This window comes from Salminus brasiliensis, chromosome 10 (assembly GCF_030463535.1).
Source record: "Salminus brasiliensis chromosome 10, fSalBra1.hap2, whole genome shotgun sequence".
In the NCBI taxonomy this organism is placed as follows: Eukaryota; Metazoa; Chordata; class Actinopteri; order Characiformes; family Bryconidae; genus Salminus; species Salminus brasiliensis.
Window position 1 is genome coordinate 29,015,854 of NC_132887.1, and position 72,089 is coordinate 29,087,942.

Here is a 72,089-nt window from a genome sequence, read left to right on the forward strand (position 1 = left end):
GACACAGTTACAGATGGAAATATATTTGTTAGAAGGATACACCTTCAGGGAGAAGAAGAGGTTGATGGACTTCTAGAGTACCTGTAACACAAAAAAGAAAGTCAATACATGTTTAGAAACTGAATGATTACCTACCTGTTACACACTTGCAGACAGATAGTAGCAAGCCACACACACAGTTGCAATGGACAGACCCTTGTTGGCTATATGCACCATCAGGAAGGAGGGAGCCATTGGAACTGAAAGCCTGTAAGACAACAAAAAGGCAATACATGTTTGAAAACTGTATGATCACCTACCTGTTACACACTTGCAGACAGATAGATAGCGTGCCACACAAACAGTTACAATGGACAGACCCTGGTTGGTTGTATGCACCATCACGAAGGGGGGAGCCATTGGTCCTGAAAGCCTGTAAGATAACAAAAAGGCAATACATGTATAGAAACTGAATGATCACTTACAGAGTTGCAGAATCATGGACAGCGAACCGGACACAGTTGCAGATGAAAATATATTTGTTAGAAGGATACACCTTCAGGGAGAAGAAGAGGTTGGTGGACTTCTTGAGAACCTGTAACACAAAAAAGAAAGTCAATATATGTATAGAAATTGAATGATTATCTGTCTGCAAGTGTTTAACAGGTAGGTAGATAGCGAGTCACACACAGTTGCAGATGTACAGACCCTTGAAGGAAAGATCAATCATCAGGAAGGGAGGGAGGCGGTCAAGCTATCCGAAAAAACCAGTAAGACAAAAAAAGAAAGTCAATACATGTATAGCAACTGAATGATCACCTACCTGTTACACACTTGCAGACAGATTGATAGCGAGCCACACACAGAGTTGCAATGGACAGACCCTTGTTGTCTGTATGCATCATCAGGAAGGGGGAAGTCATTGGTCCTGAAAGCCTGTAAGACAACAAAAACGCAATACATGTATAGAAACTGAATGATCACTTACCTGTTACAGAGTTGCAGAATGATGGACAGAGAACCGGACACAGTTGTAGATGAAAATGTTTGTTCGAAGGATACACCTTCAGGGAGAAGAAGAGGTTGATGGACTTCTTGAGAACCTGTAACACAAAAAAGAAAGTCAATACATGTATAGAAACTGAATGATCACCAACCTCTTACACACTTGCAGACAGATAGTAGCGAGTCACACACAGCTGCAGATGCACAGACCTATAAAGGACAGATCCACCACAAGGGAGGGAGGGGGTCAAACTGTCTGAAAAGCCTGTAAGACAACAAAAAGGCAATATATGTATAGAAACTGAATAATCACTTACCTGTTACAGAGTTGCAGAATGATGGACAGCGAACCAGACACAGTTACAGATGGAAATATATTTGTTAGAAGGATACACCTTCAGGGAGAAGAAGAGGTTGATGGACTTCTAGAGTACCTGTAACACAAAAAAGAAAGTCAATACATGTATAGAAACTGAATGATTACCTACCTGTTACACACTTGCAGACAGATAGTAGCGAGCCACACACACAGTTGCAATGGACAGACCCTTGAAGGACAGATCCACCATCAGGCTGTGAGGGGGTCAAACGGTCTGAAAAGCCTGTAAGACAAAGAAAATGCAATATATGTATAGAAACTGAATAATCACTTACCTGTTACAGAGTTGCAGAATGATGGACAGCGAACCAGACACAGTTACAGATGGAAATATATTTGTTAGAAGGATACACCTTCAGGGAGAAGAAGAGGTTGATGGACTTCTAGAGTACCTGTAACACAAAAAAGAAAGTCAATACATGTTTAGAAACTGAATGATTATCTACCTGTTACACACTTGCAGACAGATAGTAGCAAGCCACACACACAGTTGCAATGGACAGACCCTTGTTGGCTATATGCACCATCAGGAAGGGGGGAGCCATTGGAACTGAAAGCCTGTAAGACAACAAAAAGGCAATACATGTTTGAAAACTGTATGATCACCTACCTGTTACACACTTGCAGACAGATAGATAGCGTGCCACACAAACAGTTACAATGGACAGACCCTGGTTGGTTGTATGCACCATCACGAAGGGGGGAGCCATTGGTCCTGAAAGCCTGTAAGATAACAAAAAGGCAATACATGTATAGAAACTGAATGATCACTTACAGAGTTGCAGAATCATGGACAGCGAACCGGACACAGTTGCAGATGAAAATATATTTGTTAGAAGGATACACCTTCAGGGAGAAGAAGAGGTTGGTGGACTTCTTGAGAACCTGTAACACAAAAAAGAAAGTCAATATATGTATAGAAATTGAATGATTATCTGTCTGCAAGTGTTTAACAGGTAGGTAGATAGCGAGTCACACACAGTTGCAGATGTACAGACCCTTGAAGGAAAGATCAATCATCAGGAAGGGAGGGAGGCGGTCAAGCTATCCGAAAAAACCAGTAAGACAAAAAAAGAAAGTCAATACATGTATAGCAACTGAATGATCACCTTCCTGTTACACACTTGCAGACAGATTGATAGCGAGCCACACACACAGTTGCAATGGACAGACCCTTGTTGTCTGTATGCATCATCAGGAAGGGGGGAGTCATTGGTCCTGAAAGCCTGTAAGACAACAAAAACGCAATACATGTATAGAAACTGAATGATCACTTACCTGTTACAGAGTTGCAGAATGATGGACAGCGAACCAGACACAGTTACAGATGGAAATATATTTGTTAGAAGGATACACCTTCAGGGAGAAGAAGAGGTTGATGGACTTCTAGAGTACCTGTAACACAAAAAAGAAAGTCAATACATGTTTAGAAACTGAATGATTACCTACCTGTTACACACTTGCAGACAGATAGTAGCAAGCCACACACACAGTTGCAATGGACAGACCCTTGTTGGCTATATGCACCATCAGGAAGGGGGGAGCCATTGGAACTGAAAGCCTGTAAGACAACAAAAAGGCAATACATGTTTGAAAACTGTATGATCACCTACCTGTTACACACTTGCAGACAGATAGATAGCGTGCCACACAAACAGTTACAATGGACAGACCCTGGTTGGTTGTATGCACCATCACGAAGGGGGGAGCCATTGGTCCTGAAAGCCTGTAAGATAACAAAAAGGCAATACATGTATAGAAACTGAATGATCACTTACAGAGTTGCAGAATGATGGACAGAGAACCGGACACAGTTGTAGATGAAAATGTTTGTTCGAAGGATACACCTTCAGGGAGAAGAAGAGGTTGATGGACTTCTTGAGAACCTGTAACACAAAAAAGAAAGTCAATACATGTATAGAAACTGAATGATCACCAACCTCTTACACACTTGCAGACAGATAGTAGCGAGTCACACACAGCTGCAGATGCACAGACCTATAAAGGACAGATCCACCACAAGGGAGGGAGGGGGTCAAACTGTCTGAAAAGCCTGTAAGACAACAAAAAGGCAATATATGTATAGAAACTGAATAATCACTTACCTGTTACAGAGTTGCAGAATGATGGACAGCGAACCAGACACAGTTACAGATGGAAATATTTTTGTTAGAAGGATACACCTTCAGGGAGAAGAAGAGGTTGATGGACTTCTAGAGTACCTGTAACACAAAAAAGAAAGTCAATACATGTATAGAAACTGAATGATTACCTACCTGTTACACACTTGCAGACAGATAGTAGCGAGCCACACACACAGTTGCAATGGACAGACCCTTGAAGGACAGATCCACCATCAGGCTGGGAGGGGGTCAAACGGTCTGAAAAGCCTGTAAGACAAAGAAAATGCAATATATGTATAGAAACTGAATAATCACTTACCTGTTACAGAGTTGCAGAATGATGGACAGCGAACCAGACACAGTTACAGATGGAAATATTTTTGTTAGAAGGATACACCTTCAGGGAGAAGAAGAGGTTGATGGACTTCTTGAGTACCTGTAACACAAAAAAGAAAGTCAATACATGTATAGAAACTGAATGATTACCTACCTGTTACACACTTGCAGACAGACAGTAGCGAGCCACACACACAGTTGCAATGGACAGACCCTTGAAGGACAGATCCACCATCAGGCTGGGAGGGGGTCAAACGGTCTGAAAAGCCTGTAAGACAAAGAAAATGCAATATATCTATAGAAACTGAATAATCACTTACCTGTTACAGAGTTGCAGAATGATGGACAGCGAACCAGACACAGTTACAGATGGAAATATATTTGTTAGAAGGATACACCTTCAGGGAGAAGAAGAGGTTGATGGACTTCTAGAGTACCTGTAACACAAAAAAGAAAGTCAATACATGTTTAGAAACTGAATGATTACCTACCTGTTACACACTTGCAGACAGATAGTAGCGAGCCACACACACAGTTGCAATGGACAGACCCTTGTTGGCTATATGCACCATCAGGAAGGGGGGAGCCATTGGAACTGAAAGCCTGTAAGACAACAAAAAGGCAATACATGTATGGAAACTGAATGATCACCTACCTGTTACAAACTTACAGACAGATAGATAGCGAGCCACACACACAGTTGCAATGGACAGACCCTTGTTGGCAGTATGCACCATCAGAAAGGGGGGAGCCATTGGAACTGAAAGCCTGTAAGACAACAAAAAGGCAATACATGTTTGAAAACTGTATGATCACCTACCTGTTACACACTTGCAGACAGATAGATAGCGAGCCACACAAACAGTTGCAATGGACAGACCCTGGTTGGCTGTATGCACCATCACGAAGGGGGGAGCCATTGGTCCTGAAAGCCTGTAAGATAACAAAAAGGCAATACATGTATAGAAACTGAATGATCACTTACAGAGTTGCAGAATCATGGACAGCGAACCGGACACAGTTGCAGATGAAAATATATTTGTTAGAAGGATACACCTTCAGGGAGAAGAAGAGGTTGGTGGACTTCTTGAGAACCTGTAACACAAAAAAGAAAGTCAATATATGTATAGAAATTGAATGATTATCTGTCTGCAAGTGTTTAACAGGTAGGTAGATAGCGAGTCACACACAGTTGCAGATGTACAGACCCTTGAAGGAAAGATCAATCATCAGGAAGGGAGGGAGGCGGTCAAGCTATCCGAAAAAACCAGTAAGACAAAAAAAGAAAGTCAATACATGTATAGCAACTGAATGATCACCTACCTGTTACACACTTGCAGACAGATTGATAGCGAGCCACACACACAGTTGCAATGGACAGACCCTTGTTGTCTGTATGCATCATCAGGAAGGGGGGAGTCATTGGTCCTGAAAGCCTGTAAGACAACAAAAACGCAATACATGTATAGAAACTGAATGATCACTTACCTGTTACAGAGTTGCAGAATGATGGACAGAGAACCGGACACAGTTGTAGATGAAAATGTTTGTTCGAAGGATACACCTTCAGGGAGAAGAAGAGGTTGATGGACTTCTTGAGAACCTGTAACACAAAAAAGAAAGTCAATACATGTATAGAAACTGAATGATCACCAACCTCTTACACACTTGCAGACAGATAGTAGCGAGTCACACACAGCTGCAGATGCACAGACCTATAAAGGACAGATCCACCACAAGGGAGGGAGGGGGTCAAACTGTCTGAAAAGCCTGTAAGACAACAAAAAGGCAATATATGTATAGAAACTGAATAATCACTTACCTGTTACAGAGTTGCAGAATGATGGACAGCGAACCAGACACAGTTACAGATGGAAATATATTTGTTAGAAGGATACACCTTCAGGGAGAAGAAGAGGTTGATGGACTTCTAGAGTACCTGTAACACAAAAAAGAAAGTCAATACATGTATAGAAACTGAATGATTACCTACCTGTTACACACTTGCAGACAGATAGTAGCGAGCCACACACACAGTTGCAATGGACAGACCCTTGAAGGACAGATCCACCATCAGGCTGTGAGGGGGTCAAACGGTCTGAAAAGCCTGTAAGACAAAGAAAATGCAATATATGTATAGAAACTGAATAATCACTTACCTGTTACAGAGTTGCAGAATGATGGACAGCGAACCAGACACAGTTACAGATGGAAATATATTTGTTAGAAGGATACACCTTCAGGGAGAAGAAGAGGTTGATGGACTTCTAGAGTACCTGTAACACAAAAAAGAAAGTCAATACATGTTTAGAAACTGAATGATTACCTACCTGTTACACACTTGCAGACAGATAGATAGCGTGCCACACAAACAGTTACAATGGACAGACCCTGGTTGGTTGTATGCACCATCACGAAGGGGGGAGCCATTGGTCCTGAAAGCCTGTAAGATAACAAAAAGGCAATACATGTATAGAAACTGAATGATCACTTACAGAGTTGCAGAATCATGGACAGCGAACCGGACACAGTTGCAGATGAAAATATATTTGTTAGAAGGATACACCTTCAGGGAGAAGAAGAGGTTGGTGGACTTCTTGAGAACCTGTAACACAAAAAAGAAAGTCAATATATGTATAGAAATTGAATGATTATCTGTCTGCAAGTGTTTAACAGGTAGGTAGATAGCGAGTCACACACAGTTGCAGATGTACAGACCCTTGAAGGAAAGATCAATCATCAGGAAGGGAGGGAGGCGGTCAAGCTATCCGAAAAAACCAGTAAGACAAAAAAAGAAAGTCAATACATGTATAGCAACTGAATGATCACCTACCTGTTACACACTTGCAGACAGATTGATAGCGAGCCACACACACAGTTGCAATGGACAGACCCTTGTTGTCTGTATGCATCATCAGGAAGGGGGGAGTCATTGGTCCTGAAAGCCTGTAAGACAACAAAAACGCAATACATGTATAGAAACTGAATGATCACTTACCTGTTACAGAGTTGCAGAATGATGGACAGAGAACCGGACACAGTTGTAGATGAAAATGTTTGTTCGAAGGATACACCTTCAGGGAGAAGAAGAGGTTGATGGACTTCTTGAGAACCTGTAACACAAAAAAGAAAGTCAATACATGTATAGAAACTGAATGATCACCAACCTCTTACACACTTGCAGACAGATAGTAGCGAGTCACACACAGCTGCAGATGCACAGACCTATAAAGGACAGATCCACCACAAGGGAGGGAGGGGGTCAAACTGTCTGAAAAGCCTGTAAGACAACAAAAAGGCAATATATGTATAGAAACTGAATAATCACTTACCTGTTACAGAGTTGCAGAATGATGGACAGCGAACCAGACACAGTTACAGATGGAAATATATTTGTTAGAAGGATACACCTTCAGGGAGAAGAAGAGGTTGATGGACTTCTAGAGTACCTGTAACACAAAAAAGAAAGTCAATACATGTATAGAAACTGAATGATTACCTACCTGTTACACACTTGCAGACAGATAGTAGCAAGCCACACACACAGTTGCAATGGACAGACCCTTGTTGGCTATATGCACCATCAGGAAGGGGGGAGCCATTGGAACTGAAAGCCTGTAAGACAACAAAAAGGCAATACATGTTTGAAAACTGTATGATCACCTACCTGTTACACACTTGCAGACAGATAGATAGCGTGCCACACAAACAGTTACAATGGACAGACCCTGGTTGGTTGTATGCACCATCACGAAGGGGGGAGCCATTGGTCCTGAAAGCCTGTAAGATAACAAAAAGGCAATACATGTATAGAAACTGAATGATCACTTACAGAGTTGCAGAATGATGGACAGAGAACCGGACACAGTTGTAGATGAAAATGTTTGTTCGAAGGATACACCTTCAGGGAGAAGAAGAGGTTGATGGACTTCTTGAGAACCTGTAACACAAAAAAGAAAGTCAATACATGTATAGAAACTGAATGATCACCAACCTCTTACACACTTGCAGACAGATAGTAGCGAGTCACACACAGCTGCAGATGCACAGACCTATAAAGGACAGATCCACCACAAGGGAGGGAGGGGGTCAAACTGTCTGAAAAGCCTGTAAGACAAAGAAAATGCAATATATGTATAGAAACTGAATAATCACTTACCTGTTACAGAGTTGCAGAATGATGGACAGCGAACCAGACACAGTTACAGATGGAAATATTTTTTTTAGAAGGATACACCTTCAGGGAGAAGAAGAGGTTGATGGACTTCTTGAGTACCTGTAACACAAAAAAGAAAGTCAATACATGTATAGAAACTGAATGATTACCTACCTGTTACACACTTGCAGACAGACAGTAGCGAGCCACACACACAGTTGCAATGGACAGACCCTTGAAGGACAGATCCACCATCAGGCTGGGAGGGGGTCAAACGGTCTGAAAAGCCTGTAAGACAAAGAAAATGCAATATATGTATAGAAACTGAATAATCACTTACCTGTTACAGAGTTGCAGAATGATGGACAGCGAACCAGACACAGTTACAGATGGAAATATATTTGTTAGAAGGATACACCTTCAGGGAGAAGAAGAGGTTGATGGACTTCTAGAGTACCTGTAACACAAAAAAGAAAGTCAATACATGTTTAGAAACTGAATGATTACCTACCTGTTACACACTTGCAGACAGATAGTAGCGAGCCACACACACAGTTGCAATGGACAGACCCTTGTTGGCTATATGCACCATCAGGAAGGGGGGAGCCATTGGAACTGAAAGCCTGTAAGACAACAAAAAGGCAATACATGTATGGAAACTGAATGATCACCTACCTGTTACAAACTTACAGACAGATAGATAGCGAGCCACACACACAGTTGCAATGGACAGACCCTTGTTGGCAGTATGCACCATCAGAAAGGGGGGAGCCATTGGAACTGAAAGCCTGTAAGACAACAAAAAGGCAATACATGTTTGAAAACTGTATGATCACCTACCTGTTACACACTTGCAGACAGATAGATAGCGAGCCACACAAACAGTTGCAATGGACAGACCCTGGTTGGCTGTATGCACCATCACGAAGGGGGGAGCCATTGGTCCTGAAAGCCTGTAAGATAACAAAAAGGCAATACATGTATAGAAACTGAATGATCACTTACAGAGTTGCAGAATCATGGACAGCGAACCGGACACAGTTGCAGATGAAAATATATTTGTTAGAAGGATACACCTTCAGGGAGAAGAAGAGGTTGGTGGACTTCTTGAGAACCTGTAACACAAAAAAGAAAGTCAATATATGTATAGAAATTGAATGATTATCTGTCTACAAGTGTTTAACAGGTAGGTAGATAGCGAGTCACACACAGTTGCAGATGTACAGACCCTTGAAGGACAGATCAATCATCAGGAAGGGAGGGAGGCGGTCATGCTATCCGAAAAACCAGTAAGACAAAAAAAAGAAAGTCAATACATGTATAGCAACTGAATGATCACCTACCTGTTACACACTTGCAGACAGATTGATAGCGAGCCACACACACAGTTGCAATGGACAGACCCTTGTTGTCTGTATGCATCATCAGGAAGGGGGGAGTCATTGGTCCTGAAAGCCTGTAAGACAACAAAAACGCAATACATGTATAGAAACTGAATGATCACTTACCTGTTACAGAGTTGCAGAATGATGGACAGAGAACCGGACACAGTTGTAGATGAAAATGTTTGTTCGAAGGATACACCTTCAGGGAGAAGAAGAGGTTGATGGACTTCTTGAGAACCTGTAACACAAAAAAGAAAGTCAATACATGTATAGAAACTGAATGATCACCAACCTCTTACACACTTGCAGACAGATAGTAGCGAGTCACACACAGCTGCAGATGCACAGACCTATAAAGGACAGATCCACCACAAGGGAGGGAGGGGGTCAAACTGTCTGAAAAGCCTGTAAGACAACAAAAAGGCAATATATGTATAGAAACTGAATAATCACTTACCTGTTACAGAGTTGCAGAATGATGGACAGCGAACCAGACACAGTTACAGATGGAAATATATTTGTTAGAAGGATACACCTTCAGGGAGAAGAAGAGGTTGATGGACTTCTAGAGTACCTGTAACACAAAAAAGAAAGTCAATACATGTTTAGAAACTGAATGATTACCTACCTGTTACACACTTGCAGACAGATAGTAGCAAGCCACACACACAGTTGCAATGGACAGACCCTTGTTGGCTATATGCACCATCAGGAAGGGGGGAGCCATTGGAACTGAAAGCCTGTAAGACAACAAAAAGGCAATACATGTTTGAAAACTGTATGATCACCTACCTGTTACACACTTGCAGACAGATAGATAGCGTGCCACACAAACAGTTACAATGGACAGACCCTGGTTGGTTGTATGCACCATCACGAAGGGGGGAGCCATTGGTCCTGAAAGCCTGTAAGATAACAAAAAGGCAATACATGTATAGAAACTGAATGATCACTTACAGAGTTGCAGAATCATGGACAGCGAACCGGACACAGTTGCAGATGAAAATATATTTGTTAGAAGGATACACCTTCAGGGAGAAGAAGAGGTTGGTGGACTTCTTGAGAACCTGTAACACAAAAAATAAAGTCAATACATGTATAGAAACTGAATGATCACCTACCTCTTACACACTTGCAGACAGATAGTAGCGAGTCACACACAGCTGCAGATGCACAGACCTATAAAGGACAGATCCACCACAAGGGAGGGAGGGGGTCAAACTGTCTGAAAAGCCTGTAAGACAACAAAAAGGCAATATATGTATAGAAACTGAATAATCACTTACCTGTTACAGAGTTGCAGAATGATGGACAGCGAACCAGACACAGTTACAGATGGAAATATATTTGTTAGAAGGATACACCTTCAGGGAGAAGAAGAGGTTGATGGACTTCTAGAGTACCTGTAACACAAAAAAGAAAGTCAATACATGTTTAGAAACTGAATGATTACCTACCTGTTACACACTTGCAGACAGATAGTAGCGAGCCACACACACAGTTGCAATGGACAGACCCTGGTTGGTTGTATGCACCATCACGAAGGGGGGAGCCATTGGTCCTGAAAGCCTGTAAGATAACAAAAAGGCAATACATGTATAGAAACTGAATGATCACTTACAGAGTTGCAGAATCATGGACAGCGAACCGGACACAGTTGCAGATGAAAATATATTTGTTAGAAGGATACACCTTCAGGGAGAAGAAGAGGTTGGTGGACTTCTTGAGAACCTGTAACACAAAAAATAAAGTCAATACATGTATAGAAACTGAATGATCACCTACCTCTTACACACTTGCAGACAGATAGTAGCGAGTCACACACAGCTGCAGATGCACAGACCTATAAAGGACAGATCCACCACAAGGGAGGGAGGGGGTCAAACTGTCTGAAAAGCCTGTAAGACAACAAAAAGGCAATATATGTATAGAAACTGAATAATCACTTACCTGTTACAGAGTTGCAGAATGATGGACAGCGAACCAGACACAGTTACAGATGGAAATATATTTGTTAGAAGGATACACCTTCAGGGAGAAGAAGAGGTTGATGGACTTCTAGAGTACCTGTAACACAAAAAAGAAAGTCAATACATGTTTAGAAACTGAATGATTACCTACCTGTTACACACTTGCAGACAGATAGTAGCGAGCCACACACACAGTTGCAATGGACAGACTCTTGTTGGCAGTATGCACCATCAGGAAGGGGGAGCCATTGGAACTGAAAGCCTGTAAGACAACAAAAAGGCAATACATGTATGGAAACTGAATGATCACCTACCTGTTACAAACTTGCAGACAGATAGATAGCGAGCCACACACACAGTTGCAATGGACAGACCCTTGTTGGCAGTATGCACCATCAGAAAGGGGGGAGCCATTGGAACTGAAAGCCTGTAAGACAACAAAAAGGCAATACATGTTTGAAAACTGTATGATCACCTACCTGTTACACACTTGCAGACAGATAGATAGCGAGCCACACAAACAGTTGCAATGGACAGACCCTGGTTGGTTGTATGCACCATCACGAAGGGGGGAGCCATTGGTCCTGAAAGCCTGTAAGATAACAAAAAGGCAATACATGTATAGAAACTGAATGATCACTTACAGAGTTGCAGAATCATGGACAGCGAACCGGACACAGTTGCAGATGAAAATATATTTGTTAAAAGGATACACCTTCAGGGAGAAGAAGAGGTTGGTGGACTTCTTGTGAACCTGTAACACAAAAAAGAAAGTCAATATATGTATAGAAATTGAATGATTATCTGTCTGCAAGTGTTTAACAGGTAGGTAGATAGCGAGTCACACACAGTTGCAGATGTACAGACCCTTGAAGGAAAGATCAATCATCAGGAAGGGAGGGAGGCGGTCAAGCTATCCGAAAAAACCAGTAAGACAAAAAAAGAAAGTCAATACATGTATAGCAACTGAATGATCACCTACCTGTTACACACTTGCAGACAGATTGATAGCGAGCCACACACAGAGTTGCAATGGACAGACCCTTGTTGTCTGTATGCATCATCAGGAAGGGGGGAGTCATTGGTCCTGAAAGCCTGTAAGACAACAAAAACGCAATACATGTATAGAAACTGAATGATCACTTACCTGTTACAGAGTTGCAGAATGATGGACAGAGAACCGGACACAGTTGTAGATGAAAATGTTTGTTCGAAGGATACACCTTCAGGGAGAAGAAGAGGTTGATGGACTTCTTGAGAACCTGTAACACAAAAAAGAAAGTCAATACATGTATAGAAACTGAATGATCACCAACCTCTTACACACTTGCAGACAGATAGTAGCGAGTCACACACAGCTGCAGATGCACAGACCTATAAAGGACAGATCCACCACAAGGGAGGGAGGGGGTCAAACTGTCTGAAAAGCCTGTAAGACAACAAAAAGGCAATATATGTATAGAAACTGAATAATCACTTACCTGTTACAGAGTTGCAGAATGATGGACAGCGAACCAGACACAGTTACAGATGGAAATATATTTGTTAGAAGGATACACCTTCAGGGAGAAGAAGAGGTTGATGGACTTCTAGAGTACCTGTAACACAAAAAAGAAAGTCAATACATGTATAGAAACTGAATGATTACCTACCTGTTACACACTTGCAGACAGATAGTAGCGAGCCACACACACAGTTGCAATGGACAGACCCTTGAAGGACAGATCCACCATCAGGCTGTGAGGGGGTCAAACGGTCTGAAAAGCCTGTAAGACAAAGAAAATGCAATATATGTATAGAAACTGAATAATCACTTACCTGTTACAGAGTTGCAGAATGATGGACAGCGAACCAGACACAGTTACAGATGGAAATATATTTGTTAGAAGGATACACCTTCAGGGAGAAGAAGAGGTTGATGGACTTCTAGAGTACCTGTAACACAAAAAAGAAAGTCAATACATGTTTAGAAACTGAATGATTACCTACCTGTTACACACTTGCAGACAGATAGTAGCAAGCCACACACACAGTTGCAATGGACAGACCCTTGTTGGCTATATGCACCATCAGGAAGGAGGGAGCCATTGGAACTGAAAGCCTGTAAGACAACAAAAAGGCAATACATGTTTGAAAACTGTATGATCACCTACCTGTTACACACTTGCAGACAGATAGATAGCGTGCCACACAAACAGTTACAATGGACAGACCCTGGTTGGTTGTATGCACCATCACGAAGGGGGGAGCCATTGGTCCTGAAAGCCTGTAAGATAACAAAAAGGCAATACATGTATAGAAACTGAATGATCACTTACAGAGTTGCAGAATCATGGACAGCGAACCGGACACAGTTGCAGATGAAAATATATTTGTTAGAAGGATACACCTTCAGGGAGAAGAAGAGGTTGGTGGACTTCTTGAGAACCTGTAACACAAAAAAGAAAGTCAATATATGTATAGAAATTGAATGATTATCTGTCTGCAAGTGTTTAACAGGTAGGTAGATAGCGAGTCACACACAGTTGCAGATGTACAGACCCTTGAAGGAAAGATCAATCATCAGGAAGGGAGGGAGGCGGTCAAGCTATCCGAAAAAACCAGTAAGACAAAAAAAGAAAGTCAATACATGTATAGCAACTGAATGATCACCTTCCTGTTACACACTTGCAGACAGATTGATAGCGAGCCACACACACAGTTGCAATGGACAGACCCTTGTTGTCTGTATGCATCATCAGGAAGGGGGGAGTCATTGGTCCTGAAAGCCTGTAAGACAACAAAAACGCAATACATGTATAGAAACTGAATGATCACTTACCTGTTACAGAGTTGCAGAATGATGGACAGCGAACCAGACACAGTTACAGATGGAAATATATTTGTTAGAAGGATACACCTTCAGGGAGAAGAAGAGGTTGATGGACTTCTAGAGTACCTGTAACACAAAAAAGAAAGTCAATACATGTTTAGAAACTGAATGATTACCTACCTGTTACACACTTGCAGACAGATAGTAGCAAGCCACACACACAGTTGCAATGGACAGACCCTTGTTGGCTATATGCACCATCAGGAAGGGGGGAGCCATTGGAACTGAAAGCCTGTAAGACAACAAAAAGGCAATACATGTTTGAAAACTGTATGATCACCTACCTGTTACACACTTGCAGACAGATAGATAGCGTGCCACACAAACAGTTACAATGGACAGACCCTGGTTGGTTGTATGCACCATCACGAAGGGGGGAGCCATTGGTCCTGAAAGCCTGTAAGATAACAAAAAGGCAATACATGTATAGAAACTGAATGATCACTTACAGAGTTGCAGAATGATGGACAGAGAACCGGACACAGTTGTAGATGAAAATGTTTGTTCGAAGGATACACCTTCAGGGAGAAGAAGAGGTTGATGGACTTCTTGAGAACCTGTAACACAAAAAAGAAAGTCAATACATGTATAGAAACTGAATGATCACCAACCTCTTACACACTTGCAGACAGATAGTAGCGAGTCACACACAGCTGCAGATGCACAGACCTATAAAGGACAGATCCACCACAAGGGAGGGAGGGGGTCAAACTGTCTGAAAAGCCTGTAAGACAACAAAAAGGCAATATATGTATAGAAACTGAATAATCACTTACCTGTTACAGAGTTGCAGAATGATGGACAGCGAACCAGACACAGTTACAGATGGAAATATTTTTGTTAGAAGGATACACCTTCAGGGAGAAGAAGAGGTTGATGGACTTCTAGAGTACCTGTAACACAAAAAAGAAAGTCAATACATGTATAGAAACTGAATGATTACCTACCTGTTACACACTTGCAGACAGATAGTAGCGAGCCACACACACAGTTGCAATGGACAGACCCTTGAAGGACAGATCCACCATCAGGCTGGGAGGGGGTCAAACGGTCTGAAAAGCCTGTAAGACAAAGAAAATGCAATATATGTATAGAAACTGAATAATCACTTACCTGTTACAGAGTTGCAGAATGATGGACAGCGAACCAGACACAGTTACAGATGGAAATATTTTTGTTAGAAGGATACACCTTCAGGGAGAAGAAGAGGTTGATGGACTTCTTGAGTACCTGTAACACAAAAAAGAAAGTCAATACATGTATAGAAACTGAATGATTACCTACCTGTTACACACTTGCAGACAGACAGTAGCGAGCCACACACACAGTTGCAATGGACAGACCCTTGAAGGACAGATCCACCATCAGGCTGGGAGGGGGTCAAACGGTCTGAAAAGCCTGTAAGACAAAGAAAATGCAATATATCTATAGAAACTGAATAATCACTTACCTGTTACAGAGTTGCAGAATGATGGACAGCGAACCAGACACAGTTACAGATGGAAATATATTTGTTAGAAGGATACACCTTCAGGGAGAAGAAGAGGTTGATGGACTTCTAGAGTACCTGTAACACAAAAAAGAAAGTCAATACATGTTTAGAAACTGAATGATTACCTACCTGTTACACACTTGCAGACAGATAGTAGCGAGCCACACACACAGTTGCAATGGACAGACCCTTGTTGGCTATATGCACCATCAGGAAGGGGGGAGCCATTGGAACTGAAAGCCTGTAAGACAACAAAAAGGCAATACATGTATGGAAACTGAATGATCACCTACCTGTTACAAACTTACAGACAGATAGATAGCGAGCCACACACACAGTTGCAATGGACAGACCCTTGTTGGCAGTATGCACCATCAGAAAGGGGGGAGCCATTGGAACTGAAAGCCTGTAAGACAACAAAAAGGCAATACATGTTTGAAAACTGTATGATCACCTACCTGTTACACACTTGCAGACAGATAGATAGCGAGCCACACAAACAGTTGCAATGGACAGACCCTGGTTGGCTGTATGCACCATCACGAAGGGGGGAGCCATTGGTCCTGAAAGCCTGTAAGATAACAAAAAGGCAATACATGTATAGAAACTGAATGATCACTTACAGAGTTGCAGAATCATGGACAGCGAACCGGACACAGTTGCAGATGAAAATATATTTGTTAGAAGGATACACCTTCAGGGAGAAGAAGAGGTTGGTGGACTTCTTGAGAACCTGTAACACAAAAAAGAAAGTCAATATATGTATAGAAATTGAATGATTATCTGTCTGCAAGTGTTTAACAGGTAGGTAGATAGCGAGTCACACACAGTTGCAGATGTACAGACCCTTGAAGGAAAGATCAATCATCAGGAAGGGAGGGAGGCGGTCAAGCTATCCGAAAAAACCAGTAAGACAAAAAAAGAAAGTCAATACATGTATAGCAACTGAATGATCACCTACCTGTTACACACTTGCAGACAGATTGATAGCGAGCCACACACACAGTTGCAATGGACAGACCCTTGTTGTCTGTATGCATCATCAGGAAGGGGGGAGTCATTGGTCCTGAAAGCCTGTAAGACAACAAAAACGCAATACATGTATAGAAACTGAATGATCACTTACCTGTTACAGAGTTGCAGAATGATGGACAGAGAACCGGACACAGTTGTAGATGAAAATGTTTGTTCGAAGGATACACCTTCAGGGAGAAGAAGAGGTTGATGGACTTCTTGAGAACCTGTAACACAAAAAAGAAAGTCAATACATGTATAGAAACTGAATGATCACCAACCTCTTACACACTTGCAGACAGATAGTAGCGAGTCACACACAGCTGCAGATGCACAGACCTATAAAGGACAGATCCACCACAAGGGAGGGAGGGGGTCAAACTGTCTGAAAAGCCTGTAAGACAACAAAAAGGCAATATATGTATAGAAACTGAATAATCACTTACCTGTTACAGAGTTGCAGAATGATGGACAGCGAACCAGACACAGTTACAGATGGAAATATATTTGTTAGAAGGATACACCTTCAGGGAGAAGAAGAGGTTGATGGACTTCTAGAGTACCTGTAACACAAAAAAGAAAGTCAATACATGTATAGAAACTGAATGATTACCTACCTGTTACACACTTGCAGACAGATAGTAGCGAGCCACACACACAGTTGCAATGGACAGACCCTTGAAGGACAGATCCACCATCAGGCTGTGAGGGGGTCAAACGGTCTGAAAAGCCTGTAAGACAAAGAAAATGCAATATATGTATAGAAACTGAATAATCACTTACCTGTTACAGAGTTGCAGAATGATGGACAGCGAACCAGACACAGTTACAGATGGAAATATATTTGTTAGAAGGATACACCTTCAGGGAGAAGAAGAGGTTGATGGACTTCTAGAGTACCTGTAACACAAAAAAGAAAGTCAATACATGTTTAGAAACTGAATGATTACCTACCTGTTACACACTTGCAGACAGATAGATAGCGTGCCACACAAACAGTTACAATGGACAGACCCTGGTTGGTTGTATGCACCATCACGAAGGGGGGAGCCATTGGTCCTGAAAGCCTGTAAGATAACAAAAAGGCAATACATGTATAGAAACTGAATGATCACTTACAGAGTTGCAGAATCATGGACAGCGAACCGGACACAGTTGCAGATGAAAATATATTTGTTAGAAGGATACACCTTCAGGGAGAAGAAGAGGTTGGTGGACTTCTTGAGAACCTGTAACACAAAAAAGAAAGTCAATATATGTATAGAAATTGAATGATTATCTGTCTGCAAGTGTTTAACAGGTAGGTAGATAGCGAGTCACACACAGTTGCAGATGTACAGACCCTTGAAGGAAAGATCAATCATCAGGAAGGGAGGGAGGCGGTCAAGCTATCCGAAAAAACCAGTAAGACAAAAAAAGAAAGTCAATACATGTATAGCAACTGAATGATCACCTACCTGTTACACACTTGCAGACAGATTGATAGCGAGCCACACACACAGTTGCAATGGACAGACCCTTGTTGTCTGTATGCATCATCAGGAAGGGGGGAGTCATTGGTCCTGAAAGCCTGTAAGACAACAAAAACGCAATACATGTATAGAAACTGAATGATCACTTACCTGTTACAGAGTTGCAGAATGATGGACAGAGAACCGGACACAGTTGTAGATGAAAATGTTTGTTCGAAGGATACACCTTCAGGGAGAAGAAGAGGTTGATGGACTTCTTGAGAACCTGTAACACAAAAAAGAAAGTCAATACATGTATAGAAACTGAATGATCACCAACCTCTTACACACTTGCAGACAGATAGTAGCGAGTCACACACAGCTGCAGATGCACAGACCTATAAAGGACAGATCCACCACAAGGGAGGGAGGGGGTCAAACTGTCTGAAAAGCCTGTAAGACAACAAAAAGGCAATATATGTATAGAAACTGAATAATCACTTACCTGTTACAGAGTTGCAGAATGATGGACAGCGAACCAGACACAGTTACAGATGGAAATATATTTGTTAGAAGGATACACCTTCAGGGAGAAGAAGAGGTTGATGGACTTCTAGAGTACCTGTAACACAAAAAAGAAAGTCAATACATGTATAGAAACTGAATGATTACCTACCTGTTACACACTTGCAGACAGATAGTAGCAAGCCACACACACAGTTGCAATGGACAGACCCTTGTTGGCTATATGCACCATCAGGAAGGGGGGAGCCATTGGAACTGAAAGCCTGTAAGACAACAAAAAGGCAATACATGTTTGAAAACTGTATGATCACCTACCTGTTACACACTTGCAGACAGATAGATAGCGTGCCACACAAACAGTTACAATGGACAGACCCTGGTTGGTTGTATGCACCATCACGAAGGGGGGAGCCATTGGTCCTGAAAGCCTGTAAGATAACAAAAAGGCAATACATGTATAGAAACTGAATGATCACTTACAGAGTTGCAGAATGATGGACAGAGAACCGGACACAGTTGTAGATGAAAATGTTTGTTCGAAGGATACACCTTCAGGGAGAAGAAGAGGTTGATGGACTTCTTGAGAACCTGTAACACAAAAAAGAAAGTCAATACATGTATAGAAACTGAATGATCACCAACCTCTTACACACTTGCAGACAGATAGTAGCGAGTCACACACAGCTGCAGATGCACAGACCTATAAAGGACAGATCCACCACAAGGGAGGGAGGGGGTCAAACTGTCTGAAAAGCCTGTAAGACAAAGAAAATGCAATATATGTATAGAAACTGAATAATCACTTACCTGTTACAGAGTTGCAGAATGATGGACAGCGAACCAGACACAGTTACAGATGGAAATATTTTTTTTAGAAGGATACACCTTCAGGGAGAAGAAGAGGTTGATGGACTTCTTGAGTACCTGTAACACAAAAAAGAAAGTCAATACATGTATAGAAACTGAATGATTACCTACCTGTTACACACTTGCAGACAGACAGTAGCGAGCCACACACACAGTTGCAATGGACAGACCCTTGAAGGACAGATCCACCATCAGGCTGGGAGGGGGTCAAACGGTCTGAAAAGCCTGTAAGACAAAGAAAATGCAATATATGTATAGAAACTGAATAATCACTTACCTGTTACAGAGTTGCAGAATGATGGACAGCGAACCAGACACAGTTACAGATGGAAATATATTTGTTAGAAGGATACACCTTCAGGGAGAAGAAGAGGTTGATGGACTTCTAGAGTACCTGTAACACAAAAAAGAAAGTCAATACATGTTTAGAAACTGAATGATTACCTACCTGTTACACACTTGCAGACAGATAGTAGCGAGCCACACACACAGTTGCAATGGACAGACCCTTGTTGGCTATATGCACCATCAGGAAGGGGGGAGCCATTGGAACTGAAAGCCTGTAAGACAACAAAAAGGCAATACATGTATGGAAACTGAATGATCACCTACCTGTTACAAACTTACAGACAGATAGATAGCGAGCCACACACACAGTTGCAATGGACAGACCCTTGTTGGCAGTATGCACCATCAGAAAGGGGGGAGCCATTGGAACTGAAAGCCTGTAAGACAACAAAAAGGCAATACATGTTTGAAAACTGTATGATCACCTACCTGTTACACACTTGCAGACAGATAGATAGCGAGCCACACAAACAGTTGCAATGGACAGACCCTGGTTGGCTGTATGCACCATCACGAAGGGGGGAGCCATTGGTCCTGAAAGCCTGTAAGATAACAAAAAGGCAATACATGTATAGAAACTGAATGATCACTTACAGAGTTGCAGAATCATGGACAGCGAACCGGACACAGTTGCAGATGAAAATATATTTGTTAGAAGGATACACCTTCAGGGAGAAGAAGAGGTTGGTGGACTTCTTGAGAACCTGTAACACAAAAAAGAAAGTCAATATATGTATAGAAATTGAATGATTATCTGTCTACAAGTGTTTAACAGGTAGGTAGATAGCGAGTCACACACAGTTGCAGATGTACAGACCCTTGAAGGACAGATCAATCATCAGGAAGGGAGGGAGGCGGTCATGCTATCCGAAAAACCAGTAAGACAAAAAAAAGAAAGTCAATACATGTATAGCAACTGAATGATCACCTACCTGTTACACACTTGCAGACAGATTGATAGCGAGCCACACACACAGTTGCAATGGACAGACCCTTGTTGTCTGTATGCATCATCAGGAAGGGGGGAGTCATTGGTCCTGAAAGCCTGTAAGACAACAAAAACGCAATACATGTATAGAAACTGAATGATCACTTACCTGTTACAGAGTTGCAGAATGATGGACAGAGAACCGGACACAGTTGTAGATGAAAATGTTTGTTCGAAGGATACACCTTCAGGGAGAAGAAGAGGTTGATGGACTTCTTGAGAACCTGTAACACAAAAAAGAAAGTCAATACATGTATAGAAACTGAATGATCACCAACCTCTTACACACTTGCAGACAGATAGTAGCGAGTCACACACAGCTGCAGATGCACAGACCTATAAAGGACAGATCCACCACAAGGGAGGGAGGGGGTCAAACTGTCTGAAAAGCCTGTAAGACAACAAAAAGGCAATATATGTATAGAAACTGAATAATCACTTACCTGTTACAGAGTTGCAGAATGATGGACAGCGAACCAGACACAGTTACAGATGGAAATATATTTGTTAGAAGGATACACCTTCAGGGAGAAGAAGAGGTTGATGGACTTCTAGAGTACCTGTAACACAAAAAAGAAAGTCAATACATGTTTAGAAACTGAATGATTACCTACCTGTTACACACTTGCAGACAGATAGTAGCAAGCCACACACACAGTTGCAATGGACAGACCCTTGTTGGCTATATGCACCATCAGGAAGGGGGGAGCCATTGGAACTGAAAGCCTGTAAGACAACAAAAAGGCAATACATGTTTGAAAACTGTATGATCACCTACCTGTTACACACTTGCAGACAGATAGATAGCGTGCCACACAAACAGTTACAATGGACAGACCCTGGTTGGTTGTATGCACCATCACGAAGGGGGGAGCCATTGGTCCTGAAAGCCTGTAAGATAACAAAAAGGCAATACATGTATAGAAACTGAATGATCACTTACAGAGTTGCAGAATCATGGACAGCGAACCGGACACAGTTGCAGATGAAAATATATTTGTTAGAAGGATACACCTTCAGGGAGAAGAAGAGGTTGGTGGACTTCTTGAGAACCTGTAACACAAAAAATAAAGTCAATACATGTATAGAAACTGAATGATCACCTACCTCTTACACACTTGCAGACAGATAGTAGCGAGTCACACACAGCTGCAGATGCACAGACCTATAAAGGACAGATCCACCACAAGGGAGGGAGGGGGTCAAACTGTCTGAAAAGCCTGTAAGACAACAAAAAGGCAATATATGTATAGAAACTGAATAATCACTTACCTGTTACAGAGTTGCAGAATGATGGACAGCGAACCAGACACAGTTACAGATGGAAATATATTTGTTAGAAGGATACACCTTCAGGGAGAAGAAGAGGTTGATGGACTTCTAGAGTACCTGTAACACAAAAAAGAAAGTCAATACATGTTTAGAAACTGAATGATTACCTACCTGTTACACACTTGCAGACAGATAGTAGCGAGCCACACACACAGTTGCAATGGACAGACCCTGGTTGGTTGTATGCACCATCACGAAGGGGGGAGCCATTGGTCCTGAAAGCCTGTAAGATAACAAAAAGGCAATACATGTATAGAAACTGAATGATCACTTACAGAGTTGCAGAATCATGGACAGCGAACCGGACACAGTTGCAGATGAAAATATATTTGTTAGAAGGATACACCTTCAGGGAGAAGAAGAGGTTGGTGGACTTCTTGAGAACCTGTAACACAAAAAATAAAGTCAATACATGTATAGAAACTGAATGATCACCTACCTCTTACACACTTGCAGACAGATAGTAGCGAGTCACACACAGCTGCAGATGCACAGACCTATAAAGGACAGATCCACCACAAGGGAGGGAGGGGGTCAAACTGTCTGAAAAGCCTGTAAGACAACAAAAAGGCAATATATGTATAGAAACTGAATAATCACTTACCTGTTACAGAGTTGCAGAATGATGGACAGCGAACCAGACACAGTTACAGATGGAAATATATTTGTTAGAAGGATACACCTTCAGGGAGAAGAAGAGGTTGATGGACTTCTAGAGTACCTGTAACACAAAAAAGAAAGTCAATACATGTTTAGAAACTGAATGATTACCTACCTGTTACACACTTGCAGACAGATAGTAGCGAGCCACACACACAGTTGCAATGGACAGACTCTTGTTGGCAGTATGCACCATCAGGAAGGGGGAGCCATTGGAACTGAAAGCCTGTAAGACAACAAAAAGGCAATACATGTATGGAAACTGAATGATCACCTACCTGTTACAAACTTGCAGACAGATAGATAGCGAGCCACACACACAGTTGCAATGGACAGACCCTTGTTGGCAGTATGCACCATCAGAAAGGGGGGAGCCATTGGAACTGAAAGCCTGTAAGACAACAAAAAGGCAATACATGTTTGAAAACTGTATGATCACCTACCTGTTACACACTTGCAGACAGATAGATAGCGAGCCACACAAACAGTTGCAATGGACAGACCCTGGTTGGTTGTATGCACCATCACGAAGGGGGGAGCCATTGGTCCTGAAAGCCTGTAAGATAACAAAAAGGCAATACATGTATAGAAACTGAATGATCACTTACAGAGTTGCAGAATCATGGACAGCGAACCGGACACAGTTGCAGATGAAAATATATTTGTTAAAAGGATACACCTTCAGGGAGAAGAAGAGGTTGGTGGACTTCTTGTGAACCTGTAACACAAAAAAGAAAGTCAATATATGTATAGAAATTGAATGATTATCTGTCTGCAAGTGTTTAACAGGTAGGTAGATAGCGAGTCACACACAGTTGCAGATGTACAGACCCTTGAAGGAAAGATCAATCATCAGGAAGGGAGGGAGGCGGTCAAGCTATCCGAAAAAACCAGTAAGACAAAAAAAGAAAGTCAATACATGTATAGCAACTGAATGATCACCTACCTGTTACACACTTGCAGACAGATTGATAGCGAGCCACACACAGAGTTGCAATGGACAGACCCTTGTTGTCTGTATGCATCATCAGGAAGGGGGGAGTCATTGGTCCTGAAAGCCTGTAAGACAACAAAAACGCAATACATGTATAGAAACTGAATGATCACTTACCTGTTACAGAGTTGCAGAATGATGGACAGAGAACCGGACACAGTTGTAGATGAAAATGTTTGTTCGAAGGATACACCTTCAGGGAGAAGAAGAGGTTGATGGACTTCTTGAGAACCTGTAACACAAAAAAGAAAGTCAATACATGTATAGAAACTGAATGATCACCAACCTCTTACACACTTGCAGACAGATAGTAGCGAGTCACACACAGCTGCAGATGCACAGACCTATAAAGGACAGATCCACCACAAGGGAGGGAGGGGGTCAAACTGTCTGAAAAGCCTGTAAGACAACAAAAAGGCAATATATGTATAGAAACTGAATAATCACTTACCTGTTACAGAGTTGCAGAATGATGGACAGCGAACCAGACACAGTTACAGATGGAAATATATTTGTTAGAAGGATACACCTTCAGGGAGAAGAAGAGGTTGATGGACTTCTAGAGTACCTGTAACACAAAAAAGAAAGTCAATACATGTATAGAAACTGAATGATTACCTACCTGTTACACACTTGCAGACAGATAGTAGCGAGCCACACACACAGTTGCAATGGACAGACCCTTGAAGGACAGATCCACCATCAGGCTGTGAGGGGGTCAAACGGTCTGAAAAGCCTGTAAGACAAAGAAAATGCAATATATGTATAGAAACTGAATAATCACTTACCTGTTACAGAGTTGCAGAATGATGGACAGCGAACCAGACACAGTTACAGATGGAAATATATTTGTTAGAAGGATACACCTTCAGGGAGAAGAAGAGGTTGATGGACTTCTAGAGTACCTGTAACACAAAAAAGAAAGTCAATACATGTTTAGAAACTGAATGATTACCTACCTGTTACACACTTGCAGACAGATAGTAGCAAGCCACACACACAGTTGCAATGGACAGACCCTTGTTGGCTATATGCACCATCAGGAAGGAGGGAGCCATTGGAACTGAAAGCCTGTAAGACAACAAAAAGGCAATACATGTTTGAAAACTGTATGATCACCTACCTGTTACACACTTGCAGACAGATAGATAGCGTGCCACACAAACAGTTACAATGGACAGACCCTGGTTGGTTGTATGCACCATCACGAAGGGGGGAGCCATTGGTCCTGAAAGCCTGTAAGATAACAAAAAGGCAATACATGTATAGAAACTGAATGATCACTTACAGAGTTGCAGAATCATGGACAGCGAACCGGACACAGTTGCAGATGAAAATATATTTGTTAGAAGGATACACCTTCAGGGAGAAGAAGAGGTTGGTGGACTTCTTGAGAACCTGTAACACAAAAAAGAAAGTCAATATATGTATAGAAATTGAATGATTATCTGTCTGCAAGTGTTTAACAGGTAGGTAGATAGCGAGTCACACACAGTTGCAGATGTACAGACCCTTGAAGGAAAGATCAATCATCAGGAAGGGAGGGAGGCGGTCAAGCTATCCGAAAAAACCAGTAAGACAAAAAAAGAAAGTCAATACATGTATAGCAACTGAATGATCACCTACCTGTTACACACTTGCAGACAGATTGATAGCGAGCCACACACAGAGTTGCAATGGACAGACCCTTGTTGTCTGTATGCATCATCAGGAAGGGGGAAGTCATTGGTCCTGAAAGCCTGTAAGACAACAAAAACGCAATACATGTATAGAAACTGAATGATCACTTACCTGTTACAGAGTTGCAGAATGATGGACAGAGAACCGGACACAGTTGTAGATGAAAATGTTTGTTCGAAGGATACACCTTCAGGGAGAAGAAGAGGTTGATGGACTTCTTGAGAACCTGTAACACAAAAAAGAAAGTCAATACATGTATAGAAACTGAATGATCACCAACCTCTTACACACTTGCAGACAGATAGTAGCGAGTCACACACAGCTGCAGATGCACAGACCTATAAAGGACAGATCCACCACAAGGGAGGGAGGGGGTCAAACTGTCTGAAAAGCCTGTAAGACAACAAAAAGGCAATATATGTATAGAAACTGAATAATCACTTACCTGTTACAGAGTTGCAGAATGATGGACAGCGAACCAGACACAGTTACAGATGGAAATATATTTGTTAGAAGGATACACCTTCAGGGAGAAGAAGAGGTTGATGGACTTCTAGAGTACCTGTAACACAAAAAAGAAAGTCAATACATGTATAGAAACTGAATGATTACCTACCTGTTACACACTTGCAGACAGATAGTAGCGAGCCACACACACAGTTGCAATGGACAGACCCTTGAAGGACAGATCCACCATCAGGCTGTGAGGGGGTCAAACGGTCTGAAAAGCCTGTAAGACAAAGAAAATGCAATATATGTATAGAAACTGAATAATCACTTACCTGTTACAGAGTTGCAGAATGATGGACAGCGAACCAGACACAGTTACAGATGGAAATATATTTGTTAGAAGGATACACCTTCAGGGAGAAGAAGAGGTTGATGGACTTCTAGAGTACCTGTAACACAAAAAAGAAAGTCAATACATGTTTAGAAACTGAATGATTATCTACCTGTTACACACTTGCAGACAGATAGTAGCAAGCCACACACACAGTTGCAATGGACAGACCCTTGTTGGCTATATGCACCATCAGGAAGGGGGGAGCCATTGGAACTGAAAGCCTGTAAGACAACAAAAAGGCAATACATGTTTGAAAACTGTATGATCACCTACCTGTTACACACTTGCAGACAGATAGATAGCGTGCCACACAAACAGTTACAATGGACAGACCCTGGTTGGTTGTATGCACCATCACGAAGGGGGGAGCCATTGGTCCTGAAAGCCTGTAAGATAACAAAAAGGCAATACATGTATAGAAACTGAATGATCACTTACAGAGTTGCAGAATCATGGACAGCGAACCGGACACAGTTGCAGATGAAAATATATTTGTTAGAAGGATACACCTTCAGGGAGAAGAAGAGGTTGGTGGACTTCTTGAGAACCTGTAACACAAAAAAGAAAGTCAATATATGTATAGAAATTGAATGATTATCTGTCTGCAAGTGTTTAACAGGTAGGTAGATAGCGAGTCACACACAGTTGCAGATGTACAGACCCTTGAAGGAAAGATCAATCATCAGGAAGGGAGGGAGGCGGTCAAGCTATCCGAAAAAACCAGTAAGACAAAAAAAGAAAGTCAATACATGTATAGCAACTGAATGATCACCTACCTGTTACACACTTGCAGACAGATTGATAGCGAGCCACACACACAGTTGCAATGGACAGACCCTTGTTGTCTGTATGCATCATCAGGAAGGGGGGAGTCATTGGTCCTGAAAGCCTGTAAGACAACAAAAACGCAATACATGTATAGAAACTGAATGATCACTTACCTGTTACAGAGTTGCAGAATGATGGACAGCGAACCAGACACAGTTACAGATGGAAATATATTTGTTAGAAGGATACACCTTCAGGGAGAAGAAGAGGTTGATGGACTTCTAGAGTACCTGTAACACAAAAAAGAAAGTCAATACATGTTTAGAAACTGAATGATTACCTACCTGTTACACACTTGCAGACAGATAGTAGCAAGCCACACACACAGTTGCAATGGACAGACCCTTGTTGGCTATATGCACCATCAGGAAGGGGGGAGCCATTGGAACTGAAAGCCTGTAAGACAACAAAAAGGCAATACATGTTTGAAAACTGTATGATCACCTACCTGTTACACACTTGCAGACAGATAGATAGCGTGCCACACAAACAGTTACAATGGACAGACCCTGGTTGGTTGTATGCACCATCACGAAGGGGGGAGCCATTGGTCCTGAAAGCCTGTAAGATAACAAAAAGGCAATACATGTATAGAAACTGAATGATCACTTACAGAGTTGCAGAATGATGGACAGAGAACCGGACACAGTTGTAGATGAAAATGTTTGTTCGAAGGATACACCTTCAGGGAGAAGAAGAGGTTGATGGACTTCTTGAGAACCTGTAACACAAAAAAGAAAGTCAATACATGTATAGAAACTGAATGATCACCAACCTCTTACACACTTGCAGACAGATAGTAGCGAGTCACACACAGCTGCAGATGCACAGACCTATAAAGGACAGATCCACCACAAGGGAGGGAGGGGGTCAAACTGTCTGAAAAGCCTGTAAGACAACAAAAAGGCAATATATGTATAGAAACTGAATAATCACTTACCTGTTACAGAGTTGCAGAATGATGGACAGCGAACCAGACACAGTTACAGATGGAAATATTTTTGTTAGAAGGATACACCTTCAGGGAGAAGAAGAGGTTGATGGACTTCTAGAGTACCTGTAACACAAAAAAGAAAGTCAATACATGTATAGAAACTGAATGATTACCTACCTGTTACACACTTGCAGACAGATAGTAGCGAGCCACACACACAGTTGCAATGGACAGACCCTTGAAGGACAGATCCACCATCAGGCTGGGAGGGGGTCAAACGGTCTGAAAAGCCTGTAAGACAAAGAAAATGCAATATATGTATAGAAACTGAATAATCACTTACCTGTTACAGAGTTGCAGAATGATGGACAGCGAACCAGACACAGTTACAGATGGAAATATTTTTGTTAGAAGGATACACCTTCAGGGAGAAGAAGAGGTTGATGGACTTCTTGAGTACCTGTAACACAAAAAAGAAAGTCAATACATGTATAGAAACTGAATGATTACCTACCTGTTACACACTTGCAGACAGACAGTAGCGAGCCACACACACAGTTGCAATGGACAGACCCTTGAAGGACAGATCCACCATCAGGCTGGGAGGGGGTCAAACGGTCTGAAAAGCCTGTAAGACAAAGAAAATGCAATATATCTATAGAAACTGAATAATCACTTACCTGTTACAGAGTTGCAGAATGATGGACAGCGAACCAGACACAGTTACAGATGGAAATATATTTGTTAGAAGGATACACCTTCAGGGAGAAGAAGAGGTTGATGGACTTCTAGAGTACCTGTAACACAAAAAAGAAAGTCAATACATGTTTAGAAACTGAATGATTACCTACCTGTTACACACTTGCAGACAGATAGTAGCGAGCCACACACACAGTTGCAATGGACAGACCCTTGTTGGCTATATGCACCATCAGGAAGGGGGGAGCCATTGGAACTGAAAGCCTGTAAGACAACAAAAAGGCAATACATGTATGGAAACTGAATGATCACCTACCTGTTACAAACTTACAGACAGATAGATAGCGAGCCACACACACAGTTGCAATGGACAGACCCTTGTTGGCAGTATGCACCATCAGAAAGGGGGGAGCCATTGGAACTGAAAGCCTGTAAGACAACAAAAAGGCAATACATGTTTGAAAACTGTATGATCACCTACCTGTTACACACTTGCAGACAGATAGATAGCGAGCCACACAAACAGTTGCAATGGACAGACCCTGGTTGGCTGTATGCACCATCACGAAGGGGGGAGCCATTGGTCCTGAAAGCCTGTAAGATAACAAAAAGGCAATACATGTATAGAAACTGAATGATCACTTACAGAGTTGCAGAATCATGGACAGCGAACCGGACACAGTTGCAGATGAAAATATATTTGTTAGAAGGATACACCTTCAGGGAGAAGAAGAGGTTGGTGGACTTCTTGAGAACCTGTAACACAAAAAAGAAAGTCAATATATGTATAGAAATTGAATGATTATCTGTCTGCAAGTGTTTAACAGGTAGGTAGATAGCGAGTCACACACAGTTGCAGATGTACAGACCCTTGAAGGAAAGATCAATCATCAGGAAGGGAGGGAGGCGGTCAAGCTATCCGAAAAAACCAGTAAGACAAAAAAAGAAAGTCAATACATGTATAGCAACTGAATGATCACCTACCTGTTACACACTTGCAGACAGATTGATAGCGAGCCACACACACAGTTGCAATGGACAGACCCTTGTTGTCTGTATGCATCATCAGGAAGGGGGGAGTCATTGGTCCTGAAAGCCTGTAAGACAACAAAAACGCAATACATGTATAGAAACTGAATGATCACTTACCTGTTACAGAGTTGCAGAATGATGGACAGAGAACCGGACACAGTTGTAGATGAAAATGTTTGTTCGAAGGATACACCTTCAGGGAGAAGAAGAGGTTGATGGACTTCTTGAGAACCTGTAACACAAAAAAGAAAGTCAATACATGTATAGAAACTGAATGATCACCAACCTCTTACACACTTGCAGACAGATAGTAGCGAGTCACACACAGCTGCAGATGCACAGACCTATAAAGGACAGATCCACCACAAGGGAGGGAGGGGGTCAAACTGTCTGAAAAGCCTGTAAGACAACAAAAAGGCAATATATGTATAGAAACTGAATAATCACTTACCTGTTACAGAGTTGCAGAATGATGGACAGCGAACCAGACACAGTTACAGATGGAAATATATTTGTTAGAAGGATACACCTTCAGGGAGAAGAAGAGGTTGATGGACTTCTAGAGTACCTGTAACACAAAAAAGAAAGTCAATACATGTATAGAAACTGAATGATTACCTACCTGTTACACACTTGCAGACAGATAGTAGCGAGCCACACACACAGTTGCAATGGACAGACCCTTGAAGGACAGATCCACCATCAGGCTGTGAGGGGGTCAAACGGTCTGAAAAGCCTGTAAGACAAAGAAAATGCAATATATGTATAGAAACTGAATAATCACTTACCTGTTACAGAGTTGCAGAATGATGGACAGCGAACCAGACACAGTTACAGATGGAAATATATTTGTTAGAAGGATACACCTTCAGGGAGAAGAAGAGGTTGATGGACTTCTAGAGTACCTGTAACACAAAAAAGAAAGTCAATACATGTTTAGAAACTGAATGATTACCTACCTGTTACACACTTGCAGACAGATAGATAGCGTGCCACACAAACAGTTACAATGGACAGACCCTGGTTGGTTGTATGCACCATCACGAAGGGGGGAGCCATTGGTCCTGAAAGCCTGTAAGATAACAAAAAGGCAATACATGTATAGAAACTGAATGATCACTTACAGAGTTGCAGAATCATGGACAGCGAACCGGACACAGTTGCAGATGAAAATATATTTGTTAGAAGGATACACCTTCAGGGAGAAGAAGAGGTTGGTGGACTTCTTGAGAACCTGTAACACAAAAAAGAAAGTCAATATATGTATAGAAATTGAATGATTATCTGTCTGCAAGTGTTTAACAGGTAGGTAGATAGCGAGTCACACACAGTTGCAGATGTACAGACCCTTGAAGGAAAGATCAATCATCAGGAAGGGAGGGAGGCGGTCAAGCTATCCGAAAAAACCAGTAAGACAAAAAAAGAAAGTCAATACATGTATAGCAACTGAATGATCACCTACCTGTTACACACTTGCAGACAGATTGATAGCGAGCCACACACACAGTTGCAATGGACAGACCCTTGTTGTCTGTATGCATCATCAGGAAGGGGGGAGTCATTGGTCCTGAAAGCCTGTAAGACAACAAAAACGCAATACATGTATAGAAACTGAATGATCACTTACCTGTTACAGAGTTGCAGAATGATGGACAGAGAACCGGACACAGTTGTAGATGAAAATGTTTGTTCGAAGGATACACCTTCAGGGAGAAGAAGAGGTTGATGGACTTCTTGAGAACCTGTAACACAAAAAAGAAAGTCAATACATGTATAGAAACTGAATGATCACCAACCTCTTACACACTTGCAGACAGATAGTAGCGAGTCACACACAGCTGCAGATGCACAGACCTATAAAGGACAGATCCACCACAAGGGAGGGAGGGGGTCAAACTGTCTGAAAAGCCTGTAAGACAACAAAAAGGCAATATATGTATAGAAACTGAATAATCACTTACCTGTTACAGAGTTGCAGAATGATGGACAGCGAACCAGACACAGTTACAGATGGAAATATATTTGTTAGAAGGATACACCTTCAGGGAGAAGAAGAGGTTGATGGACTTCTAGAGTACCTGTAACACAAAAAAGAAAGTCAATACATGTTTAGAAACTGAATGATTACCTACCTGTTACACACTTGCAGACAGATAGTAGCAAGCCACACACACAGTTGCAATGGACAGACCCTTGTTGGCTATATGCACCATCAGGAAGGGGGGAGCCATTGGAACTGAAAGCCTGTAAGACAACAAAAAGGCAATACATGTTTGAAAACTGTATGATCACCTACCTGTTACACACTTGCAGACAGATAGATAGCGTGCCACACAAACAGTTACAATGGACAGACCCTGGTTGGTTGTATGCACCATCACGAAGGGGGGAGCCATTGGTCCTGAAAGCCTGTAAGATAACAAAAAGGCAATACATGTATAGAAACTGAATGATCACTTACAGAGTTGCAGAATGATGGACAGAGAACCGGACACAGTTGTAGATGAAAATGTTTGTTCGAAGGATACACCTTCAGGGAGAAGAAGAGGTTGATGGACTTCTTGAGAACCTGTAACACAAAAAAGAAAGTCAATACATGTATAGAAACTGAATGATCACCAACCTCTTACACACTTGCAGACAGATAGTAGCGAGTCACACACAGCTGCAGATGCACAGACCTATAAAGGACAGATCCACCACAAGGGAGGGAGGGGGTCAAACTGTCTGAAAAGCCTGTAAGACAACAAAAAGGCAATATATGTATAGAAACTGAATAATCACTTACCTGTTACAGAGTTGCAGAATGATGGACAGCGAACCAGACACAGTTACAGATGGAAATATTTTTGTTAGAAGGATACACCTTCAGGGAGAAGAAGAGGTTGATGGACTTCTAGAGTACCTGTAACACAAAAAAGAAAGTCAATACATGTATAGAAACTGAATGATTACCTACCTGTTACACACTTGCAGACAGATAGTAGCGAGCCACACACACAGTTGCAATGGACAGACCCTTGAAGGACAGATCCACCATCAGGCTGGGAGGGGGTCAAACGGTCTGAAAAGCCTGTAAGACAAAGAAAATGCAATATATGTATAGAAACTGAATAATCACTTACCTGTTACAGAGTTGCAGAATGATGGACAGCGAACCAGACACAGTTACAGATGGAAATATATTTGTTAGAAGGATACACCTTCAGGGAGAAGAAGAGGTTGATGGACTTCTAGAGTACCTGTAACACAAAAAAGAAAGTCAATACATGTTTAGAAACTGAATGATTACCTACCTGTTACACACTTGCAGACAGATAGTAGCAAGCCACACACACAGTTGCAATGGACAGACCCTTGTTGGCTATATGCACCATCAGGAAGGGGGGAGCCATTGGAACTGAAAGCCTGTAAGACAACAAAAAGGCAATACATGTTTGAAAACTGTATGATCACCTACCTGTTACACACTTGCAGACAGATAGATAGCGTGCCACACAAACAGTTACAATGGACAGACCCTGGTTGGTTGTATGCACCATCACGAAGGGGGGAGCCATTGGTCCTGAAAGCCTGTAAGATAACAAAAAGGCAATACATGTATAGAAACTGAATGATCACTTACAGAGTTGCAGAATCATGGACAGCGAACCGGACACAGTTGCAGATGAAAATATATTTGTTAGAAGGATACACCTTCAGGGAGAAGAAGAGGTTGGTGGACTTCTTGAGAACCTGTAACACAAAAAATAAAGTCAATACATGTATAGAAACTGAATGATCACCTACCTCTTACACACTTGCAGACAGATAGTAGCGAGTCACACACAGCTGCAGATGCACAGACCTATAAAGGACAGATCCACCACAAGGGAGGGAGGGGGTCAAACTGTCTGAAAAGCCTGTAAGACAACAAAAAGGCAATATATGTATAGAAACTGAATAATCACTTACCTGTTACAGAGTTGCAGAATGATGGACAGCGAACCAGACACAGTTACAGATGGAAATATATTTGTTAGAAGGATACACCTTCAGGGAGAAGAAGAGGTTGATGGACTTCTAGAGTACCTGTAACACAAAAAAGAAAGTCAATACATGTTTAGAAACTGAATGATTACCTACCTGTTACACACTTGCAGACAGATAGTAGCGAGCCACACACACAGTTGCAATGGACAGACTCTTGTTGGCTATATGCACCATCAGGAAGGGGGAGCCATTGGAACTGAAAGCCTGTAAGACAACAAAAAGGCAATACATGTATGGAAACTGAATGATCACCTACCTGTTACAAACTTGCAGACAGATAGATAGCGAGCCACACACACAGTTGCAATGGACAGACCCTTGTTGGCAGTATGCACCATCAGAAAGGGGGGAGCCATTGGTCCTGAAAGCCTGTAAGATAACAAAAAGGCAATACATGTATAGAAACTGAATGATCACTTACCTGTTACAGAGTTGCAGAATGATGGACAGAGAACCGGACACAGTTGTAGATGAAAATGTTTGTTCGAAGGATACACCTTCAGGGAGAAGAAGAGGTTGATGGACTTCTTGAGAACCTGTAACACAAAAAAGAAAGTCAATACATGTATAGAAACTGAATGATCACCAACCTCTTACACACTTGCAGACAGATAGTAGCGAGTCACACACAGCTGCAGATGCACAGACCTATAAAGGACAGATCCACCACAAGGGAGGGAGGGGGTCAAACTGTCTGAAAAGCCTGTAAGACAACAAAAAGGCAATATATGTATAGAAACTGAATAATCACTTACCTGTTACAGAGTTGCAGAATGATGGACAGCGAACCAGACACAGTTACAGATGGAAATATATTTGTTAGAAGGATACACCTTCAGGGAGAAGAAGAGGTTGATGGACTTCTAGAGTACCTGTAACACAAAAAAGAAAGTCAATACATGTTTAGAAACTGAATGATTACCTACCTGTTACACACTTGCAGACAGATAGTAGCAAGCCACACACACAGTTGCAATGGACAGACCCTTGTTGGCTATATGCACCATCAGGAAGGGGGGAGCCATTGGAACTGAAAGCCTGTAAGACAACAAAAAGGCAATACATGTTTGAAAACTGTATGATCACCTACCTGTTACACACTTGCAGACAGATAGATAGCGTGCCACACAAACAGTTACAATGGACAGACCCTGGTTGGTTGTATGCACCATCACGAAGGGGGGAGCCATTGGTCCTGAAAGCCTGTAAGATAACAAAAAGGCAATACATGTATAGAAACTGAATGATCACTTACAGAGTTGCAGAATCATGGACAGCGAACCGGACACAGTTGCAGATGAAAATATATTTGTTAGAAGGATACACCTTCAGGGAGAAGAAGAGGTTGGTGGACTTCTTGAGAACCTGTAACACAAAAAATAAAGTCAATACATGTATAGAAACTGAATGATCACCTACCTCTTACACACTTGCAGACAGATAGTAGCGAGTCACACACAGCTGCAGATGCACAGACCTATAAAGGACAGATCCACCACAAGGGAGGGAGGGGGTCAAACTGTCTGAAAAGCCTGTAAGACAACAAAAAGGCAATATATGTATAGAAACTGAATAATCACTTACCTGTTACAGAGTTGCAGAATGATGGACAGCGAACCAGACACAGTTACAGATGGAAATATATTTGTTAGAAGGATACACCTTCAGGGAGAAGAAGAGGTTGATGGACTTCTAGAGTACCTGTAACACAAAAAAGAAAGTCAATACATGTTTAGAAACTGAATGATTACCTACCTGTTACACACTTGCAGACAGATAGTAGCGAGCCACACACACAGTTGCAATGGACAGACCCTGGTTGGTTGTATGCACCATCACGAAGGGGGGAGCCATTGGTCCTGAAAGCCTGTAAGATAACAAAAAGGCAATACATGTATAGAAACTGAATGATCACTTACAGAGTTGCAGAATCATGGACAGCGAACCGGACACAGTTGCAGATGAAAATATATTTGTTAGAAGGATACACCTTCAGGGAGAAGAAGAGGTTGGTGGACTTCTTGAGAACCTGTAACACAAAAAATAAAGTCAATACATGTATAGAAACTGAATGATCACCTACCTCTTACACACTTGCAGACAGATAGTAGCGAGTCACACACAGCTGCAGATGCACAGACCTATAAAGGACAGATCCACCACAAGGGAGGGAGGGGGTCAAACTGTCTGAAAAGCCTGTAAGACAACAAAAAGGCAATATATGTATAGAAACTGAATAATCACTTACCTGTTACAGAGTTGCAGAATGATGGACAGCGAACCAGACACAGTTACAGATGGAAATATATTTGTTAGAAGGATACACCTTCAGGGAGAAGAAGAGGTTGATGGACTTCTAGAGTACCTGTAACACAAAAAAGAAAGTCAATACATGTTTAGAAACTGAATGATTACCTACCTGTTACACACTTGCAGACAGATAGTAGCGAGCCACACACACAGTTGCAATGGACAGACTCTTGTTGGCAGTATGCACCATCAGGAAGGGGGAGCCATTGGAACTGAAAGCCTGTAAGACAACAAAAAGGCAATACATGTATGGAAACTGAATGATCACCTACCTGTTACAAACTTGCAGACAGATAGATAGCGAGCCACACACACAGTTGCAATGGACAGACCCTTGTTGGCAGTATGCACCATCAGAAAGGGGGGAGCCATTGGAACTGAAAGCCTGTAAGACAACAAAAAGGCAATACATGTTTGAAAACTGTATGATCACCTACCTGTTACACACTTGCAGACAGATAGATAGCGAGCCACACAAACAGTTGCAATGGACAGACCCTGGTTGGTTGTATGCACCATCACGAAGGGGGGAGCCATTGGTCCTGAAAGCCTGTAAGATAACAAAAAGGCAATACATGTATAGAAACTGAATGATCACTTACAGAGTTGCAGAATCATGGACAGCGAACCGGACACAGTTGCAGATGAAAATATATTTGTTAAAAGGATACACCTTCAGGGAGAAGAAGAGGTTGGTGGACTTCTTGTGAACCTGTAACACAAAAAAGAAAGTCAATATATGTATAGAAATTGAATGATTATCTGTCTGCAAGTGTTTAACAGGTAGGTAGATAGCGAGTCACACACAGTTGCAGATGTACAGACCCTTGAAGGAAAGATCAATCATCAGGAAGGGAGGGAGGCGGTCAAGCTATCCGAAAAAACCAGTAAGACAAAAAAAGAAAGTCAATACATGTATAGCAACTGAATGATCACCTACCTGTTACACACTTGCAGACAGATTGATAGCGAGCCACACACAGAGTTGCAATGGACAGACCCTTGTTGTCTGTATGCATCATCAGGAAGGGGGGAGTCATTGGTCCTGAAAGCCTGTAAGACAACAAAAACGCAATACATGTATAGAAACTGAATGATCACTTACCTGTTACAGAGTTGCAGAATGATGGACAGAGAACCGGACACAGTTGTAGATGAAAATGTTTGTTCGAAGGATACACCTTCAGGGAGAAGAAGAGGTTGATGGACTTCTTGAGAACCTGTAACACAAAAAAGAAAGTCAATACATGTATAGAAACTGAATGATCACCAACCTCTTACACACTTGCAGACAGATAGTAGCGAGTCACACACAGCTGCAGATGCACAGACCTATAAAGGACAGATCCACCACAAGGGAGGGAGGGGGTCAAACTGTCTGAAAAGCCTGTAAGACAACAAAAAGGCAATATATGTATAGAAACTGAATAATCACTTACCTGTTACAGAGTTGCAGAATGATGGACAGCGAACCAGACACAGTTACAGATGGAAATATATTTGTTAGAAGGATACACCTTCAGGGAGAAGAAGAGGTTGATGGACTTCTAGAGTACCTGTAACACAAAAAAGAAAGTCAATACATGTATAGAAACTGAATGATTACCTACCTGTTACACACTTGCAGACAGATAGTAGCGAGCCACACACACAGTTGCAATGGACAGACCCTTGAAGGACAGATCCACCATCAGGCTGTGAGGGGGTCAAACGGTCTGAAAAGCCTGTAAGACAAAGAAAATGCAATATATGTATAGAAACTGAATAATCACTTACCTGTTACAGAGTTGCAGAATGATGGACAGCGAACCAGACACAGTTACAGATGGAAATATATTTGTTAGAAGGATACACCTTCAGGGAGAAGAAGAGGTTGATGTACTTCTAGAGTACCTGTAACACAAAAAAGAAAGTCAATACATGTTTAGAAACTGAATGATTACCTACCTGTTACACACTTGCAGACAGATAGTAGCAAGCCACACACACAGTTGCAATGGACAGACCCTTGTTGGCTATATGCACCATCAGGAAGGAGGGAGCCATTGGAACTGAAAGCCTGTAAGACAACAAAAAGGCAATACATGTTTGAAAACTGTATGATCACCTACCTGTTACACACTTGCAGACAGATAGATAGCGTGCCACACAAACAGTTACAATGGACAGACCCTGGTTGGTTGTATGCACCATCACGAAGGGGGGAGCCATTGGTCCTGAAAGCCTGTAAGATAACAAAAAGGCAATACATGTATAGAAACTGAATGATCACTTACAGAGTTGCAGAATCATGGACAGCGAACCGGACACAGTTGCAGATGAAAATATATTTGTTAGAAGGATACACCTTCAGGGAGAAGAAGAGGTTGGTGGACTTCTTGAGAACCTGTAACACAAAAAAGAAAGTCAATATATGTATAGAAATTGAATGATTATCTGTCTGCAAGTGTTTAACAGGTAGGTAGATAGCGAGTCACACACAGTTGCAGATGTACAGACCCTTGAAGGAAAGATCAATCATCAGGAAGGGAGGGAGGCGGTCAAGCTATCCGAAAAAACCAGTAAGACAAAAAAAGAAAGTCAATACATGTATAGCAACTGAATGATCACCTACCTGTTACACACTTGCAGACAGATTGATAGCGAGCCACACACAGAGTTGCAATGGACAGACCCTTGTTGTCTGTATGCATCATCAGGAAGGGGGAAGTCATTGGTCCTGAAAGCCTGTAAGACAACAAAAACGCAATACATGTATAGAAACTGAATGATCACTTATCTGTTACAGAGTTGCAGAATGATGGACAGAGAACCGGACACAGTTGTAGATGAAAATGTTTGTTCGAAGGATACACCTTCAGGGAGAAGAAGAGGTTGATGGACTTCTTGAGAACCTGTAACACAAAAAAGAAAGTCAATACATGTATAGAAACTGAATGATCACCAACCTCTTACACACTTGCAGACAGATAGTAGCGAGTCACACACAGCTGCAGATGCACAGACCTATAAAGGACAGATCCACCACAAGGGAGGGAGGGGGTCAAACTGTCTGAAAAGCCTGTAAGACAACAAAAAGGCAATATATGTATAGAAACTGAATAATCACTTACCTGTTACAGAGTTGCAGAATGATGGACAGCGAACCAGACACAGTTACAGATGGAAATATATTTGTTAGAAGGATACACCTTCAGGGAGAAGAAGAGGTTGATGGACTTCTAGAGTACCTGTAACACAAAAAAGAAAGTCAATACATGTATAGAAACTGAATGATTACCTACCTGTTACACACTTGCAGACAGATAGTAGCGAGCCACACACACAGTTGCAATGGACAGACCCTTGAAGGACAGATCCACCATCAGGCTGTGAGGGGGTCAAACGGTCTGAAAAGCCTGTAAGACAAAGAAAATGCAATATATGTATAGAAACTGAATAATCACTTACCTGTTACAGAGTTGCAGAATGATGGACAGCGAACCAGACACAGTTACAGATGGAAATATATTTGTTAGAAGGATACACCTTCAGGGAGAAGAAGAGGTTGATGGACTTCTAGAGTACCTGTAACACAAAAAAGAAAGTCAATACATGTTTAGAAACTGAATGATTATCTACCTGTTACACACTTGCAGACAGATAGTAGCAAGCCACACACACAGTTGCAATGGACAGACCCTTGTTGGCTATATGCACCATCAGGAAGGGGGGAGCCATTGGAACTGAAAGCCTGTAAGACAACAAAAAGGCAATACATGTTTGAAAACTGTATGATCACCTACCTGTTACACACTTGCAGACAGATAGATAGCGTGCCACACAAACAGTTACAATGGACAGACCCTGGTTGGTTGTATGCACCATCACGAAGGGGGGAGCCATTGGTCCTGAAAGCCTGTAAGATAACAAAAAGGCAATACATGTATAGAAACTGAATGATCACTTACAGAGTTGCAGAATCATGGACAGCGAACCGGACACAGTTGCAGATGAAAATATATTTGTTAGAAGGATACACCTTCAGGGAGAAGAAGAGGTTGGTGGACTTCTTGAGAACCTGTAACACAAAAAAGAAAGTCAATATATGTATAGAAATTGAATGATTATCTGTCTGCAAGTGTTTAACAGGTAGGTAGATAGCGAGTCACACACAGTTGCAGATGTACAGACCCTTGAAGGAAAGATCAATCATCAGGAAGGGAGGGAGGCGGTCAAGCTATCCGAAAAAACCAGTAAGACAAAAAAAGAAAGTCAATACATGTATAGCAACTGAATGATCACCTACCTGTTACACACTTGCAGACAGATTGATAGCGAGCCACACACACAGTTGCAATGGACAGACCCTTGTTGTCTGTATGCATCATCAGGAAGGGGGGAGTCATTGGTCCTGAAAGCCTGTAAGACAACAAAAACGCAATACATGTATAGAAACTGAATGATCACTTACCTGTTACAGAGTTGCAGAATGATGGACAGCGAACCAGACACAGTTACAGATGGAAATATATTTGTTAGAAGGATACACCTTCAGGGAGAAGAAGAGGTTGATGGACTTCTAGAGTACCTGTAACACAAAAAAGAAAGTCAATACATGTTTAGAAACTGAATGATTACCTACCTGTTACACACTTGCAGACAGATAGTAGCAAGCCACACACACAGTTGCAATGGACAGACCCTTGTTGGCTATATGCACCATCAGGAAGGGGGGAGCCATTGGAACTGAAAGCCTGTAAGACAACAAAAAGGCAATACATGTTTGAAAACTGTATGATCACCTACCTGTTACACACTTGCAGACAGATAGATAGCGTGCCACACAAACAGTTACAATGGACAGACCCTGGTTGGTTGTATGCACCATCACGAAGGGGGGAGCCATTGGTCCTGAAAGCCTGTAAGATAACAAAAAGGCAATACATGTATAGAAACTGAATGATCACTTACAGAGTTGCAGAATGATGGACAGAGAACCGGACACAGTTGTAGATGAAAATGTTTGTTCGAAGGATACACCTTCAGGGAGAAGAAGAGGTTGATGGACTTCTTGAGAACCTGTAACACAAAAAAGAAAGTCAATACATGTATAGAAACTGAATGATCACCAACCTCTTACACACTTGCAGACAGATAGTAGCGAGTCACACACAGCTGCAGATGCACAGACCTATAAAGGACAGATCCACCACAAGGGAGGGAGGGGGTCAAACTGTCTGAAAAGCCTGTAAGACAACAAAAAGGCAATATATGTATAGAAACTGAATAATCACTTACCTGTTACAGAGTTGCAGAATGATGGACAGCGAACCAGACACAGTTACAGATGGAAATATTTTTGTTAGAAGGATACACCTTCAGGGAGAAGAAGAGGTTGATGGACTTCTAGAGTACCTGTAACACAAAAAAGAAAGTCAATACATGTATAGAAACTGAATGATTACCTACCTGTTACACACTTGCAGACAGATAGTAGCGAGCCACACACACAGTTGCAATGGACAGACCCTTGAAGGACAGATCCACCATCAGGCTGGGAGGGGGTCAAACGGTCTGAAAAGCCTGTAAGACAAAGAAAATGCAATATATGTATAGAAACTGAATAATCACTTACCTGTTACAGAGTTGCAGAATGATGGACAGCGAACCAGACACAGTTACAGATGGAAATATTTTTGTTAGAAGGATACACCTTCAGGGAGAAGAAGAGGTTGATGGACTTCTTGAGTACCTGTAACACAAAAAAGAAAGTCAATACATGTATAGAAACTGAATGATTACCTACCTGTTACACACTTGCAGACAGACAGTAGCGAGCCACACACACAGTTGCAATGGACAGACCCTTGAAGGACAGATCCACCATCAGGCTGGGAGGGGGTCAAACGGTCTGAAAAGCCTGTAAGACAAAGAAAATGCAATATATCTATAGAAACTGAATAATCACTTACCTGTTACAGAGTTGCAGAATGATGGACAGCGAACCAGACACAGTTACAGATGGAAATATATTTGTTAGAAGGATACACCTTCAGGGAGAAGAAGAGGTTGATGGACTTCTAGAGTACCTGTAACACAAAAAAGAAAGTCAATACATGTTTAGAAACTGAATGATTACCTACCTGTTACACACTTGCAGACAGATAGTAGCGAGCCACACACACAGTTGCAATGGACAGACCCTTGTTGGCTATATGCACCATCAGGAAGGGGGGAGCCATTGGAACTGAAAGCCTGTAAGACAACAAAAAGGCAATACATGTATGGAAACTGAATGATCACCTACCTGTTACAAACTTACAGACAGATAGATAGCGAGCCACACACACAGTTGCAATGGACAGACCCTTGTTGGCAGTATGCACCATCAGAAAGGGGGGAGCCATTGGAACTGAAAGCCTGTAAGACAACAAAAAGGCAATACATGTTTGAAAACTGTATGATCACCTACCTGTTACACACTTGCAGACAGATAGATAGCGAGCCACACAAACAGTTGCAATGGACAGACCCTGGTTGGCTGTATGCACCATCACGAAGGGGGGAGCCATTGGTCCTGAAAGCCTGTAAGATAACAAAAAGGCAATACATGTATAGAAACTGAATGATCACTTACAGAGTTGCAGAATCATGGACAGCGAACCGGACACAGTTGCAGATGAAAATATATTTGTTAGAAGGATACACCTTCAGGGAGAAGAAGAGGTTGGTGGACTTCTTGAGAACCTGTAACACAAAAAAGAAAGTCAATATATGTATAGAAATTGAATGATTATCTGTCTGCAAGTGTTTAACAGGTAGGTAGATAGCGAGTCACACACAGTTGCAGATGTACAGACCCTTGAAGGAAAGATCAATCATCAGGAAGGGAGGGAGGCGGTCAAGCTATCCGAAAAAACCAGTAAGACAAAAAAAGAAAGTCAATACATGTATAGCAACTGAATGATCACCTACCTGTTACACACTTGCAGACAGATTGATAGCGAGCCACACACACAGTTGCAATGGACAGACCCTTGTTGTCTGTATGCATCATCAGGAAGGGGGGAGTCATTGGTCCTGAAAGCCTGTAAGACAACAAAAACGCAATACATGTATAGAAACTGAATGATCACTTACCTGTTACAGAGTTGCAGAATGATGGACAGAGAACCGGACACAGTTGTAGATGAAAATGTTTGTTCGAAGGATACACCTTCAGGGAGAAGAAGAGGTTGATGGACTTCTTGAGAACCTGTAACACAAAAAAGAAAGTCAATACATGTATAGAAACTGAATGATCACCAACCTCTTACACACTTGCAGACAGATAGTAGCGAGTCACACACAGCTGCAGATGCACAGACCTATAAAGGACAGATCCACCACAAGGGAGGGAGGGGGTCAAACTGTCTGAAAAGCCTGTAAGACAACAAAAAGGCAATATATGTATAGAAACTGAATAATCACTTACCTGTTACAGAGTTGCAGAATGATGGACAGCGAACCAGACACAGTTACAGATGGAAATATATTTGTTAGAAGGATACACCTTCAGGGAGAAGAAGAGGTTGATGGACTTCTAGAGTACCTGTAACACAAAAAAGAAAGTCAATACATGTATAGAAACTGAATGATTACCTACCTGTTACACACTTGCAGACAGATAGTAGCGAGCCACACACACAGTTGCAATGGACAGACCCTTGAAGGACAGATCCACCATCAGGCTGTGAGGGGGTCAAACGGTCTGAAAAGCCTGTAAGACAAAGAAAATGCAATATATGTATAGAAACTGAATAATCACTTACCTGTTACAGAGTTGCAGAATGATGGACAGCGAACCAGACACAGTTACAGATGGAAATATATTTGTTAGAAGGATACACCTTCAGGGAGAAGAAGAGGTTGATGGACTTCTAGAGTACCTGTAACACAAAAAAGAAAGTCAATACATGTTTAGAAACTGAATGATTACCTACCTGTTACACACTTGCAGACAGATAGATAGCGTGCCACACAAACAGTTACAATGGACAGACCCTGGTTGGTTGTATGCACCATCACGAAGGGGGGAGCCATTGGTCCTGAAAGCCTGTAAGATAACAAAAAGGCAATACATGTATAGAAACTGAATGATCACTTACAGAGTTGCAGAATCATGGACAGCGAACCGGACACAGTTGCAGATGAAAATATATTTGTTAGAAGGATACACCTTCAGGGAGAAGAAGAGGTTGGTGGACTTCTTGAGAACCTGTAACACAAAAAAGAAAGTCAATATATGTATAGAAATTGAATGATTATCTGTCTGCAAGTGTTTAACAGGTAGGTAGATAGCGAGTCACACACAGTTGCAGATGTACAGACCCTTGAAGGAAAGATCAATCATCAGGAAGGGAGGGAGGCGGTCAAGCTATCCGAAAAAACCAGTAAGACAAAAAAAGAAAGTCAATACATGTATAGCAACTGAATGATCACCTACCTGTTACACACTTGCAGACAGATTGATAGCGAGCCACACACACAGTTGCAATGGACAGACCCTTGTTGTCTGTATGCATCATCAGGAAGGGGGGAGTCATTGGTCCTGAAAGCCTGTAAGACAACAAAAACGCAATACATGTATAGAAACTGAATGATCACTTACCTGTTACAGAGTTGCAGAATGATGGACAGAGAACCGGACACAGTTGTAGATGAAAATGTTTGTTCGAAGGATACACCTTCAGGGAGAAGAAGAGGTTGATGGACTTCTTGAGAACCTGTAACACAAAAAAGAAAGTCAATACATGTATAGAAACTGAATGATCACCAACCTCTTACACACTTGCAGACAGATAGTAGCGAGTCACACACAGCTGCAGATGCACAGACCTATAAAGGACAGATCCACCACAAGGGAGGGAGGGGGTCAAACTGTCTGAAAAGCCTGTAAGACAACAAAAAGGCAATATATGTATAGAAACTGAATAATCACTTACCTGTTACAGAGTTGCAGAATGATGGACAGCGAACCAGACACAGTTACAGATGGAAATATATTTGTTAGAAGGATACACCTTCAGGGAGAAGAAGAGGTTGATGGACTTCTAGAGTACCTGTAACACAAAAAAGAAAGTCAATACATGTTTAGAAACTGAATGATTACCTACCTGTTACACACTTGCAGACAGATAGTAGCAAGCCACACACACAGTTGCAATGGACAGACCCTTGTTGGCTATATGCACCATCAGGAAGGGGGGAGCCATTGGAACTGAAAGCCTGTAAGACAACAAAAAGGCAATACATGTTTGAAAACTGTATGATCACCTACCTGTTACACACTTGCAGACAGATAGATAGCGTGCCACACAAACAGTTACAATGGACAGACCCTGGTTGGTTGTATGCACCATCACGAAGGGGGGAGCCATTGGTCCTGAAAGCCTGTAAGATAACAAAAAGGCAATACATGTATAGAAACTGAATGATCACTTACAGAGTTGCAGAATGATGGACAGAGAACCGGACACAGTTGTAGATGAAAATGTTTGTTCGAAGGATACACCTTCAGGGAGAAGAAGAGGTTGATGGACTTCTTGAGAACCTGTAACACAAAAAAGAAAGTCAATACATGTATAGAAACTGAATGATCACCAACCTCTTACACACTTGCAGACAGATAGTAGCGAGTCACACACAGCTGCAGATGCACAGACCTATAAAGGACAGATCCACCACAAGGGAGGGAGGGGGTCAAACTGTCTGAAAAGCCTGTAAGACAAAGAAAATGCAATATATGTATAGAAACTGAATAATCACTTACCTGTTACAGAGTTGCAGAATGATGGACAGCGAACCAGACACAGTTACAGATGGAAATATTTTTGTTAGAAGGATACACCTTCAGGGAGAAGAAGAGGTTGATGGACTTCTTGAGTACCTGTAACACAAAAAAGAAAGTCAATACATGTATAGAAACTGAATGATTACCTACCTGTTACACACTTGCAGACAGACAGTAGCGAGCCACACACACAGTTGCAATGGACAGACCCTTGAAGGACAGATCCACCATCAGGCTGGGAGGGGGTCAAACGGTCTGAAAAGCCTGTAAGACAAAGAAAATGCAATATATGTATAGAAACTGAATAATCACTTACCTGTTACAGAGTTGCAGAATGATGGACAGCGAACCAGACACAGTTACAGATGGAAATATATTTGTTAGAAGGATACACCTTCAGGGAGAAGAAGAGGTTGATGGACTTCTAGAGTACCTGTAACACAAAAAAGAAAGTCAATACATGTTTAGAAACTGAATGATTACCTACCTGTTACACACTTGCAGACAGATAGTAGCGAGCCACACACACAGTTGCAATGGACAGACCCTTGTTGGCTATATGCACCATCAGGAAGGGGGGAGCCATTGGAACTGAAAGCCTGTAAGACAACAAAAAGGCAATACATGTATGGAAACTGAATGATCACCTACCTGTTACACACTTGCAGACAGATAGATAGCGAGCCACACAAACAGTTGCAATGGACAGACCCTTGTTGGCTATATGCACCATCAGAAAGGGGGGAGCCATTGGAACTGAAAGCCTGTAAGACAACAAAAAGGCAATACATGTTTGAAAACTGTATGATCACCTACCTGTTACACACTTGCAGACAGATAGATAGCGAGCCACACAAACAGTTGCAATGGACAGACCCTGGTTGGCTGTATGCACCATCACGAAGGGGGGAGCCATTGGTCCTGAAAGCCTGTAAGATAACAAAAAGGCAATACATGTATAGAAACTGAATGATCACTTACAGAGTTGCAGAATCATGGACAGCGAACCGGACACAGTTGCAGATGAAAATATATTTGTTAGAAGGATACACCTTCAGGGAGAAGAAGAGGTTGGTGGACTTCTTGAGAACCTGTAACACAAAAAAGAAAGTCAATATATGTATAGAAATTGAATGATTATCTGTCTACAAGTGTTTAACAGGTAGGTAGATAGCGAGTCACACACAGTTGCAGATGTACAGACCCTTGAAGGACAGATCAATCATCAGGAAGGGAGGGAGGCGGTCATGCTATCCGAAAAACCAGTAAGACAAAAAAAAGAAAGTCAATACATGTATAGCAACTGAATGATCACCTACCTGTTACACACTTGCAGACAGATTGATAGCGAGCCACACACACAGTTGCAATGGACAGACCCTTGTTGTCTGTATGCATCATCAGGAAGGGGGGAGTCATTGGTCCTGAAAGCCTGTAAGACAACAAAAACGCAATACATGTATAGAAACTGAATGATCACTTACCTGTTACAGAGTTGCAGAATGATGGACAGAGAACCGGACACAGTTGTAGATGAAAATGTTTGTTCGAAGGATACACCTTCAGGGAGAAGAAGAGGTTGATGGACTTCTTGAGAACCTGTAACACAAAAAAGAAAGTCAATACATGTATAGAAACTGAATGATCACCAACCTCTTACACACTTGCAGACAGATAGTAGCGAGTCACACACAGCTGCAGATGCACAGACCTATAAAGGACAGATCCACCACAAGGGAGGGAGGGGGTCAAACTGTCTGAAAAGCCTGTAAGACAACAAAAAGGCAATATATGTATAGAAACTGAATAATCACTTACCTGTTACAGAGTTGCAGAATGATGGACAGCGAACCAGACACAGTTACAGATGGAAATATATTTGTTAGAAGGATACACCTTCAGGGAGAAGAAGAGGTTGATGGACTTCTAGAGTACCTGTAACACAAAAAAGAAAGTCAATACATGTATAGAAACTGAATGATTACCTACCTGTTACACACTTGCAGACAGATAGTAGCGAGCCACACACACAGTTGCAATGGACAGACCCTTGAAGGACAGATCCACCATCAGGCTGGGAGGGGGTCAAACGGTCTGAAAAGCCTGTAAGACAAAGAAAATGCAATATATGTATAGAAACTGAATAATCACTTACCTGTTACAGAGTTGCAGAATGATGGACAGCGAACCAGACACAGTTACAGATGGAAATATATTTGTTAGAAGGATACACCTTCAGGGACAAGAAGAGGTTGATGGACTTCTAGAGTACCTGTAACACAAAAAAGAAAGTCAATACATGTTTAGAAACTGAATGATTACCTACCTGTTACACACTTGCAGACAGATAGTAGCGAGCCACACACACAGTTGCAATGGACAGACCCTTGTTGGCTATATGCACCATCAGGAAGGGGGGAGCCATTGGAACTGAAAGCCTGTAAGACAACAAAAAGGCAATACATGTATGGAAACTGAATGATCACCTACCTGTTACAAACTTACAGACAGATAGATAGCGAGCCACACACACAGTTGCAATGGACAGACCCTTGTTGGCAGTATGCACCATCAGAAAGGGGGGAGTCATTGGTCCTGAAAGCCTGTAAGACAACAAAAACGCAATACATGTATAGAAACTGAATGATCACTTACCTGTTACAGAGTTGCAGAATGATGGACAGAGAACCGGACACAGTTGTAGATGAAAATGTTTGTTCGAAGGATACACCTTCAGGGAGAAGAAGAGGTTGATGGACTTCTTGAGAACCTGTAACACAAAAAAGAAAGTCAATACATGTATAGAAACTGAATGATCACCAACCTCTTACACACTTGCAGACAGATAGTAGCGAGTCACACACAGCTGCAGATGCACAGACCTATAAAGGACAGATCCACCACAAGGGAGGGAGGGGGTCAAACTGTCTGAAAAGCCTGTAAGACAACAAAAAGGCAATATATGTATAGAAACTGAATAATCACTTACCTGTTACAGAGTTGCAGAATGATGGACAGCGAACCAGACACAGTTACAGATGGAAATATATTTGTTAGAAGGATACACCTTCAGGGAGAAGAAGAGGTTGATGGACTTCTAGAGTACCTGTAACACAAAAAAGAAAGTCAATACATGTATAGAAACTGAATGATTACCTACCTGTTACACACTTGCAGACAGATAGTAGCGAGCCACACACACAGTTGCAATGGACAGACCCTTGAAGGACAGATCCACCATCAGGCTGTGAGGGGGTCAAACGGTCTGAAAAGCCTGTAAGACAAAGAAAATGCAATATATGTATAGAAACTGAATAATCACTTACCTGTTACAGAGTTGCAGAATGATGGACAGCGAACCAGACACAGTTACAGATGGAAATATATTTGTTAGAAGGATACACCTTCAGGGAGAAGAAGAGGTTGATGGACTTCTAGAGTACCTGTAACACAAAAAAGAAAGTCAATACATGTTTAGAAACTGAATGATTACCTACCTGTTACACACTTGCAGACAGATAGTAGCAAGCCACACACACAGTTGCAATGGACAGACCCTTGTTGGCTATATGCACCATCAGGAAGGGGGGAGCCATTGGAACTGAAAGCCTGTAAGACAACAAAAAGGCAATACATGTTTGAAAACTGTATGATCACCTACCTGTTACACACTTGCAGACAGATAGATAGCGTGCCACACAAACAGTTACAATGGACAGACCCTGGTTGGTTGTATGCACCATCACGAAGGGGGGAGCCATTGGTCCTGAAAGCCTGTAAGATAACAAAAAGGCAATACATGTATAGAAACTGAATGATCACTTACAGAGTTGCAGAATCATGGACAGCGAACCGGACACAGTTGCAGATGAAAATATATTTGTTAGAAGGATACACCTTCAGGGAGAAGAAGAGGTTGGTGGACTTCTTGAGAACCTGTAACACAAAAAAGAAAGTCAATATATGTATAGAAATTGAATGATTATCTGTCTGCAAGTGTTTAACAGGTAGGTAGATAGCGAGTCACACACAGTTGCAGATGTACAGACCCTTGAAGGAAAGATCAATCATCAGGAAGGGAGGGAGGCGGTCAAGCTATCCGAAAAAACCAGTAAGACAAAAAAAGAAAGTCAATACATGTATAGCAACTGAATGATCACCTACCTGTTACACACTTGCAGACAGATTGATAGCGAGCCACACACACAGTTGCAATGGACAGACCCTTGTTGTCTGTATGCATCATCAGGAAGGGGGGAGTCATTGGTCCTGAAAGCCTGTAAGACAACAAAAACGCAATACATGTATAGAAACTGAATGATCACTTACCTGTTACAGAGTTGCAGAATGATGGACAGAGAACCGGACACAGTTGTAGATGAAAATGTTTGTTCGAAGGATACACCTTCAGGGAGAAGAAGAGGTTGATGGACTTCTTGAGAACCTGTAACACAAAAAAGAAAGTCAATACATGTATAGAAACTGAATGATCACCAACCTCTTACACACTTGCAGACAGATAGTAGCGAGTCACACACAGCTGCAGATGCACAGACCTATAAAGGACAGATCCACCACAAGGGAGGGAGGGGGTCAAACTGTCTGAAAAGCCTGTAAGACAACAAAAAGGCAATATATGTATAGAAACTGAATAATCACTTACCTGTTACAGAGTTGCAGAATGATGGACAGCGAACCAGACACAGTTACAGATGGAAATATATTTGTTAGAAGGATACACCTTCAGGGAGAAGAAGAGGTTGATGGACTTCTAGAGTACCTGTAACACAAAAAAGAAAGTCAATACATGTATAGAAACTGAATGATTACCTACCTGTTACACACTTGCAGACAGATAGTAGCGAGCCACACACACAGTTGCAATGGACAGACCCTTGAAGGACAGATCCACCATCAGGCTGGGAGGGGGTCAAACGGTCTGAAAAGCCTGTAAGACAAAGAAAATGCAATATATGTATAGAAACTGAATAATCACTTACCTGTTACAGAGTTGCAGAATGATGGACAGCGAACCAGACACAGTTACAGATGGAAATATATTTGTTAGAAGGATACACCTTCAGGGAGAAGAAGAGGTTGATGGACTTCTAGAGTACCTGTAACACAAAAAAGAAAGTCAATACATGTTTAGAAACTGAATGATTACCTACCTGTTACACACTTGCAGACAGATAGTAGCGAGCCACACACACAGTTGCAATGGACAGACCCTTGTTGGCTATATGCACCATCAGGAAGGGGGGAGCCATTGGAACTGAAAGCCTGTAAGACAACAAAAAGGCAATACATGTATGGAAACTGAATGATCACCTACCTGTTACAAACTTACAGACAGATAGATAGCGAGCCACACACACAGTTGCAATGGACAGACCCTTGTTGGCAGTATGCACCATCAGAAAGGGGGGAGCCATTGGAACTGAAAGCCTGTAAGACAACAAAAAGGCAATACATGTATGGAAACTGAATGATCACCTACCTGTTACAAACTTGCAGACAGATAGATAGCGAGCCACACAAACAGTTGCAATGGACAGACCCTGGTTGGCTGTATGCACCATCACGAAGGGGGGAGCCATTGGTCCTGAAAGCCTGTAAGATAACAAAAAGGCAATACATGTATAGAAACTGAATGATCAATTACAGAGTTGCAGAATCATGGACAGCGAACCGGACACAGTTGCAGATGAAAATATATTTGTTAGAAGGATACACCTTCAGGGAGAAGAAGAGGTTGGTGGACTTCTTGAGAACCTGTAACACAAAAAAGAAAGTCAATATATGTATAGAAATTGAATGATTATCTGTCTGCAAGTGTTTAACAGGTAGGTAGATAGCGAGTCACACACAGTTGCAGATGTACAGACCCTTGAAGGAAAGATCAATCATCAGGAAGGGAGGGAGGCGGTCAAGCTATCCGAAAAAACCAGTAAGACAAAAAAAGAAAGTCAATACATGTATAGCAACTGAATGATCACCTACCTGTTACACACTTGCAGACAGATTGATAGCGAGCCACACACACAGTTGCAATGGACAGACCCTTGTTGTCTGTATGCATCATCAGGAAGGGGGGAGTCATTGGTCCTGAAAGCCTGTAAGACAACAAAAACGCAATACATGTATAGAAACTGAATGATCACTTACCTGTTACAGAGTTGCAGAATGATGGACAGAGAACCGGACACAGTTGTAGATGAAAATGTTTGTTCGAAGGATACACCTTCAGGGAGAAGAAGAGGTTGATGGACTTCTTGAGAACCTGTAACACAAAAAAGAAAGTCAATACATGTATAGAAACTGAATGATCACCAAACTCTTACACACTTGCAGACAGATAGTAGCGAGTCACACACAGCTGCAGATGCACACTGTCTGAAAAGCCTGTAAGACAACAAAAAGGCAATATATGTATAGAAACTGAATAATCACTTACCTGTTACAGAGTTGCAGAATGATGGACAGCGAACCAGACACAGTTACAGATGGAAATATATTTGTTAGAAGGATACACCTTCAGGGAGAAGAAGAGGTTGATGGACTTCTAGAGTACCTGTAACACAAAAAAGAAAGTCAATACATGTATAGAAACTGAATGATTACCTACCTGTTACACACTTGCAGACAGATAGTAGCGAGCCACACACACAGTTGCAATGGACAGACCCTTGAAGGACAGATCCACCATCAGGCTGGGAGGGGGTCAAACGGTCTGAAAAGCCTGTAAGACAAAGAAAATGCAATATATGTATAGAAACTGAATAATCACTTACCTGTTACAGAGTTGCAGAATGATGGACAGCGAACCAGACACAGTTACAGATGGAAATATATTTGTTAGAAGGATACACCTTCAGGGAGAAGAAGAGGTTGATGGACTTCTAGAGTACCTGTAACACAAAAAAGAAAGTCAATACATGTTTAGAAACTGAATGATTACCTACCTGTTACACACTTGCAGACAGATAGTAGCGAGCCACACACACAGTTGCAATGGACAGACCCTTGTTGGCTATATGCACCATCAGGAAGGGGGGAGCCATTGGAACTGAAAGCCTGTAAGACAACAAAAAGGCAATACATGTATGGAAACTGAATGATCACCTACCTGTTACAAACTTACAGACAGATAGATAGCGAGCCACACACACAGTTGCAATGGACAGACCGTTGTTGGCAGTATGCACCATCAGAAAGGGGGGAGCCATTGGAACTGAAAGCTTTAAGACAACAAAAAGGCAATACATATATGGAAACTGAATGATCACCTACCTGTTACAAACTTGCAGACAGATAGATAGCGAGCCACACAAACAGTTGCAAAGGACAGACCCTGGTTGGCTGTATGCACCATCACGAAGGGGGGAGCCATTGGTCCTGAAAGCCTGTAAGATAACAAAAAGGCAATACATGTATAGAAACTGAATGATCACTTACAGAGTTGCAGAATCATGGACAGCGAACCGGACACAGTTGCAGATGAAAATATATTTGTTAGAAGGATACACCTTCAGGGAGAAGAAGAGGTTGGTGGACTTCTTGAGAACCTGTAACACAAAAAAGAAAGTCAATATATGTATAGAAATTGAATGATTATCTGTCTACAAGTGTTTAACAGGTAGGTAGATAGCGAGTCACACACAGTTGCAGATGTACAGACCCTTGAAGGACAGATCAATCATCAGGAAGGGAGGGAGGCGGTCATGCTATCCGAAAAACCAGTAAGACAAAAAAAAGAAAGTCAATACATGTATAGCAACTGAATGATCACCTACCTGTTACACACTTGCAGACAGATTGATAGCGAGCCACACACACAGTTGCAATGGACAGACCCTTGTTGGCAGTATGCATCATCAGGAAGGGGGGAGTCATTGGTCCTGAAAGCCTGTAAGACAACAAAAACGCAATAAATGTATAGAAACTGAATGATCACTTACCTGTTACAGAGTTGCAGAATGATGGAAAGAGAACCGGACACAGTTGTAGATGAAAATGTTTGTTCGAAGGATACACCTTCAGGGAGAAGAAGAGGTTGATGGACTTCTTGAGAACCTGTAACACAAAAAAGAAAGTCAATACATGTATAGAAACTGAATGATCACCAACCTCTTACACACTTGCAGACAGATAGTAGCGAGTCACACACAGCTGCAGATGCACAGACCTATAAAGGACAGATCCACCACAAGGGAGGGAGGGGGTCAAACTGTCTGAAAAGCCTGTAAGACAACAAAAAGGCAATATATGTATAGAAACTGAATAATCACTTACCTGTTACAGAGTTGCAGAATGATGGACAGCGAACCAGACACAGTTACAGATGGAAATATATTTGTTAGAAGGATACACCTTCAGGGAGAAGAAGAGGTTGATGGACTTCTAGAGTACCTGTAACACAAAAAAGAAAGTCAATACATGTATAGAAACTGAATGATTACCTACCTGTTACACACTTGCAGACAGATAGTAGCGAGCCACACACACAGTTGCAATGGACAGACCCTTGAAGGACAGTTCCACCATCAGGCTGGGAGGGGGTCAAACGGTCTGAAAAGCCTGTAAGACAAAGAAAATGCAATATCTGTATAGAAACTGAATAATCACTTACCTGTTACAGAGTTGCAGAATGATGGACAGCGAACCAGACACAGTTACAGATGGAAATATATTTGTTAGAAGGATACACCTTCAGGGAGAAGAAGAGGTTGATGGACTTCTAGAGTACCTGTAACACAAAAAAGAAAGTCAATACATGTTTAGAAACTGAATGATTACCTACCTGTTACACACTTGCAGACAGATAGTAGCGAGCCACACACACAGATGCAATGGACAGACCCTTGTTGGCTATATGCACCATCAGGAAGGGGGGAGCCATTGGAACTGAAAGCCTGTAAGACAACAAAAAGGCAATACATGTTTGAAAACTGTATGATCACCTACCTGTTACACACTTGCAGACAGATAGATAGCGAGCCACACAAACAGTTGCAATGGACAGACCCTGGTTGGCTGTATGCACCATCACGAAGGGGGGAGCCATTGGTCCTGAAAGCCTGTAAGATAACAAAAAGGCAATACATGTATAGAAACTGAATGATCACTTACAGAGTTGCAGAATCATGGACAGCAAACCGGACACAGTTGCAGATGAAAATATATTTGTTAGAAGGATACACCTTCAGGGAGAAGAAGAGGTTGGTGGACTTCTTGAGAACATGTAACACAAAAAAGAAAGTCAATACATGTATAGAAATTGAATGATTATCTGTCTACAAGTGTTTAACAGGTAGGTAGATAGCGAGTCACACACAGTTGCAGATGTACAGACCCTTGAAGGACAGATCAATCATCAGGAAGGGAGGGAGGCGGTCATGCTATCCGAAAAACCAGTAAGACAAAAAACAGAAAGTCAATACATGTATAGCAACTGAATGATCACCTACCTGTTACACACTTGCAGACAGATTGATAGCGAGCCACACACACACAGTTGCAATGGACAGACCCTTGTTGTCTGTATGCATCATCAGGAAGGGGGGAGTCATTGGTCCTGAAAGCCTGTAAGACAACAAAAACGCAATACATGTATAGAAACTGAATGATCACTTACCTGTTACAGAGTTGCAGAATGATGGACAGAGAACCGGACACAGTTGCACATGAAAATGTTTGTTCGAAGGATACACCTTCAGGGAGAAGAAGAGGTTGATGGACTTCTTGAGAACCTGTAACACAAAAAAGAAAGTCAATACATGTATAGAAACTGAATGATTACCTACCTGTTACACACTTGCAGACAGATAGTAGCGAGCCACACACACAGTTGCAATGGACAGACCCTTGAAGGACAGATCCACCATCAGGCTGGGAGGGGGTCAAAAGGTCTGAAAAGCCTGTAAGACAAAGAAAATGCAATATATGTATAGAAACTGAATAATCACTTACCTGTTACAGAGTTGCAGAATGATGGACAGCGAACCAGACACAGTTACAGATGGAAATATATTTGTTAGAAGGATACACCTTCAGGGAGAAGAAGAGGTTGATGGACTTCTAGAGTACCTGTAACACAAAAAAGAAAGTCAATACATGTTTAGAAACTGAATGATTACCTACCTGTTACACACTTGCAGACAGACAGTAGCGAGCCACACACACAGTTGCAATGGACAGACCCTTGTTGGCTATATGCACCATCAGGAAGGGGGGAGCCATTGGAACTGAAAGCCTGTAAGACAACAAAAAGGCAATACATGTATGGAAACTGAATGATCACCTACCTGTTACAAACTTACAGACAGATAGATAGCGAGCCACACACACAGTTGCAATGGACAGACCCTTGTTGGCAGTATGCACCATCAGAAAGGGGGGAGCCATTGGAACTGAAAGCCTGTAAGACAACAAAAAGGCAATACATGTTTGAAAACTGTATGATCACCTACCTGTTACACACTTGCAGACAGATAGATAGCGAGCCACACAAACAGTTGCAATGGACAGACCCTGGTTGGCTGTATGCACCATCACGAAGGGGGGAGCCATTGGTCCTGAAAGCCTGTAAGATAACAAAAAGGCAATACATGTATAGAAACTGAATGATCACTTACAGAGTTGCAGAATCATGGACAGCGAACCGGACACAGTTGCAGATGAAAATATATTTGTTAGAAGGATACACCTTCCGGGAGAAGAAGAGGTTGGTGGACTTCTTGAGAACCTGTAACACAAAAAAGAAAGTCAATATATGTATAGAAATTGAATGATTATCTGTCTACAAGTGTTTAACAGGTAGGTTGATAGCGAGTCACACACAGTTGCAGATGTACAGACCCTTGAAGGACAGATCAATCATCAGGAAGGGAGGGAGGCGGTCATGCTATCCGAAAAACCAGTAAGACAAAAAAAGAAAGTCAATACATGTATAGCAACTGAATGATCACCTACCTGTTACACACTTGCAGACAGATTGATAGCGAGCCACACACACAGTTGCAATGGACAGACCCTTGTTGTCTGTATGCATGATCAGGAAGGGGGGAGTCATTGGTCCTGAAAGCCTGTAAGACAACAAAAACGCAATAAATGTATAGAAACTGAATGATCACTTACCTGTTACAGAGTTGCAGAATGATGGAAAGAGAACCGGACACAGTTGTAGATGAAAATGTTTGTTCGAAGGATACACCTTCAGGGAGAAGAAGAGGTTGATGGACTTCTTGAGAACCTGTAACACACAAAAGAAAGTCAATACACGTATAGAAACTGAATGATCACCAACCTCTTACACACTTGCAGACAGATAGTAGCGAGTCACACACAGCTGCAGATGCACAGACCTATAAAGGACAGATCCACCACAAGGGAGGGAGGGGGTCAAACTGTCTGAAAAGCCTGTAAGCAAAAAAAAGGCAATATATGTATAGAAACTGAATAATCACTTACCTGTTACAGAGTTGCAGAATGATGGAAAGAGAACCAGACACAGTTACAGATGGAAATATTTTTGTTAGAAGGATACACCTTCAGGGAGAAGAAGAGGTTGATGGACTTCTTGAGTACCTGTAACACAAAAAAGAAAGTCAATACATGTATAGAAACTGAATGATTACCTACCTTTTACACACTTGCAGACAGATAGTAGCGAGCCACACACACAGTTGCAATGGACAGACCCTTGTTGTCTGTATGCATCATCAGGAAGGGGGGAGTCATTGGTCCTGAAAGCCTGTAAGACAACAAAAACGCAATACATGTATAGAAACTGAATGATCACTTACCTGTTACAGAGTTGCAGAATGATGGACAGAGAACCGGACACAGTTGTAGATGAAAATGTTTGTTCGAAGGATACACCTTCAGGGAGAAGAAGAGGTTGATGGACTTCTTGAGAACCTGTAACACAAAAAAGAAAGTCAATACATGTATAGAAACTGAATGATCACCAACCTCTTACACACTTGCAGACAGATAGTAGCGAGTCACACACAGCTGCAGATGCACAGACCTATAAAGGACAGATCCACCACAAGGGAGGGAGGGGGTCAAACTGTCTGAAAAGCCTGTAAGACAACAAAAAGGCAATATATGTATAGAAACTGAATAATCACTTACCTGTTACAGAGTTGCAGAATGATGGACAGCGAACCAGACACAGTTACAGATGGAAATATATTTGTTAGAAGGATACACCTTCAGGGAGAAGAAGAGGTTGATGGACTTCTTGAGTACCTGTAACACAAAAAAGAAAGTCAATACATGTATAGAAACTGAATGATTACCTACCTGTTACACACTTGCAGACAGACAGTAGCGAGCCACACACACAGTTGCAATGGACAGACCCTTGTTGGCTATATGCACCATCAGGAAGGGGGGAGCCATTGGAACTGAAAGCCTGTAAGACAACAAAAAGGCAATACATGTATGGAAACTGAATGATCACCTACCTGTTACAAACTTACAGACAGATAGATAGCGAGCCACACACACAGTTGCAATGGACAGACCCTTGTTGGCAGTATGCACCATCAGAAAGGGGGGAGCCATTGGAACTGAAAGCCTGTAAGACAACAAAAAGGCAATACATGTTTGAAAACTGTATGATCACCTACCTGTTACACACTTGCAGACAGATAGATAGCGAGCCACACAAACAGTTGCAATGGACAGACCCTGGTTGGCTGTATGCACCATCACGAAGGGGGGAGCCATTGGTCCTGAAAGCCTGTAAGATAACAAAAAGGCAATACATGTATAGAAACTGAATGATCACTTACAGAGTTGCAGAATCATGGACAGCGAACCGGACACAGTTGCAGATGAAAATATATTTGTTAGAAGGATACACCTTCCGGGAGAAGAAGAGGTTGGTGGACTTCTTGAGAACCTGTAACACAAAAAAGAAAGTCAATATATGTATAGAAATTGAATGATTATCTGTCTACAAGTGTTTAACAGGTAGGTTGATAGCGAGTCACACACAGTTGCAGATGTACAGACCCTTGAAGGACAGATCAATCATCAGGAAGGGAGGGAGGCGGTCATGCTATCCGAAAAACCAGTAAGACAAAAAAAGAAAGTCAATACATGTATAGCAACTGAATGATCACCTACCTGTTACACACTTGCAGACAGATTGATAGCGAGCCACACACACAGTTGCAATGGACAGACCCTTGTTGTCTGTATGCATGATCAGGAAGGGGGGAGTCATTGGTCCTGAAAGCCTGTAAGACAACAAAAACGCAATAAATGTATAGAAACTGAATGATCACTTACCTGTTACAGAGTTGCAGAATGATGGAAAGAGAACCGGACACAGTTGTAGATGAAAATGTTTGTTCGAAGGATACACCTTCAGGGAGAAGAAGAGGTTGATGGACTTCTTGAGAACCTGTAACACACAAAAGAAAGTCAATACACGTATAGAAACTGAATGATCACCAACCTCTTACACACTTGCAGACAGATAGTAGCGAGTCACACACAGCTGCAGATGCACAGACCTATAAAGGACAGATCCACCACAAGGGAGGGAGGGGGTCAAACTGTCTGAAAAGCCTGTAAGCAAAAAAAAGGCAATATATGTATAGAAACTGAATAATCACTTACCTGTTACAGAGTTGCAGAATGATGGAAAGAGAACCAGACACAGTTACAGATGGAAATATTTTTGTTAGAAGGATACACCTTCAGGGAGAAGAAGAGGTTGATGGACTTCTTGAGTACCTGTAACACAAAAAAGAAAGTCAATACATGTATAGAAACTGAATGATTACCTACCTTTTACACACTTGCAGACAGATAGTAGCGAGCCACACACACAGTTGCAATGGACAGACCCTTGTTGTCTGTATGCATCATCAGGAAGGGGGGAGTCATTGGTCCTGAAAGCCTGTAAGACAACAAAAACGCAATACATGTATAGAAACTGAATGATCACTTACCTGTTACAGAGTTGCAGAATGATGGACAGAGAACCGGACACAGTTGTAGATGAAAATGTTTGTTCGAAGGATACACCTTCAGGGAGAAGAAGAGGTTGATGGACTTCTTGAGAACCTGTAACACAAAAAAGAAAGTCAATACATGTATAGAAACTGAATGATCACCAACCTCTTACACACTTGCAGACAGATAGTAGCGAGTCACACACAGCTGCAGATGCACAGACCTATAAAGGACAGATCCACCACAAGGGAGGGAGGGGGTCAAACTGTCTGAAAAGCCTGTAAGACAACAAAAAGGCAATATATGTATAGAAACTGAATAATCACTTACCTGTTACAGAGTTGCAGAATGATGGACAGCGAACCAGACACAGTTACAGATGGAAATATATTTGTTAGAAGGATACACCTTCAGGGAGAAGAAGAGGTTGATGGACTTCTTGAGTACCTGTAACACAAAAAAGAAAGTCAATACATGTATAGAAACTGAATGATTACCTACCTGTTACACACTTGCAGACAGATAGTAGCGAGCCACACACACAGTTGCAATGGACAGACCCTTGAAGGACAGATCCACCATCAGGCTGGGAGGGGGTCAAACGGTCTGAAAAGCCTGTAAGACAAAGAAAATGCAATATATGTATAGAAACTGAATAATCACTTACCTGTTACAGAGTTGCAGAATGATGGACAGCGAACCAGACACAGTTACAGATGGAAATATATTTGTTAGAAGGATACACCTTCAGGGAGAAGAAGAGGTTGATGGACTTCTAGAGTACCTGTAACACAAAAAAGAAAGTCAATACATGTTTAGAAACTGAATGATTACCTACCTGTTACACACTTGCAGACAGATAGTAGCGAGCCACACACACAGTTGCAATGGACAGACCCTTGTTGGCTATATGCACCATCAGGAAGGGGGGAGCCATTGGAACTGAAAGCCTGTAAGACAACAAAAAGGCAATACATGTATGGAAACTGAATGATCACCTACCTGTTACAAACTTACAGACAGATAGATAGCGAGCCACACACACAGTTGCAATGGACAGACCCTTGTTGGCAGTATGCACCATCAGAAAGGGGGGAGCCATTGGAACTGAAAGCCTGTAAGACAACAAAAAGGCAATACATGTATGGAAACTGAATGATCACCTACCTGTTACAAACTTGCAGACAGATAGATAGCGAGCCACACACACAGTTGCAATGGACAGACCCTTGTTGTCTGTATGCATCATCTGGAAGGGGGGAGTCATTGGTCCTGAAAGCCTGTAAGACAACAAAAACGCAATAAATGTATAGAAACTGAATGATCACTTACCTGTTACAGAGTTGCAGAATGATGGAAAGAGAACCGGACACAGTTGTAGATGAAAATGTTTGTTCGAAGGATACACCTTCAGGGAGAAGAAGAGGTTGATGGACTTCTTGAGTACCTGTAACACAAAAAAGAAAGTCAATACATGTATAGAAACTGAATGATTACCTACCTGTTACACACATGCAGACAGATAGTAGCGAGTCACACACAGCTGCAGATGCACAGACCTATAAAGGACAGATCCACCACAAGGGAGGGAAGGGGTCAAACTGTCTGAAAAGCCTGTAAGACAACAAAAAGGCAATATATGTATAGAAACTGAATATTCACTTACCTGTTACAGAGTTGCAGAATGATGGACAGCGAACCAGACACAGTTACAGATGGAAATATTTTTGTTAGAAGGATACACCTTCAGGGAGAAGAAGAGGTTGATGGACTTCTTGAGTACCTGTAACACAAAAAAGAAAGTCAATACATGTATAGAAACTGAATGATTACCTACCTGTTACACACATGCAGACAGATAGTAGCGAGCCACACACACAGTTGCAATGGACAGACCCTTGAAGGACAGATCCACCATCAGGCTGGGAGGGGGTCAAACGGTCTGAAAAGCCTGTAAGACAAAGAAAATGCAATATATGTATAGAAACTGAATAATCACTTACCTGTTACAGAGTTGCAGAATGATGGACAGCGAACCAGACACAGTTACAGATGGAAATATATTTGTTAGAAGGATACACCTTCAGGGAGAAGAAGAGGTTGATGGACTTCTAGAGTACCTGTAACACAAAAAAGAAAGTCAATACATGTTTAGAAACTGAATGATTACCTACCTGTTACACACTTGCAGACAGATAGTAGCGAGCCACACACACAGTTGCAATGGACAGACCCTTGTTGGCTATATGCACCATCAGGAAGGGGGGAGCCATTGGAACTGAAAGCCTGTAAGACAACAAAAAGGCAATACATGTATGGAAACTGAATGATCACCTACCTGTTACAAACTTACAGACAGATAGATAGCGAGCCACACACACAGTTGCAATGGACAGACCCTTGTTGGCAGTATGCACCATCAGAAAGGGGGGAGCCATTGGAACTGAAAGCCTGTAAGACAACAAAAAGGCAATACATGTTTGAAAACTGTATGATCACCTACCTGTTACACACTTGCAGACAGATAGATAGCGAGCCACACAAACAGTTGCAATGGACAGACCCTGGTTGGCTGTATGCACCATCACGAAGGGGGGAGCCATTGGTCCTGAAAGCCTGTAAGATAACAAAAAGGCAATACATGTATAGAAACTGAATGATCACTTACAGAGTTGCAGAATCATGGACAGCGAACCGGACACAGTTGCAGATGAAAATATATTTGTTAGAAGGATACACCTTCCGGGAGAAGAAGAGGTTGGTGGACTTCTTGAGAACCTGTAACACAAAAAAGAAAGTCAATATATGTATAGAAATTGAATGATTATCTGTCTACAAGTGTTTAACAGGTAGGTTGATAGCGAGTCACACACAGTTGCAGATGTACAGACCCTTGAAGGACAGATCAATCATCAGGAAGGGAGGGAGGCGGTCATGCTATCCGAAAAACCAGTAAGACAAAAAAAGAAAGTCAATACATGTATAGCAACTGAATGATCACCTACCTGTTACACACTTGCAGACAGATTGATAGCGAGCCACACACACAGTTGCAATGGACAGACCCTTGTTGTCTGTATGCATGATCAGGAAGGGGGGAGTCATTGGTCCTGAAAGCCTGTAAGACAACAAAAACGCAATAAATGTATAGAAACTGAATGATCACTTACCTGTTACAGAGTTGCAGAATGATGGAAAGAGAACCGGACACAGTTGTAGATGAAAATGTTTGTTCGAAGGATACACCTTCAGGGAGAAGAAGAGGTTGATGGACTTCTTGAGAACCTGTAACACACAAAAGAAAGTCAATACACGTATAGAAACTGAATGATCACCAACCTCTTACACACTTGCAGACAGATAGTAGCGAGTCACACACAGCTGCAGATGCACAGACCTATAAAGGACAGATCCACCACAAGGGAGGGAGGGGGTCAAACTGTCTGAAAAGCCTGTAAGCAAAAAAAAGGCAATATATGTATAGAAACTGAATAATCACTTACCTGTTACAGAGTTGCAGAATGATGGAAAGAGAACCAGACACAGTTACAGATGGAAATATTTTTGTTAGAAGGATACACCTTCAGGGAGAAGAAGAGGTTGATGGACTTCTTGAGTACCTGTAACACAAAAAAGAAAGTCAATACATGTATAGAAACTGAATGATTACCTACCTTTTACACACTTGCAGACAGATAGTAGCGAGCCACACACACAGTTGCAATGGACAGACCCTTGTTGTCTGTATGCATCATCAGGAAGGGGGGAGTCATTGGTCCTGAAAGCCTGTAAGACAACAAAAACGCAATACATGTATAGAAACTGAATGATCACTTACCTGTTACAGAGTTGCAGAATGATGGACAGAGAACCGGACACAGTTGTAGATGAAAATGTTTGTTCGAAGGATACACCTTCAGGGAGAAGAAGAGGTTGATGGACTTCTTGAGAACCTGTAACACAAAAAAGAAAGTCAATACATGTATAGAAACTGAATGATCACCAACCTCTTACACACTTGCAGACAGATAGTAGCGAGTCACACACAGCTGCAGATGCACAGACCTATAAAGGACAGATCCACCACAAGGGAGGGAGGGGGTCAAACTGTCTGAAAAGCCTGTAAGACAACAAAAAGGCAATATATGTATAGAAACTGAATAATCACTTACCTGTTACAGAGTTGCAGAATGATGGACAGCGAACCAGACACAGTTACAGATGGAAATATATTTGTTAGAAGGATACACCTTCAGGGAGAAGAAGAGGTTGATGGACTTCTTGAGTACCTGTAACACAAAAAAGAAAGTCAATACATGTATAGAAACTGAATGATTACCTACCTGTTACACACTTGCAGACAGATAGTAGCGAGCCACACACACAGTTGCAATGGACAGACCCTTGAAGGACAGATCCACCATCAGGCTGGGAGGGGGTCAAACGGTCTGAAAAGCCTGTAAGACAAAGAAAATGCAATATATGTATAGAAACTGAATAATCACTTACCTGTTACAGAGTTGCAGAATGATGGACAGCGAACCAGACACAGTTACAGATGGAAATATATTTGTTAGAAGGATACACCTTCAGGGAGAAGAAGAGGTTGATGGACTTCTAGAGTACCTGTAACACAAAAAAGAAAGTCAATACATGTTTAGAAACTGAATGATTACCTACCTGTTACACACTTGCAGACAGATAGTAGCGAGCCACACACACAGTTGCAATGGACAGACCCTTGTTGGCTATATGCACCATCAGGAAGGGGGGAGCCATTGGAACTGAAAGCCTGTAAGACAACAAAAAGGCAATACATGTATGGAAACTGAATGATCACCTACCTGTTACAAACTTACAGACAGATAGATAGCGAGCCACACACACAGTTGCAATGGACAGACCCTTGTTGGCAGTATGCACCATCAGAAAGGGGGGAGCCATTGGAACTGAAAGCCTGTAAGACAACAAAAAGGCAATACATGTATGGAAACTGAATGATCACCTACCTGTTACAAACTTGCAGACAGATAGATAGCGAGCCACACACACAGTTGCAATGGACAGACCCTTGTTGTCTGTATGCATCATCTGGAAGGGGGGAGTCATTGGTCCTGAAAGCCTGTAAGACAACAAAAACGCAATAAATGTATAGAAACTGAATGATCACTTACCTGTTACAGAGTTGCAGAATGATGGAAAGAGAACCGGACACAGTTGTAGATGAAAATGTTTGTTCGAAGGATACACCTTCAGGGAGAAGAAGAGGTTGATGGACTTCTTGAGTACCTGTAACACAAAAAAGAAAGTCAATACATGTATAGAAACTGAATGATTACCTACCTGTTACACACATGCAGACAGATAGTAGCGAGTCACACACAGCTGCAGATGCACAGACCTATAAAGGACAGATCCACCACAAGGGAGGGAAGGGGTCAAACTGTCTGAAAAGCCTGTAAGACAACAAAAAGGCAATATATGTATAGAAACTGAATATTCACTTACCTGTTACAGAGTTGCAGAATGATGGACAGCGAACCAGACACAGTTACAGATGGAAATATTTTTGTTAGAAGGATACACCTTCAGGGAGAAGAAGAGGTTGATGGACTTCTTGAGTACCTGTAACACAAAAAAGAAAGTCAATACATGTATAGAAACTGAATGATTACCTACCTGTTACACACATGCAGACAGATAGTAGCGAGCCACACACACAGTTGCAATGGACAGACCCTTGAAGGACAGATCCACCATCAGGCTGGGAGGGGGTCAAACGGTCTGAAAAGCCTGTAAGACAAAGAAAATGCAATATATGTATAGAAACTGAATAATCACTTACCTGTTACAGAGTTGCAGAATGATGGACAGCGAACCAGACACAGTTACAGATGGAAATATATTTGTTAGAAGGATACACCTTCAGGGAGAAGAAGAGGTTGATGGACTTCTAGAGTACCTGTAACACAAAAAAGAAAGTCAATACATGTTTAGAAACTGAATGATTACCTACCTGTTACACACTTGCAGACAGATAGTAGCGAGCCACACACACAGTTGCAATGGACAGACCCTTGTTGGCTATATGCACCATCAGGAAGGGGGGAGCCATTGGAACTGAAAGCCTGTAAGACAACAAAAAGGCAATACATGTATGGAAACTGAATGATCACCTACCTTTTACAAACTTACAGACAGATAGATAGCGAGCCACACACACAGTTGCAATGGACAGACCCTTGTTGGCAGTATGCACCATCAGAAAGGGGGGAGCCATTGGAACTGAAAGCCTGTAAGACAACAAAAAGGCAATACATGTTTGAAAACTGTATGATCACCTACCTGTTACACACTTGCAGACAGATAGATAGCGAGCCACACAAACAGTTGCAATGGACAGACCCTGGTTGGCTGTATGCACCATCACGAAGGGGGGAGCCATTGGTCCTGAAAGCCTGTAAGATAACAAAAAGGCAATACATGTATAGAAACTGAATGATCACTTACAGAGTTGCAGAATCATGGACAGCGAACCGGACACAGTTGCAGATGAAAATATATTTGTTAGAAGGATACACCTTCAGGGAGAAGAAGAGGTTGGTGGACTTCTTGAGAACCTGTAACACAAAAAAGAAAGTCAATATATGTATAGAAATTGAATGATTATCTGTCTACAAGTGTTTAACAGGTAGGTAGATAGCGAGTCACACACAGTTGCAGATGTACAGACCCTTGAAGGACAGATCAATCATCAGGAAGGGAGGGAGGCGGTCATGCTATCCGAAAAACCAGTAAGACAAAAAAAAGAAAGTCAATACATGTATAGCAACTGAATGATCACCTACCTGTTACACACTTGCAGACAGATTGATAGCGAGCCACACACACAGTTGCAATGGACAGACCCTTGTTGTCTGTATGCATCATCAGGAAGGGGGGAGTCATTGGTCCTGAAAGCCTGTAAGACAACAAAAACGCAATACATGTATAGAAACTGAATGATCACTTACCTGTTACAGAGTTGCAGAATGATGGACAGAGAACCGGACACAGTTGTAGATGAAAATGTTTGTTCGAAGGATACACCTTCAGGGAGAAGAAGAGGTTGATGGACTTCTTGAGAACCTGTAACACAAAAAAGAAAGTCAATACATGTATAGAAACTGAATTATCACCAACCTCTTACACACTTGCAGACAGATAGTAGCGAGTCACACACAGCTGCAGATGCACAGACCTATAAAGGACAGATCCACCACAAGGGAGGGAGGGGGTCAAACTGTCTGAAAAGCCTGTAAGACAACAAAAAGGCAATATATGTATAGAAACTGAATAATCACTTACCTGTTACAGAGTTGCAGAATGATGGACAGCGAACCAGACACAGTTACAGATGGAAATATATTTGTTAGAAGGATACACCTTCAGGGAGAAGAAGAGGTTGATGGACTTCTTGAGTACCTGTAACACAAAAAAGAAAGTCAATACATGTATAGAAACTGAATGATTACCTACCTGTTACACACTTGCAGACAGATAGTAGCGAGCCACACACACAGTTGCAATGGACAGACCCTTGAAGGACAGATCCACCATCAGGCTGGGAGGGGGTCAAACGGTCTGAAAAGCCTGTAAGACAAAGAAAATGCAATATATGTATATAAACTGAATAATCACTTACCTGTTACAGAGTTGCAGAATGATGGACAGCGAACCAGACACAGTTACAGATGGAAATATATTTGTTAGAAGGATACACCTTCAGGGAGAAGAAGAGGTTGATGGACTTCTAGAGTACCTGTAACACAAAAAAGAAAGTCAATACATGTTTAGAAACTGAATGATTACCTACCTGTTACACACTTGCAGACAGATAGTAGCGAGCCACACACACAGTTGCAATGGACAGACCCTTGTTGGCTATATGCACCATCAGAAAGGGGGGAGCCATTGGAACTGAAAGCCTGTAAGACAACAAAAAGGCAATACATGTATGGAAACTGAATGATCACCTACCTGTTACAAACTTGCAGACAGATAGATAGCGAGCCACACAAACAGTTGCAATGGACAGACCCTGGTTGGCTGTATGCACCATCACGAAGGGGGGAGCCATTGGTCCTGAAAGCCTGTAAGATAACAAAAAGGCAATACATGTATATAAACTGAATGATCACTTACAGAGTTGCAGAATCATGGACAGCGAACCGGACACAGTTGCAGATGAAAATATATTTGTTAGAAGGATACACCTTCAGGGAGAAGAAGAGGTTGGTGGACTTCTTGAGAACCTGTAACACAAAAAAGAAAGTCAATATATGTATAGAAATTGAATGATTATCTGTCTACAAGTGTTTAACAGGTAGGTAGATAGCAAGTCACACACAGTTGCAGATGTACAGACCCTTGAAGGACAGATCAATCATCAGGAAGGGAGGGAGGCGGTCATGCTATCCGAAAAACCAGTAAGACAAAAAAAAGAAAGTCAATACATGTATAGCAACTGAATGATCACCTACCTGTTACACACTTGCAGACAGATTGATAGCGAGCCACACACACAGTTGCAATGGACAGACCCTTGTTGTCTGTATGCATCATCAGGAAGGGGGGAGTCATTGGTCCTGAAAGCCTGTAAGACAACAAAAACGCAATAAATGTACAGAAACTGAATGATCACTTACCTGTTACAGAGTTGCAGAATGATGGAAAGAGAACCGGACACAGTTGTAGATGAAAATGTTTGTTCGAAGGATACACCTTCAGGGAGAAGAAGAGGTTGATGGACTTCTTGAGAACCTGTAACACAAAAAAGAAAGTCAATACACGTATAGAAACTGAATGATCACCAACCTCTTACACACTTGCAGACAGATAGTAGCGAGTCACACACAGCTGCAGATGCACAGACCTATAAAGGACAGATCCACCACAAGGGAGGGAGGGGGTCAAACTGTCTGAAAAGCCTGTAAGCAAAAAAAAGGCAATATATGTATAGAAACTGAATAATCACTTACCTGTTACAGAGTTGCAGAATGATGGAAAGAGAACCAGACACAGTTACAGATGGAAATATTTTTGTTAGAAGGATACACCTTCAGGGAGAAGAAGAGGTTGATGGACTTCTTGAGTACCTGTAACACAAAAAAGAAAGTCAATACATGTATAGAAACTGAATGATTACCTACCTGTTACACACTTGCAGACAGATAGTAGCGAGCCACACACACAGTTGCAATGGACAGACCCTTGAAGGACAGATCCACCATCAGGCTGGGAGGGGGTCAAACGGTCTGAAAAGCCTGTAAGACAAAGAAAATGCAATATATGTATAGAAACTGAATAATCACTTACCTGTTACAGAGTTGCAGAATGATGGACAGCGAACCAGACACAGTTACAGATGGAAATATATTTGTTAGAAGGATATACCTTCAGGGAGAAGAAGAGGTTGATGGACTTCTAGAGTACCTGTAACACAAAAAAGAAAGTCAATACATGTTTAGAAACTGAATGATTACCTACCTGTTACACACTTGCAGACAGATAGTAGCGAGCCACACACACAGTTGCAATGGACAGACCCTTGTTGGCTATATGCACCATCAGGAAGGGGGGAGCCATTGGAACTGAAAGCCTGTAAAACAACAAAAAGGCAATACATGTATGGAAGCTGAATGATCACCTACCTGTTACAAACTTACAGACAGATAGATAGCGAGCCACACACACAGTTGCAATGGACAGACCCTTGTTGGCAGTATGCACCATCAGAAAGGGGGGAGCCATTGGAACTGAAAGCCTGTAAGACAACAAAAAGGCAATACATGTATGGAAACTGAATGATCACCTACCTGTTACAAACTTGCAGACAGATAGATAGCGAGCCACACAAACAGTTGCAATGGACAGACCCTGGTTGGCTGTATGCACCATCACGAAGGGGGGAGCCATTGGTCCTGAAAGCCTGTAAGATAACAAAAAGGCAATACATGTATAGAAACTGAATGATCACTTACAGAGTTGCAGAATCATGGACAGCGAACCGGACACAGTTGCAGATAAAAATATATTTGTTAGAAGGATACACCTTCAGGGAGAAGAAGAGGTTGGTGGACTTCTTGAGAACCTGTAACACAAAAAAGAAAGTCAATATATGTATAGAAATTGAATGATTATCTGTCTGCAAGTGTTTAACAGGTAGGTAGATAGCGAGTCACACACAGTTGCAGATGTACAGACCCTTGAAGGACAGATCAATCATCAGGAAGGGAGGGAGGCGGTCATGCTATCCGAAAAATCAGTAAGACAAAAAAAGAAAGTCAATACATGTATAGCAACTGAATGATCACCTACCTGTTACACACTTGCAGACAGATTGATAGCGAGCCACACACAGTTGCAATGGACAGACCCTTGTTGTCTGTATGCATCATCAGGAAGGGGGGAGTCATTGGTCCTGAAAGCCTGTAAGACAACAAAAACGCAATACATGTATGGAAACTGAATGATCACCTACCTGTTACAAACTTGCAGACAGATAGATAGCGAGCCACACACACAGTTGCAATGGACAGACCCTTGTTGTCTGCATGCATCATCAGGAAGGGGGGAGTCATTGGTCCTGAAAGCCTGTAAGACAACAAAAACGCAGTACATGTATAGAAACTGAATGATCACTTACCTGTTACAGAGTTGCAGAATGATGGACAGAGAACCGGACACATAAAACATTCAGGGAGAAGAAGAGGTTTATGGACTTCTTGAGAACCTGTAACACAAAAAAGAAAGTCAATACATCTATAGAAACTGAATGATCACCAACCTCTTACACACTTGCAGACAGATAGTAGCGAGTCACACACAGCTGCAGATGCACAGACCTATAAAGGACAGATCCACCACAAGGGAGGGAGGGGGTCAAACTGTCTGAAAAGCCTGTAAGACAACAAAAAGGCAATATATGTATAGAAACTGAATAATCACTTACCTGTTACAGAGTTTCAGAATGATGGACAGCGAACCAGACACAGTTACAGATGGAAATATTTTTGTTAGAAGGATACACCTTCAGGGAGAAGAAGAGGTTGATGGACTTCTTGAGTACCTGTAACACAAAAAAGAAAGTCAATACATGTATAGAAAATGAATGATTACCTACCTGTTACACACTTGCAGACAGACAGTAGCGAGCCACACACACAGTTGCAATGGACAGACCCTTGAAGGACAGATCCACCATCAGGCTGGGAGGGGGTCAAACGGTCTGAAAAGCCTGTAAGACAAAGAAAATGCAATATATGTATAGAAACTGAATAATCACTTACCTGTTACAGAGTTGCAGAATGATGGACAGCGAACCAGACACAGTTACAGATGGAAATATATTTGTTAGAAGGATACACCTTCAGGGAGAAGAAGAGGTTGATGGACTTCTAGAGTACCTGTAACACAAAAAAGAAAGTCGATACATGTTTAGAAACTGAATGATTACCTACCTGTTACACACTTGCAGACAGATAGATAGCGAGCCACACAAACAGTTGCAATGGACAGACCCTGGTTGGCTGTATGCACCATCACGAAGGGGGGAGCCATTGGTCCTGAAAGCCTGTAAGATAACAAAAAGGCAATACATATATAGAAACTGAATGATCCCCTACCTGTTACACACTTGCAGACAGATAGATAGCGAGCCACACAAACAGTTGCAATGGACACACCCTGGTTGGCTGTATGCACCATCACGAAGGGGGGAGCCATTGGTCCTGAAAGCCTGTAAGATAACAAAAAGGCAATACATGTATAGAAACTGAATGATCACTTACAGAGTTACAGAATCATGGACAGCGAACCGGACACAGTTGCAGATGAAAATATATTTGTTAGAAGGATACACCTTCAGGGAGAAGAAGAGGTTGGTGGACTTCTTGAGAACCTGTAACACAAAAAAGAAAGTCAATATATGTATAGAAATTGAATGATTATCTGTCTACAAGTGTTTAACAGGTAGGTAGATAGTGAGTCACACACAGTTGCAGATGTACAGACCCTTGA